The 72,089-nt window shown below is 35.0% G+C and overlaps 2 protein-coding genes, 1 long non-coding RNA gene and 1 pseudogene across 4 annotated transcripts; 3 read left to right on the top strand and 1 right to left on the bottom strand.

Moving 5' to 3' along the window:
• Nucleotides 1–12,373: 12,373 nt before the first annotated feature.
• On the top strand, nt 12,374–13,074 carry LOC143537910 (uncharacterized). Its single transcript, XR_013136163.1, has 3 exons — nt 12,374–12,554; nt 12,666–12,699; nt 12,981–13,074. It is a non-coding gene; the product is annotated as an uncharacterized LOC143537910 (long non-coding RNA).
• An 8,521-nt stretch (nt 13,075–21,595) lies between these two features.
• LOC143537907 (potassium channel AKT2/3-like) lies at nt 21,596–29,805 on the top strand. The gene is made up of 12 exons (XM_077031571.1): nt 21,596–21,978; nt 22,265–22,581; nt 25,497–25,721; nt 25,812–25,970; nt 26,609–26,666; nt 26,759–27,076; nt 27,198–27,437; nt 27,708–28,028; nt 28,530–28,724; nt 28,809–28,884; nt 28,963–29,511; nt 29,597–29,805. The coding sequence occupies exons 2-12, from the start codon at nt 22,346–22,348 to the stop codon at nt 29,713–29,715; spliced, it is 2,496 nt and encodes an 831-aa protein (XP_076887686.1). The 5' UTR covers nt 21,596–21,978; nt 22,265–22,345; the 3' UTR covers nt 29,716–29,805.
• Nucleotides 29,806–48,610: 18,805 nt separating this feature from the next.
• On the top strand, nt 48,611–49,990 carry LOC143537878 (uncharacterized). The gene is made up of 2 exons (XM_077031546.1): nt 48,611–49,211; nt 49,372–49,990. Exons 1-2 carry the CDS (start codon nt 49,059–49,061, stop codon nt 49,960–49,962), a joined length of 744 nt encoding a protein of 247 aa, XP_076887661.1. The 5' UTR covers nt 48,611–49,058; the 3' UTR covers nt 49,963–49,990.
• Nucleotides 49,991–61,751: 11,761 nt separating this feature from the next.
• LOC143537906 (serine hydroxymethyltransferase 6-like) lies at nt 61,752–65,614 on the bottom strand (annotated as a pseudogene). The gene is made up of 4 exons (XR_013136162.1): nt 65,078–65,614; nt 63,680–64,258; nt 62,231–62,738; nt 61,752–62,153 (listed from the first exon to the last, which is right to left on the bottom strand). The product of XR_013136162.1 is annotated as a serine hydroxymethyltransferase 6-like (transcript).
• Nucleotides 65,615–72,089: the final 6,475 nt, after the last annotated feature.

Here is a 72,089-nt window from a genome sequence, read left to right as displayed (position 1 = left end):
CTTTTAATTAACCGACAAACTAGCAAGACGCAATGGTCAAATGATTGGTTTATTTCATGTACTCATATTCTATGTGCACCATGTGGTTCGGTGAAGCTAAATATATTAGTGAACTTTTGTTGGGTTAACTAAACATGCATGGCCCTTTTATAGTTAATATATATTTGGGCTGCACTTTCTTTGTCAAAGTAAATGGACTTATGACAGGCCACAAGAAAAGAAAAGGATGGCATCAATTTTATTTTTTGGCATTAATAACATTATCAAAAATCAACATGTCAATGAGTAAGTCCCTCTATAATCATCCTTGGTGTAAAGTTTTGTAAGATTTTAGGGTTCTATTCATGTTAACTTTTCGGAACAATATTTTCTTGTAATTGTTTGATAATGTACATGAACTTTGATATTTCGTATTGTCATTACTCATGCTATTGAAGGTTAATTGGCAACGTTGACGTGTGTTTAAAGGCTGCAGTAATACTTATTTATGTAGGGATTAATATTGTGTTCTAAGGCTATATAACATACAACTGTTAATTGATATGTGAAGGAACTTCCATGCCAATCGCAATTGATTGATAATTGTTGGTGTTCTTGATTAGGATTATAGAAAACCTGACTTATCAAATGTTCATGGAGGTTCAACTATTAATTAGATGAAATCTGATTGATCATTCAATCACTTGTTTGAATCTGGTGTGATAATTTCACTTGTGTACACTTAATAAAAGTTTCATCAACATTAAAATAATCTTTTTCATCTTATCAAGTTTAATAATTGCAACTTCATAATTTATTTTTTATTTGTTTTGTAAATAGTTTAAATAATCAAACGAACATATATATTGACCACATTCTCTTCGTGATAAACACAAATCGGGTTTTGTATAATCAGAACAATACGGTCATCATCAAAACAAAGAAACAACCAAGTAATAAAGAAAAATTCCACCAATCTTTCCAATTCAAAACTTTATTTTTAATTAAAAGAAAACCCAATGATTTAATGTTTTCCATAACTTTAGAGACTGCATCTGCTTTATCTTAACAAATAGTGTTGTTTCTTGCCTTCTAAGTGACCCACATGCGTCATTATAATTCCGTGTAAAACCTTACTAAATAACGGAACAATTTTTTTGTTTTTTGAGAAGGTCCTGTTCTGTAAAAACGAAATATAGGAGGAATATTGCACCACAAACTTATGAAACTCCGAACCTGATTAGCGAATTGGCATGAAGTAAATAGATAATCAGCAGTTTCCTGTTGCTCACCATATTCATTATGAATAAACAAACAGCCACTAATAAAAACCCAAGATTAATTGGATGTCAGCTAACAGGATATATTATGGTACACTGGGCATCTTTTGAGTTCTGCAGCAAATAAGCTTTCACACCAGGAAGAGGTTTCATGGATTCACTCAACGAACTACATGGGATGCCTTTAAACGAGTGTTCAGTATAAAAGAAACTAAAAATCCAAATTCAAACACTTCAAATCCAGAAAAGGCGCATGTGTCACCAAATCATCTAGAAAATTTGAGAGTAGATTAACAACAGATGAGAAAACCGTAAGCGATTTCGCATTAGATAAAGTATTAAACATTATCAGCACGTCATCAAATAGTATCTTCTCTTCTTGTTGGCTGCAACAACCATTGTAATCAAGAACTGCAGTTTTAAGAATAGGAAGACCGCCCTGATGTGTAGTCAGCGGTGGAAAGTTAGCCCCTCGGTACTCAAAATATTTAAGTTTTGGAGTGGCGAGTTCATAGAGGTCGACATAACTGGTGTTAGAGATGGTTAACTCTGAAAGTCGCGGAGCGTGTATATTCAAAACATTACTATTTGTTTTAAGAGGACAGTGAACCAGAGTTAACTTGTCTAGTGCCAGAAACCGTGAGAATGGATCAAGATCCGTAATAATCACCCACCCTTTTGAGGTGTAAATTAGTGAGATTCTTGAATAAACCTGTTCTTCGTCCCAAAATCACACAACCCATATCATATTTTCTGCTCTCTAATTTCAAATTAGTTACTGAATCCATGAAGCATGCAACCAAAACGGCCAATTATCGCAGCATTTTCCACCCTGTGTGATGTCCATCCACAGTTCTTTGACGCCATGCAAAAGAGCGTAATCAAGAACTTTAATTAAAAGCTTGGCTCTACATGTTCCAGCACGTTTGAAAGACAATTTGTCCAGCTTGGCCGGTTCACGAAGAGATAAAACAACATAGACGAACCTATCGAAAGCATTGAGCCCATCAAAACCAGTATAGGAATTGAAACTGAGCACTGGAATACTAGTCCATGAACAACCCCATGATTTTGATAGCATCAATGTTGAATGGCATGTTTGGTTTCAACAGAAGAAAAAATGTGAAGCTGCAGGGATTCCGGCAAATTTGTAAACCTTGTTTCGTTTCCTTCTTCTCCACGTAACCTTTTCATGGTATAAAAAAGTGGTTTTTTTTTTTAATATTAGGGTTAAGAGACGAGAATAACTTAATAGGTTTTTGTTAATAGAGGCAGATTAGTGATGATGGTAGGTTTTAATAGATGCACGATGGTGGGCTTTAAAAAGTCCATGTGACACAAGCCAATTATATTGTTTTCTTTTTTTTTTTTTAAATATAAACGGCCCAACTAATCATACTAGAGTAACAATATTAAAGTTGGTTGTGGCTCAATGGTAGAGCACTCATTTTACAAATGAAAGGTAGGGGGATCAAACCTTACTACCACCAACTTATATGGGCTTGCCAGGGTTCGAGTCTTGATCTCACCCGGTTTTACCGGCTCCTCGCTGTCGTGCTGTTTGGCGGACGTGGGGGTCGGGTTTTATCCGGTGAGTCCCTCAATAGGTGGACCTCTAGGGGCTCCGTCCGTCCGGACTAGTGGCCGGCTCGGGCTACCTTTAGCCAATGGTGTGACATTCGTCAATTTCGGGTCACTTTTGTTATGTAAACCCGACCCGTTTGTAACCCGAACATTTCAAATATATAAAATATTGGATCTTGTCATTTAAAATATATAAAATATATAAAATATTGTTTTTTTATATTATGCATCGTTTGAACAATTTAAACATACCCATTTTTATGCAAACCATAAAAGAATCTTTATACCCAACCCTTCACTCCTTCCCTATATATACACACCCATCTTCTTCATTTTACTCTTGCTACATCTCCAAAAACTCTCTCAAAACTCCATAGATTCAAGGTTGTTATTTCTTATGTATTCTTGAAGTTTTGACTTCTCAAGTCAAACTAACTATAGTCTTTCATTCTAACTTGTTCATCTAACATTACTAACTCTTGAATATGGTGGTACAACATATATATAATACACACCCCTTGTTTCCTTTATTTGTTACTTCACCGACTCTGGTTGGTTAAGTTTCGAACGTCATAAAGCAAGGCTTCATGGAGGACTTCGTGTTCTTGATATATATTTACACACACATAACTTATTATACATATCACTTATGACTAACTTCTAACCCTTTAGTTTGTTCATCTTATTTACAAGTTCCATGGTGTGGGTTTGTATAAGACTAACCTCGGTTTAACCGAAACTAGTCCAAACCAGAAACCGAACTTTTGTTTACTAGTTTTGTTAAAATAGTTGTTTAAACATGTTTGTTGCTAGATTTGAGTTTCAAAAATCATTTTTACAAGTTCTTTGATATTAAGCATATGGAATCCATCTATGAACTCGTTGGGAGATGGAAACCGAACTAAACCGAAACTCGATCCTTCCTCGGTTTGGCCAGATATTATCGGCGTTTCATTCGGAATTTTTCCAAGATCTCTTTGCCTCTTACCTCTCTCACCCATAAGGGACAACCCTTCGATTGGGGTTCGAAGCAAGATGAAGCCTTTTGTACTCTCAAGGACATGCTTTGCAATGCTCCTATTCTAACTCTTCCCGATGGAAACGACGATTTTGTTGTATTTTGTGATGCATCCCATCAAGGACTTGGTTGTGTTCTCATGCAACGAGGTCAAGTCATCGCATACGCATCAAGGCAACTTAAGGTCAACGAGAAGAACTATACGATTCACGATCTCGAACTTGGTGCCGTCGTTTTCGCTCTCAAAATATGGAGACATTACCTTTATGGAACAAAATGTGTGGTTTTTACCGATCATAAAAGCCTTCAACACATTTTTGACCAAAAAGATCTCAACATGAGACAACGACGATGGGCCGAATTACTTAGTGATTACGACTGCGAGATTCGCTACCACCCCGGTAAATCGAATGTTGTCGCCGACGCCCTAAGTCGAAAGGTTAATGTTAAATTCGTTCTGCTTCTAAGCGTCATTGTTCAAACCGATCTTCAAATTCGTATCTTTCAAGCTCAACGCACCTCCGTTGAAGAAGGTAACATGTATGACGAAATGTCATGTGGAGAAGAACTTCAACTCGAAACCAAACCCGATGGTCTTTTGTATTTTCTCAATCGTTTGTGGGTTCCCGGTCGCGATGACCTTCGTACTTGTATTCTCGACGAAGCTCATAATTCGCACTATTCCGTTCATCCCGGTGCGGATAAGATGTACTTCGATCTTCGTGCTACCTTTTGGTGGCCGGGTTTGAAAAAGGACGTAGCGTTGTTTGTATCTAAATGTCTTACTTGCTCGAAAGTCAAAGCCGAACATCAAAGACCTTTTGGTCTACTCGAGCAACCACCGATTCCCGTTTGGAAATGGGAAGACATTGCTATGGACTTTATTACCAAATTACCCAAAACCCAAAAAGGCAACAATAGCATTTGGGTGATCATCGATCGATTAACCAAATCTGCTCATTTCATTCCGATCCGCGAGAAGTATTATGTCGAGCAGCTTGCTCAAATCTATGTTCGGGAAATCGTGTGCCGACACGGTTTGCCATTGTCTATCATCTCCGACCGCGATGCCCGTTTTACCTGTCATTTTTGGCGTTCACTTCAAGAAGCTTTGGGAACACGTATCGATCTTAGCACCGCTTATCATCCTCAAACGGACGGTCAATCCGAACGTACAATCCAAACACTCGAGGATATGCTACGAGCATGTGTTCTTGATTTTGGTGGGAATTGGGATTCTCATCTTCCGTTCATCGAGTTCTCCTACAACAATAGCTACCACTTTAGCATTGATGTGGCTCCTTTTCAAGCTCTTTACGGTCGTAAATGTCGTTCCCCGATTTGTTGGAACGAAATCGGTGAAGCTCAAATCACGGGACCCGAAATGGTCCAAGAAGCCACCGACGTCATTGATCAAATCCGTAAAAATCTCCTAACCGCTAGAAATCGTCAAAAGAGTTACGCCGACAAACGGCGAAAACCGATCGAATTTAATGTTGACGATCTTGTCCTTCTAAAAGTATCTCCTTGGAAGGGGGTAGTCCGTTTTGGAAAGAAGGGTAAACTAGCTCCTCGTTTCGTTGGTCCTTTTAAAATTTTTGAACGCGTTGGGAAAGTAGCGTATCGACTTGAACTACCGCAAGAACTTGCCGGTGTTCATCCGACATTTCATGTTTCGAATCTCAAAAAGTGCCTAGCCGAGGGTAATCTTCATATACCCCTCGATGAAGTTCATGTTGATGAGTCTATGATTATGGTTGATCGACCCGTTGAGATTATGGATCTCAACGAGAAGAAAACCAAGCGTAGTCGTATTCGGTTAGTAAAAGTTAGTTGGGAATCACGGCGTGGCGCGGAGTTTACTTGGGAACGAGAAGACACAATGAAAGAGAAGTATCCACATTTGTTTGCATCGTCGTCTTCATCTTAATTTCGGGACGAAATTTCCTAAAGTAGGGAATACTGTGACATTCGTCAATTTCGGGTCACTTTTGTTATGTAAACCCGACCCGTTTGTAACCCGAACATTTCAAATATATAAAATATTGGATCTTGTCATTTAAAATATATAAAATATTGTTTTTTTTATATTATGCATTGTTTGAACAATTTAAACATACCCATTTTTATGCAAACCATAAAAGAATCTTTATACCCAACCCTTCACTCCTTCCCTATATATACACACCCATCTTCTTCATTTTACTCTTGCTACATCTCCAAAAACTCTCTCAAAACTCCATAGATTCAAGGTTGTTATTTCTTATGTATTCTTGAAGTTTTGACTTCTCAAGTCAAACTAACTATAGTCTTTCATTCTAACTTGTTTATCTAACATTACTAACTCTTGAATATGGTGGTACAACATATATATAATACACACCCCTTGTTTCCTTTATTTGTTACTTCACCGACTCTGGTTGGTTAAGTTTCGAACGTCATAAGGCAAGGCTTCATGGAGGACTTCGTGTTCTTGATATATATTTACACACACATAACTTATTATACATATCACTTATGACTAACTTCTAACCCTTTAGTTTGTCCATCTTATTTACAAGTTCCATGGTGTGGGTTTGTATAAGACTAACCTCGGTTTAACCGAAACTAGTCCAAACCGGAAACCGAACTTTTGTTTACTAGTTTTGTTAAAATAGTTGTTTAAACATGTTTGTTGCTAGATTTGAGTTTCAAAAATCATTTTTACAAGTTCTTTGATATTAAGCATATGGAATCCATCTATGAACTCGTTGGGAGATGGAAACCGAACTAAACCGAAACTCGATCCTTCCTCGGTTTGGCCAGATATTATCGGCGTTTAATTCGGAATTTTTCCAAGATCTCTTTGCCTCTTACCTCTCTCACCCATAAGGGACAACCCTTCGATTGGGGTTCGAAGCAAGAGGAAGCCTTTTGTACTCTCAAGGACATGCTTTGCAATGCCTTCGATTGGGGTTTAATTAAAAGCTTGGCTCTACATGTTCCAGCACGTTTGAAAGACAATTTGTCCAGCTTGGCCGGTTCACGAAGAGATAAAACAACATAGACGAACCTATCGAAAGCATTGAGCCCATCAAAACCAGTATAGGAATTGAAACTGAGCACTGGAATACTAGTCCATGAACAACCCCATGATTTTGATAGCATCAATGTTGAATGGCATGTTTGGTTTCAACAGAAGAAAAAATGTGAAGCTGCAGGGATTCCGGCAAATTTGTAAACCTTGTTTCGTTTCCTTCTTCTCCACGTAACCTTTTCATGGTATAAAAAAGTGGTTTTTTTTTTTAATATTAGGGTTAAGAGACGAGAATAACTTAATAGGTTTTTGTTAATAGAGGCAGATTAGTGATGATGGTAGGTTTTAATGGATGCACGATGGTGGGCTTTAAAAAGTCCATGTGACACAAGCCAATTATATTGTTTTCTTTTTTTTTTTTAAATATAAACGGCCCAACTAATCATACTAGAGTAACAATATTAAAGTTGGTTGTGGCTCAATGGTAGAGCACTCATTTTACAAATGAAAGGTAGGGGGATCAAACCTTACTACCACCAACTTATATGGGCTTGCCAGGGTTCGAGTCTTGATCTCACCCGGTTTTACCGGCTCCTCGCTGTCGTGCTGTTTGGCGGACGTGGGGGTCGGGTTTTATCCGGTGAGTCCCTCAATAGGTGGACCTCTAGGGGCTCCGTCCGTCCGGACTAGTGGCCGGCTCGGGCTACATTTAGCCAATGGTGTGACATTCGTCAATTTCGGGTCACTTTTGTTATGTAAACCCGACCCGTTTGTAACCCGAACATTTCAAATATATAAAATATTGGATCTTGTTATTTAAAATATATAAAATATTGTTTTTTTATATTATGCATTGTTTGAACAATTTAAACATACCCATTTTTATGCAAACCATAAAAGAATCTTTATACCCAACCCTTCACTCCTTCCCTATATATACACACCCATCTTCTTCATTTTACTCTTGCTACATCTCCAAAAACTCTCTCAAAACTCCATAGATTCAAGGTTGTTATTTCTTATGTATTCTTGAAGTTTTGACTTCTCAAGTCAAACTAACTATAGTCTTTCATTCTAACTTGTTCATCTAACATTACTAACTCTTGAATATGGTGGTACAACATATATATAATACACACCCCTTGTTTCCTTTATTTGTTACTTCACCGACTCTGGTTGGTTAAGTTTCGAACGTCATAAGGCAAGGCTTCATGGAGGATTTCGTGTTCTTGATATATATTTACACACACATAACTTATTATACATATCACTTATGACTAACTTCTAACCCTTTAGTTTGTCCATCTTATTTACAAGTTCCATGGTGTGGGTTTGTATAAGACTAACCTCGGTTTAACCGAAACTAGTCCAAACCGGAAACCGAACTTTTGTTTACTAGTTTTGTTAAAATAGTTGTTTAAACATGTTTGTTGCTAGATTTGAGTTTCAAAAATCATTTTTACAAGTTCTTTGATATTAAGCATATGGAATCCATCTATGAACTCGTTGGGAGATGGAAACCGAACTAAACCGAAACTTTACTTAAAAGACTTGTAGTTAACTTTTTTTGTTGTAAAATTTAAGGTTTCTTCATTTATAAACCAATATACAAGTTCTATGATATTTGGGCATGTAGAAACCATCTATGAACTATTTGTGAGATGGAGACCGAACCAAACCGAACTATACCGACTTTTACTCGCTTAAGACACGCAAGTGTGTTTTTAGCTATCAAGACTTGTATATTTCTAAAAATAGTTTACAAACTGATTTTAATTATTTTCTTAAGTACTTGGAATAGTTGGATCCAACTTGATCTCATAACATAGTTTGGACCGACAAAACCGAACACTCGCTTAACGTGCGTTGTTAGTTCTAAACAATAGATCTACATACTTGGTTAAGTGTTAGTATGTTTTAATGAGTTATCTCATAACAATTAATATTTTGGAAAGTTGACTTTGGGTTCGACCATTTGTCATGACCCGAACCGACAACCCGAACACGTAAAAACCCGTTTTAGTATCTTTAGCCTAATGGAACTTGCATTCTAGCATTTTCCCCACCTTATTACTTAACATTGGGTAAATATTAAGGTTAGATACTTTAACCCGGTTTTGAGCAAACTTACATTTTTTAAAAGGGTTATTATTATAAATTCTTAAATAGTTACATTTTAAACCTTGAACTTTAATTGATTAGTTTTTGCAACAATTATTTTATTTAAAGATCTTCAAGACAACCTTTCTAAATCCAAGACTTTCTTTATTTAGGCTTCATACGTTAAACTCGTCGTTCCGGCAAATCTCCAAATAATCAATCTTTCAAGTTTATTACTTGAATGTGAGTAACTTCATACCCCGTTTTCTATCTTTTATTTTGGGGGTGACATTTCAACTTATCTAAACTAAATGTTTTATACTTGGGTCTTAAACCACAAACGTTGTTGTATACCTTACTTGAATAATTGCTCGATTTGGTGTTCTATGCTTATTTGACTATGTGTTTATCGCTTTTGGATGGTGGAACTATAAATCCTAGAACATTTGGCAACCCCTCATGGCAAGGTGTCGTTAACGTAATGCAATTAACGATAACTATAAAATCCTAAACTATTTGGCAACCCCTTATAGTTGGGTGTCGCTAACTTGTTAGCGATAACTATTTATCCAAGTTTATAGCTATTATTTATGGTTTTGTATACTAGTTTTGTGGCTTTTCATACTATATATCTATTGTTCAAACTTATGAATTGCTCACCAACCTTTGTGTTGATAAACTTTATTTTATGAAATGTTACAGGTTTGCATCTAGGTTGATTATGGAGTTCGGTGAAGAAAACATCACAAATACCGTTAGGATATTAGCAAAAATGAACAATATTTGATTTGCTATATTTTGTTGTATTTGAGTTATGAATATTTGGTTATGTGACATTTTCGATGTTGTGAAATGAAATGAGTTTGTTAAATATTGTCGCTTTAAATAGTGTCATGCGCTTATGAGCAATCGTTGCACCCCGGCATGTTCCGCCGCCTTTGGTCAGGGTGTGACAAATGGGGACCCGGGAGTTACTTAGTTGGCCGTTCAAAAAAAAAAGAGTAACTATATTAGGATGTGGCGGACCCGGGAGTTCTTTTTCAAGGGAGGACGATCAAGGTGTTTAATCATTCTTTTAAGCGACGGTATGGATTTTTGTCTACAAATAAGATTGATTTTAAAATTCTCAAAATAGCCTATTATGATCACGGTTTTCCATAAATAGCCTAAGACCAAACAAAAACCCAAGTTAGCCTAAAAATCCCATCGGATCCGATAGAAACCGTTTCCGATCCGACAGATTAATGACCATATCAGGACGCGCCACGAAGCATACTATTCCGTCTGATCCGACAGTTTACGGTTTTGTCTGATGGATTAATGAAACAAACCAATGTAATAATAAACAGTCAGATCTGACGGTTCAGTTCACATTTCTGTCGGATCCGATGGAAACCGTTTCCGATCCGACGGATTAATGACCATATCTGGGTGCGCCACGAAGCATACGATTCTGTCAGATCCGACAATTTACCGTTATGTCTGGTTTAATGAAACAAACCAATGTAATAATAAACAGTCGGATCTGACGGTTCAATTCACGTTTATGTCGGATCCGAGTGTTTAATTTGTCCGATGCACCCTACATCTTTCAATTCAGGGGTTTTTGATTTTGTGTTATAGAGTGAAATTGAACACTAAGGTTGTGTTCCCCTCGATAAACTAGACGATTTGCATTATTGATTTGCTTGATTTTGTGCAGAAATAAGAAAGATGGAGATGGAGGTTTAGGGTTTGAGAGGTAGAAGATGAATCATTTCGTCGGATCCGACGGTTTTTTAAAAAAATTTGTCGGATCCATTAATACGTTGACACGTGACGCGATTTTAAAGGTCCAAAAATTCCGTCGGACGGTGTTGAAATTCTTTCGGATCCGACATCTATCCCTCCTATTACGGGGATTTTTTATATTATTTGTTTCTAATATTTATTTATTTTTTGAATATTTATTTTTTTTATTGTATGAAAGTTAATAATATACTTATGGTTTGATGATAAATTGTTTTACAAATAAATGAGATATTATAACTCAGTTTAAAAAGTATATGGGTTTGATGAGACCCAAGACCCGTTTATTTTTTTTACTAAAAATTGGTTTTTAATTATAAATAATATATATATTTTTTTAAAATAAATAAGATATTAATTTTTAGTATATCCCTACTTTATAGGATTTTTAAATTAAATATTTGGTGAGATTGTTTTCAATTTAATGAGATGTTATAACCCGTTTAAGAAATATCTGGGTTTGATGAGACCTATACCCATGAATTCGGGTCAAATGCATGAGAAGCCTCCATTTAAAAAATCAAGCAAATCTAGTGACTCCAAAAAAAGTGGGGAGCGACCATATCGCGACACTTAGGATTTTTATGTTTTTGTTTATATATATTGTAGATACTAGTTTGATCATCTTGTGTTACGAGGGTTTATTTTAGTTTTGTTTATTAATCGATTTGCTATTTTATGATGATTTGTTATATTTGTTAATGTAGTTTTGTTTAATTTAATGCATATATATTAGTTTGTTATTATATTTTAGCGTTTGGGTTTTTCAATTGAGATGTATGGGGTTTTTAGATTTTTAACGAACAAACATAAACGAACGCGTGCATGTTGATTTTTTAAAACGAACAAACATGAACACACATATTTATCTAATGAAAAAGGGGGCGCTGATGTAGTTGACGATAGTGGTTAGTATCAGAAGTTAACGGCGATGGAGATGATAGACCGGTAACAGAGAACATGTAAAAGAGATAAATTAAATTAGGGTTTGATGATGAAAGTGTTTACCAATAAATGAGATCTTATAACTCATTTGTGGGATATTAGGGTTTGGTAAGACCTATAACCGTGAAAATTATTTTTTGATGATTAAGGGGTTATTTCACAAATAAATGAGATGTTGTAACCCGTTAAAGGGTTATCCGGGTTTGGTGAGACTCATGACCGGCAGAAATTATCGTTGATTATGAAAGAATTTCACAAATAAATGAGATGTTTAACTCATTTAAAGACTATCCGAGGTTGGTGAAACCTATACATGTGAATTCAGATTAAATGCAAGAGAATCCTTTATCCAGAAATCAAGCAAAGAATAAGAGGGAAGAGAACACGCAATATTTTATGATAAGCAGTTAGTTAGATAGGTAGATTAGATTGCTAGAAACCCAACGTGGCATGTTTGTATGGACGTCATTTGTTTTGTTAACCAGAACAGAAGACTCCACTAGAGAATCAAAACAAATGGCGAGTTTTGTTCTTCCTCAGACGTTTAGGGTTTCTGCTTCTTCTTCATCTTCCTCTTCAAATGGTTTAATTAAGATCTTTCTCTTGAAGAAAAAAAACACACACAGGTTAGGTGGTTAATCTAATCTGATCATCATCTATCTTGTGTGGTTTGTTTGTTTCAGGATCCGTTCTTCCGAGCAATCAACGAGGAGGAGGAGGTCCCATCATCATCGAACTCCCACTTAATCAAATTCGGAGACCCTTAATGCGTACCAGATCCAACGATCCACACAAGGTCCAGGAACTAATGGATAGTATTGCCCAAATTGGCCTTCAAGTTCCTGTAACCACCCATTATCTAACATACTTATTTAGCCATCGTTTTACTTTAATTCTTAAATTGACTATCGTTTTGTTCTTTTTAAAGTAGCCTACGTTTCATGTGAATTTGCAGATTGATGTGCTTGAGGTCGATGGCGCTTACTATGGTATGGACTCACCCGTCTTCATTCTTATTCCAATATAGGCTTTAAAAAATCTGGATTCTAATTTATTAATTGACGAAATAATAAAATTATTTTTGTTTTTGATTAAATTGCTATTTTGGTGGAGTACTTCATTGTAAAGCATTTAAAAGAATTTTATAATACATTATCGCTAAACATCAAATAGCGCCCACTATTTCATCGCTAACGCTACATAGCATATAGGTAGGTTGTCATTATTGATAACTATGCATAAAACTTGTCTAATTATATACCTTAATTAGGTTTTTCGGGATGCCATCGTTTCGAGGCTCATCAACGCTTAGGCCTTCCAACCATCCGCTGCAAGATACGACGTGGAACTAAAGAAACTTTAAGGTAATATCCTCGATTTACTATATTGTTGGTTAACTTTTTATTTGGAGCTGCAAACTACAACACGTTCAAATGGCTAAATTTGGACAGGTTAAAATCTGGTTTGAGTTGACCAGAAACACTTTCCGTCTAAAGTTGTTAGATTTTTTATTTTTTTTTATTTTTTTGTGTGTAACTATTAGCGTGTCAAGTATGATTTCAATAGTAATAAAAGTTTATTTTAGAAAAGAAAATAAAATTAGTTTGAAGATTTTATGCTACAATCGAGCCGTTTCTCTTTTAGTAGTTCACCAATGTTCTTGCATTTCTAACAGGCATCACCTTCGTTGAGGCGAGCATGGTAAAGACAACTGTTTTATGAAACTGACGATGATGCTCCATCTTATCTGGTAACACTTTCGTGTTCAATGTTTATCTGTAAAATTGTAAACAGTTTTAGCTACTTAAGAAAACATGTACATATAGTTGATGATATTATTTTCTATAGTCTAAAAGATTGTGATACATATGCATACACACACATCTATTACCACCACCTAAGACCTACTACACTTTTGTATGAAAAACAAACTGCTACCACGTATGACGTATCGTCCTCCACCACCATTTCCTCGTCTTCTCCTTGGCATGCATACCTTCGCGGGAATCCTATTTAAAGCTCACAAAAACAAAACCACCACTACATAAAACCTGGTGGAGTACGACGATTTGCATCAACATCGCCTTCATTAATCGCTCAGTTTTTGGGAGCATTCTCTTGGTCACCAACCTTAACCGCTTGTCTTAATTGTCAACCATCACCACGGCACCAACCCAAATCACTCATCTTCATTGTGGGTCAGCATCCTCCTTCAGGCCTTCATGTTTCTAGCTGCCAAAACTCTAGATAGTTGACTTATTTAACACAAGTTGTTGGACTAACGTTAAACGCTTTTAAGTCTTATTTCAATTCGTTGCTTTAACAACACATGTTAAACGAGCTTTGTTCAGTTCTTTTCGGGGAAAAGTATATACAAAACCAAAACCAAACTGAAACCAGCTTTTGAAAAAACATAAAACCAAACTGATGGTTTTAAGTTGGGAAGGTTCGATTCGGTATGCCGGGTATCCCAGTTAAAGGTAAGTTAATTCGGTTTTTCTTTAGCCATAAAAGTTTCTAAGATATGTTTTAAAAGTTAGAAAATTGACTAGCTACAAAAGATCTCCTTTGGGGTCACACCTACATTTTGAAAGGGTACAAAACAAATATGGGCGTATCACATAAACAGGAGGCATTTGTTATCATAAAGATGAAATCATGATAAAAAGAATATAAATGAGCATATTACCGATTATAGACACGTTTATGTTTTTTTCTAACCCCAAGAACCATTTAACGATTTAGTCTGTGAGTTACAAATTATAATGGTGTTTACGATCCTATCAAGCAACTTTAATGAAAATCTAGAGTGAACAAACAATTAGCTATGGTTTTCAAGAAGCGACTAACCAAACTAGCCGAGATAATTGGATCGGCTGAACAAGCCAATTTTAACGTGTTAAGACTGTTTTGAACCGATATCTTTTCTAAAGCATAGATATATGTTGACTTTCATAATTAAATAAGACCACACATAGTGGTCACGTTTTGGGAGGAAAACGAGCTTCACAACGAGTTGCACGCCGCGCCCCCTCGCTTTCGTGCTCGTTTTTCCGGGGCTCGTTGTATACACGAGGTTGTGTAGGTTGGTTGTCCAATCACATGGTTAGTTACCACTACACCACTTAGTTTTGAGCTTAGTTATGGGTCATTATACACACTACGACATTTTTTTGGAAAACTAGTCATTGTTGGTTGGAATGCCACGTGTCAGAAATCGTTGGGTTGTGATTAGTTACCGCTACGTGTGGTCTAAAGATGACTCGTGATTAAAACATGCACAAATAGTTGTATATTGTTAAAATGAAGAATACTGTAAAAAATGTTAAAATGGTAGGTTCCATTTAACTAGTGAGTTCAAGTTTCATAGGTAAGCCACTACAAAGAAGTTATGGGACTGGGACATACGAGCAAACTCAAAACCGGATCGTACACATTTTAAACTAGCCGACTTGCTTCAATAATAATTGGTCGAATTCAAATGTTTATAATTACCGATCTAGCAATTTATATAAAGTATAGTTTTTAAATTGTAGGGATGGTTAAAATTCTCTTCTTCGTGTTTTTAATGTGCTTTAATAATTTAACATTGTTTCACCATAATTAAAATTTATATTAGATTAAGGAGGTGTTTGGGTGAGCTTTTCAAACTTGCTTATTTGATTATTTGATTTTTAAGAAGCAAAAGGTGTTTGATAAAGCTCCTTCAAAAGCTTCAAAATGAAGTTTTTCAAAGGTGCTTTTGTTTTTAAAATATCAAATATGGGGGTGTTTGGCAATTTTATGATAAATTAATAAGAGGTCTGACTGATTAAGAGGTATTCTTTTAATCATTCAACATGTCTCTGAAACTTAACCGTTAAAGAAACTTCATAAGCTATTAAGAGACACAACTAAACACACTTTACTTCTGAAGGATTCAGAGATAGTCTCTAAATAAAATTTGAATTTGTGCATAGCATCTCTACTTTCAATATAGGTAGTTACAAGTTACAACATCTTCATATTCAACTTAATTTTAATATAATTTGCATTTGTGCGTAGCATCTCTACAATTTTATTACCTAAGTTTAAGTTTCACATATATATGTTTTTTGCCCTCAAATTTAAGTTTATATGTATACGTTTTTTGCCCATCAACATTTGTTTTCCATGTTTCGCATATATATATATTTTGGCTTCTAAACTTTGGTAATGGAACTTTTGCCGCATACCTTTTGCCATTACGAATTGAACCGATATCGATCGACTTTCCGTTGCGTGCTAATCGCAACACATGATAGCTTTTGATTTGCACACAAGTTTCTCATATGTGTTGGCCCCTCGACGTTTGTTTTACATATTTATTTTCCGACTCATCAACAATAGTAATAAATATTTATCTTTACATCTTTATTTTTTGGACCATTCAACTTTGGTATGAACATTTGTTATAATACTTTTATTATAACATATCGAAATGATACCTTCAGACTTCCCGTCACGTCTTCGCTACAATGCACATTAACTTTTCTAACATGTAATGCATTTAATCTGCTCCGCTGCAACGTGGGGATAAAATTAGTTGTTGGAATCTAAAAAGTTGATTAATGAATCTTCAAATATCGGTTTCACTTTTTACTTACGGTATATTGACAACATTCTTTTGGAAGGTATAAAAATAGAAATAAATGAAAGAATAAAGTTATTTGTAGATAGTCAAAGATGGTTGTTCCGGATGCTCCTAAAATTGTAAATTGGTAGATTTGGAAATATGATAAGAATATCAATTAATTCCTCCTATGTGTTTGAAACAGGACCATATATACAACAAACATTTTAAATTATTTCCTACACGTGGCATGGTTTTCCAAAATATATTCTTTGATTCAATCAATCGTTAAAATGCTACATTTTGGTTCCATTGTTCTCCTGGGGTATACATAAACCCGATTCAATTGAGCTGTGTGTGTATCTATGCGAGTACGTAGGTCCATAGTTGCATAAATATATACGCATCTCCAGGGCAGCTTGTTGCCTATTTGTTTTCTGTTTCGATGTCATTATTACAATTTAAGTAATTTATATACATATACTAAAAATATGAAACCTTGTAAAGATATTGGATCCTATTAAAAATTTGAAACCTTATAATTATTAGACCTAAATAAGGGTTTTGTCCGTAATCCGGGTATTCAACTATAGCTTATTGAATTATAGGGTCAAAATTAAAAGTGTAAATAAAAAAGAAACAGAGTAGCGACGAGCGAGGAAATGTCCAATGGTCGTTTTAATACTATATTTTTTTTTTGTTATGTTTATTGTTATAATATTAACGGTTGTTCGTAAAAACAAATTTATATAATTCGTTACTCGTTAGCGCCTGAAGGCATTTTTCTTTGGGTTGGCCAAGATGTCTAAATCCTCAGGACCAGGCACGAGTGCAACTTAGGGTTGTAAACAAAACTGAACCGAACCAGACGAGACCTTGTTAGTGTTCATCCGTTAAGCTTTTGTCGGACAAACAAACGGTACACGAACCCTCTACCGAATAAAAATTTGTGTCTACGTTCATCGATTAAGCTTTGGAGTTTGGACGGTTCACAAACACTAATGGGCAAACAAGCACACAACCACTAATGAGTAATGGACAAATAAACACCGATGAATATTAATAGACAAACTAACATAAACAACTCTAATGCTCAAACAAAGAGAAATGACTCTAATGGACCTAAACGATTACATATTATCATAAATCAAACAAATTCACCTAAAAATCCAAAACACTTAATATAGTAATCAAAACATAATCATATCAAAATAAAACCAAAAATACATTATGCTCTATCTCCAATTCAATCAGGGTTGATGTAAACAATCATTCGAATAATTTTAAACTATACATAAAACCCCCATTTTGAATCCAATGTTATATGCAACTAAGAAAGTAACACTAATTAAAAAAATATAAACTTACATGATTTAGGGATAACGGAGGAGGCCAGATGAAGGCTGGTGGAGGAGGTTGGAGCAAGGTGGAGGAAGTCGACCGACTGGTAGAGTAGTGCTAGACTGGTAGTGGCGTGTTAGCGAACGTTTATGAACACTATTGAACGAACGCGACCTCTGTCCGTGTTCGCCATTAAATTTACTGAACAAAATTTTATTGTTCATGTTCGGTTCTCGTAATAAACGGACGGACATAAAGGAACTTCTCGTCACATAGTTCGCTGGACTTCTAATTCGTTTACAACATTAGGTGCATGTTTAGTAGATGATGTTGTATTGAATACGTAAAGAATCAAGTAGCACTAAAGAACTTTTTAAAATGTATAAGTTTAAATGTAGAAATAGTTCTATATTTTTAATAAACACAAACACGTGCAATATAATGATGCAATGAGAAAATATTTATAAAATTATACAGTAGTATTTACTATGTATATAAACAAGAAACGCATAGTTATAAAACATTGGTGTAGCCGTGTAGGGGGTGTAGGAATTTGGTTGTTAAAAAAAAATAAAGTTATACATCATTTATTTATTTTTAATGCCAATATAATTACGACCCGGCATGACAATCACTAGTATCTTCTCGAATCGTGTTACATGGAGTTAGGCATCTTTCAAAAGGTGATGAAACATTGAATTCTTTTTATACATGATTAATGATTTGCTTTTAGTTTGATTATATATATGAGTATGAATCAAAGATGACAAAATAGATAGGTTGATATTGGTGGGTAATGATAAATAATAAATGAATAAATAAATAAATATATAATGCATTAAATTTGATTTAAAAAATATATGGTTTTTAGAAAATAAACAATAAACGTTCCACCACCGCTCGCCAACACCCCCACCCACCACCATTACCTCAACTCCCTATCTATTTTAATTTATTTGTTCATCTTTTTAGCTTGTTAAATAACACAAAGTAGTGATTCATTTCATTCATACATGATAACCAAAGAAGACAGGGAAATAACAGTGGTCAAATTTAATGGAATGGAGGGGAATGAAATGAAAGAATCAATGGAAACGATAAAGAAATGAAATTGATCATTGTCATTCCTTTAACTTGGTTGGTTAACCCATGAGAATTGAATGAATTATTATTTTATATTGTTTGTTAGCTAAAAAAATACATATTAATGAAATAGAAATGATAAAAAATAATGCTATCTAAAAATGACAAAGGTGGTGGCCATGGCGACGGTGGCGGTGGTAGTAGCGCTAGTGGCCAGGTGGTGGTGGCGGTCATGTGGTTGTCAGGCAGCGACGATTGTATCGTTGGTGGTGGCAGCGACGATGATGGTGGCGGTGAAGGTGGAGGTTAGGTGGTGGTAGTGGTTGTCATGTGGTGTTGTCAAAAGTGTAAGGTGAAAGAGAAATGAAATTAAAAAAAAGCTAAAAAAAATGGTTGGAGATAATGGATTTGATGGAATGATATTCCTTGTGTAATCGTTAATTCTATTTCATTGACCAACTAAACACGGTTTTCTCATTTCCTCACAATAGCTCATTCTATTCTTCATCTCATTCTTGTATACCAAACACCACCTTGCTTATCATATCCATTCATTTCCCTCGCTTATTTTATTACCTCATATCAAACATACTCTAATGGTCTGTTTGGTTGGAGGTAATGGAATAGAGGATAATGGAATGGAAGAATGAATGAGATGAACAAGGGAATTTCATGGATCATTAACATTCATTTGTTTTATTTGGTTAACCTATAGAAAATGAATGAATTATTATCGTATGTTGTTTGGTAACCATAAAAAATACATGAATGAAATACAAATAATAAAAAATACTCCTATCTAAAATTTTTTTGCAATAACAACGGTGGTGGCGGCGAAGACGATGGTGGTGGCCAGGTGGCACTGGCAATGATGATAGTGACGATGGTGTTGGTGGAGTGGCGGTGGTCAAGCGGTGGTGGTGGCGGTCAGGTGGTGGTAACGCTGGTGGTCTGGATGTAGTGGCACTTATGGTGGTAAGGCCAGCGAAGGTGGTGGTCAAGCGGCGACGATGGTGGCAATGTTAGTGGTGGCAACGACAATGGCAATGGTTGTGGTGCCTACGATGACGTTGGTGGTGGTGGCGGTGGTAGCGCTAGTGGTTAGGTGGTGGTGTCGACAACAATGGTGACATTGGTGGCGATGGTAGCGGTCAGGTGATGGCGGCAGTGGTGGTAATGATTGCTAGGCGGTGGTGTCGAGAGAGCAAGGTGAAAGAGGAATGAAATGAAAAAATGAATGAGGTGTAAAGAAATTATTTTGATGAATCGTTACCTCGTTTTCATTGACCAACCAAATTTATTTTTTCATTCCTCTATAATAACTCGTTTCATTCTCCTTGTTATTTTTGCATATCAAACGCTATTATACCAAACACTACATAAGAGTTAAATTAAATTAGTATAATATAGTTAAAATTAATAATAAATTAATAATACAGAAAAATCAACAATACTGAAGGTCGGGAAATCAATATGGTAAAATTAACTATTGAAGCAAAGTCTAGTACATTGGTGTATAATAATTGCGCTACTATACAGATAAGATTTACTTATTATTATAAAGTAGACTATTAATCTTATAAAATTCCGTTCTAAGAAGTAACCAAATAAAAAAATCACATTCTATTTAATATTTAGTTAATTGTTTTAATTTATTTTGATTTCCTAAATAAATTATACTTTTAAGTTATTTCGAAAAGATCTCAACAAACAATACCAAATTCACAAAGTAGTTACACAACATGACAACAACACTAACAACTCATTGATGAAAACGGTAGCTTCAGGATGGAAAAGATAGATTTCGTAGCCGGTTTAGAATTTATGGTCTCATCTACACGATATTTCGGTCTTTGGATTTTCAAAGAGCTTTTTATTGTCAGTTTAGGTCGCTAAAATTTCAACAATTTACACTTTAGGATCAATAAATATATACTATGAAAATAATAATCTAAACTATGTTTGATTTCAACTCAGGTTAAAAGTTTAAAGTAATTTCAAAATTCTACAAATTATACTCTTTTAAATCAGATTTATTAAATTCATTTGTTGGTTAATTAATTTTCAAGTACCAAATGCTTTTGTTCATAAAGAAAGCTTCTCTATCTTAAACGTATAATAAAATTTAATATCTTAGTTTTATACGTATTTTTGTGTACATAATGCCTTCCAATGGTCCTAACTATTTGATCCTTGAAACATGACCACATGTTTGTGGCGGTATGAACCCCACCCCGATATCGACTCATGAACAACCGCCTATGTAGGAAGCCACAATATCCCACAATAAATATTTATTATGATTGATGAGAAAATACAAAGCTAAATAATATTTTATTAGAAGAAACATTTCTCTACCTTCATCATTATACAGAAAACATATCATACATTGGGACCCCTTGCATGTCCTAAATGTCACGGTGTTGTCTTGCGAGGCCCACACAATATCGCCATAAATCCAAGGACCAACGTTATTGTCCTGTTTATTATGAATTATCACTGGTCACTGATTTGGTCACATTATAGGCTCACTAGGGAAGTGACATTAACGCTCAACTAGCATAACCTTAGAGTTGCGAATGTTTATTCGGTACACATATGAGTAGATGCGATAATCAAGCATTTGATCGATGCTCTAAGTACGTTCAATATGAACTAAGGGGGTGTTTGGGATTCCTTATTTAACCTTTTATAACTTATATATGTCATAAGTTACAAAGTTTTAACTTATGACTTATTCACTCATAACCTTTAACTTTCACAAACACCTTTTAATTAACTTATAAGTTATAAGTCACAAGGAGATAAAATAAGCAATCTCAAACATCCCCTTATAATAAAGATTGAAGGTCTTAAGTGCAATAAGTCAAAATAGAAGGTGTATAGTGAAAAATGAAACAGATCAAATTATTTTGGTTCTCAAAGTACTAGCCGGTGGGCACAGTGCTGGTGAACCAATAGCTTAAAGTGGTGCTGTGATCATGTGTGATGAGGCCTCACTATAAGATAAGCAAAGGGTCAATGTCAAGTCAAATAAGTTCATAATGGCCACATTCCAACTCCACTCGTTATGCACCTTGTCACATGAAAATACAAAAACATCAATCCCATTTTTGGTGCTTTGATAATACAATTCCCATACATCTTTGTTTGGAATAACTCAAAAGGACCACCACCACCTTCACCACCACCTTTGTCACGACGATCATCATTGCCGCCAGGATCACTACTTATTTCCAAGAGAAAAAAGATGGTAAGACTCGATTCACATAAATTTGTTACGAGATTGTTATCAATACTATTATTCCCTTTTAGCTCAATTACGTAATACTATTCAAGAAAGAGGCGGTGGATCTTACCACAAGACGGTCACCATATTAATTTCTCTTTATATACGCCTTTTATGCCTTTGACACATTGTATTTGAAATGAAAAGGTCATGTCTCTTGACTATGAGACTAAACTATATAACCGTTCTCTGACTTCTTTCTAGTTGTTATTAATCACCAAGATTCGTTCTTTCTTTTGTTTTGACTCAGGGAATCGAGTCCATAACATTGCAAAAGGTGTTCTTCCCACGTGGTTAATTAAAATCAACACTCGGTTTCTTGGATTTCAATATGGAAGCAAACCATCCAATGTTTTCGACACCGTACAATAACTTGTATGGTAATAGGAAAGAGAGGTATAAAGATTCTAGGAAGGAGAAGGAAGAAAAGGGAGGGGAAGAATACTTGAACTTAAGAAGCTTGTCAAAGGTTATAATCCCTCCATTGGGTGCTTCATCAGATGATACACAAAACAATATCAACTCAAGATCCACCCATATCATCTCTCCTATGGACTCCAAATATAGGTAACAAACTAACAACATTTCTTTGTGTCATTAATTCATAAATTGTCTATGATTACAAAATATTAGGCAAAGTAGTATTGCCTATCTAGATATTACTTGACGCGTTTCCTTAAATAATACAAAAGTTGGTAATTATTCTGTTAAACCTAATCAGTTCAAATTTCTAAGAAACTTGTTATCTTTCATTTAATTAAAAAAGTTTCAAACTTAATGTATCAATATACTCATTATTAATATAATATTTAAAAAATTGTCATAACAATGCCTAAACAAATTATAAAATCCAGAAAATTTAATGTGCAAATTTACTTCCACCGTTCTTGAATTAACATATATATGGTTTGCATATATCAATCGTTTCACATACATATCTTAGTTGTTTTGTTGTAGGACAAATTATATAACATCAAATCTTATAAAGTATTCTTTAATTTTATAGGGGTTTTGGATTTTTTTATTAAACAACTAATTAAAAATACACAAATTTGAATTATTTATATTACTCAAGATACCTTCATGTGCATCATCACATGCATATAGTACATATATTATACACCCCTTCATTATTTTCATACTTTGAAACCAACATATTGTAGGGTCTACACTTTTATCATGTTACATAATATGGTCCACATTTTTGGTTTGTAATATATTAGGGTCCACACTTCAATCTTACATGGTCTACAATTCTACCTTTTTAAACAAATGGTCGATAATTACAATATATGGATGGTCGATTATTATAATTCTACCTTCTTAAATATGAACTTTAAAACTGGTTTTAATTGTAAGAAATCTTAGATTAAAAATATCATAAAATAAATATATCACATGTTTTTGCCAAAGGCCGACGGTGCATTTGTTTTTAGTAATGGGGCCCACTCTAATAGAAATAAAAAAACAAATTAAACTGAATATGTAGCGACTAGACAAAGTGATTCTGCAAATGCAATTATGATGAAAGCTAGATCATATTCCTTAACTGATCATGCCGCATTAATTTGGGTTAGTCTATTAGAATAACTCCGCCAGCATATGTTAAAATTTTGTTATGTTTATGTTAAATTAGATGTTGCCTTTGTGTGTTGCACCGATGTGTTATAAAACTAACCATAAAAACAATAGAAACTGAACACTTCTATTAAAAATAGAGAGAGTAAACTGAACACTTTTATAAAACTAACCATTCAAACTTGGAGTAAACATAGTTTAACACAACAATTTTATTACTATACCACTTTATTATTTTATTACTTGATTTGCTATGAAATGGATATATTAAAAAATCTATAAATAAATCAATGATATATTTCTAATTTCAAAAAAAATGTTGAGGTTGTGGTCTAATGGTAGAGACAAAACTTCTAATACACTAAGACTTGGGGAGGTTGTGGGTTTAAAACCCACTTCCAACAATTAATTAAAAAATTCACCTTTCAGAAAAAAATATCTCTAAATAAAATACAAAGATCTATTTCTAATTTAAAAAAGAAAAGAAAAAAAAACTAAATAATAGCCAACAGCCTACATAGACCTATTTCTAATTTCAAATTAAAAAAAAAAGAGAAAAAGAAACCCTAAAAATGAGCTAACAACGGATTCAAACTTAGTTCTAAGAGTTGGCAACAAAATAACCATACCATCACACTACCTTACATTTATGTTACTTTCCTTAGTTTCAAGTACATAAAGTAATTTCGTAATATTAAAAAATAAAGAATACATTGAGTCACATGACAGCCCTTTACTTAACTTCCTTAATTTTACTGTCGCATTAGATTTCCTATTATAGATAGTATAACGTGTGTATATGCCAATTTGTTTATTTATGTTAAATGTTTGTCGTATAAATATATATATATTATATGTGTGTTTGTGCAAAACTTTATTTTATATTATTTTATCAGGAGTTAGGAGTTATGGAAATAATGTCTATGCAAATTACAAATATTGTTTTTTTGACCCGACCCAATTTAACCGATCCGTTTTTCTTTTTTTTGGCCTATGTAACAAGAATTCTTGAAACAGTCAGTCTATATCCGAGTTTTATGGTTAATTTATGTAATAATTTATAAATAATAGAAATAACTTAGCATGCCATTAAAATCAAAACTTTTTGTATATTTTTTTTGTTTTTCAAAAAATTATTATATGTCTAAAATCCTGTTAAACTTTTTAATAATATATTTCTTCTAAAAATGCTGATTGCATAAGTTATATGTATATGCTTTTTGTTTTTTTTTTATTTTATTTGACCCAAAACTTAATACATTTACTTATCAAAATGGGCTTGAATGGGCTGACATTTACAATCGATGGTTAACCATTAACCAAATCAACCAGATGATTCAAGTCCATGATGGCTGATGACTAACTGTTATTGAGCCGCCAGTAAACCTTTTTAACTTGACCATTTCTAATCATTTATAAACTAACACAATTTTAACTTTTAAGTGACCCAAAATGTAACTGAATTTAACTAAAATGAGCTTTAGATGACCAATACCAGAATTGACAATTAACCCAAACAACAAACCACCTTATGAAATGTACATATGTAAACAAAACCGGTCAGTTATGAAAATCTAAAAAGTAAATCACTAATTATAGATTCGATTCAATCCAAAGTCAAACCGAACCCATTCGTTCTCACCGTATCACTAATTATCCTGTTTACCTTATAACAAGATTATGCTCAACAGTATCATACATTCATACGTCCTTGTTTTTGTTATTTTTTTTCGAAATACAAAGCTACCAATTTCTTGTCCGCTTCGAACCAACATAACCAATATGTAATCAACCCTAAATGACTGTTGTTACCACTTTATGTTACTAAGTACGGGTGTTTAAATAATTACTTATTATAACTATATAAAGTTATAAACAATATTACTATTTGTAAACAATTGTAGGTACTGGCAGACACTTATGGTGGTAATGGTAGCATATTCTGCATGGACATATCCCTTTGAAGTTGCCTTCCTTAAATCCTCTGCACACACACACAAACAACTCTACATTGCCGACACCATTGTCGATCTCTTCTTCGCGGTTGACATCGTGTTGACTTTCTTTGTTGCGTACGTTGACCCCACCACTCATCTGCTTGTTCGTGACCCCAAAAGCATAGCTACCAGGTATATATATATATACATGTTTACATATTCATACATGTAATGTAACTGCTTGTTGATTTGAAATGCTAACATGTTTGGGGGGGCATTAAGGTACCTTTCAACATGGTTTGTAATGGACTTGGCGTCAACTTTGCCGTTCGAATTGATTTCGTACTTGTTTACTGGGAAACACCGGATGAGTTTGCCGTATATTGTTTTGGGTTTGTTAAGATTCTGGCGGCTTCGACGTGTGAAGCAGTTTTTCACCAGGTCAGATGAGTTTGAACTAGAAGCTGAGCCGGTTACTGTATCTTAACAAGCTGAAATGTTAAGCTCGAGCTGGCTTGTGGCTTGTTTACTTTTAAAAGTTCCAAATTTTCATATTTTACATATATTTAATTTTGGGCTCTAATTTAAACGAGTCAAACAATACTTTTCAATATTAAGAGTGTCCAACACATTTTCTTTTTTATTACAACATGCCATACAACAAGTAATATATACAGACTAATAATATGTTGAGAACAACAAGAACTATATCAACTGTTACACAATTTATTATATAAAGTAACTAAAATGCCTGTAAATTATATATTTTTTAGATATGTTAATGAAAAATATAAAATTAGTACTAGTTTATCTAAATGCATACATGCACATTTATATGCATATGTGTATATTTCTTTTATTTTTTTTAATTGCAAGACAGAGGAGATAAAATCAAAGAAAGGATGGGGAGAGATAAATATACATTTATTTTTCAACTTTACATATTTATTTGAAACTAAATGTATGATTCTTAGCATATTTTTATTGCAAGCTGATTTCGAGCGAGCTTTTTGAACAGCCATAACATATGGTGATACAATTGGTTATTCTATAAATTAACTAGCAGATTATATTTGCAGGCTTGAAAAGGATATAAGGTTCAACTACTTTTGGGTCAGATGTGCTAGGCTTCTCTGTGTAAGTCAAAAATCTCAAGAATCTTCCATGAAAATAGCTTTTAGATCTATAACATTATGTTTACGTTTGTATTTGTCATGGTGATTTTACAGGTTACTCTATTTTTGGTGCACTGTGCTGGTTGTATCTACTATTTGCTGGCAGTGTTGTATCCACATGAAGGAAGGACATGGATCGGGTCAATAAACCCTGGTTTTAGGAAAGATGATCTTTACATTCTATACGTATCCGCCATATATTGGTCTATAACCACTATGACCACTGTTGGATATGGTGATCTCCATGCAGAGAATGCTGCAGAGATGGTGTTTATTATCTTCTACATGCTCTTCAATCTTGGCCTCACCGCCTACATTATTGGTAACATGACCAACCTAGTAGTTGAAGGCACTCGTCGCACCATGGAATTTGTAAGTTCTAAATTTTAAATTTTGAATATTTATAAGACTTTCAAAGTCAAACTAGTATGTTGGTTTGACCAAAAAAGTCAAACTGTTAGAAATGATGCATTGTATGTTTGTTGCAATGTAGAGAAACAGCATCGAAGCAGCATCAAGTTTTGTGGGGCGGAACCGCTTGCCAAAAAGGCTTAAAGAACAGATACTTGCATACATGTGCCTGCGGTTCAAGGCAGAGAGCTTGAATCAGCAACAGTTAATCGAGCAGCTACCAAAAACGATATGCAAAAGCATTAGACAACATTTGTTTTTGCCAACAGTCGAAAAAGTTTATTTGTTCAAAGATGTTTCAAGAGAGATTCTCTTGCTTCTGGTATGAAAAATTATCCATTACTTTGACAGTTTGACCTCTCAAGTCAAACATGCTACATTTTAAATCCAAAAATTTAGTTAGTTCTTCAATGACCATAAGTCCAAAACTGTCATATCCTTATATTTGTATTAAGTTTCTATTTTACTTAAATAAAAGCTCTCAAATGTTTTGTGAGTGTAATGGTTTTCAATATAAAAATAATTCCCTTTGACCTCAAAAGTCAAACTGTGCCATTGACCTGTTCTTGTTTTGCTATTTGAACAACAACAGGTTGCAGATATGAAGGCTGAATACATACCACCAAGAGAAGATGTTATAATTAAAAACGAGGCACCTGATGACGTGTACATAATCGTATCTGGTGAAGTGGAAATCATAGACGGTGATCCAATGGAAAAAGAACAAGTGGTGGGTGTGTTACGCACGTGTGACATATTTGGAGAAGTGGGTGCACTTTGTTGCAGACCACAGTCCTACATATACCGAACCAAGACCCTGAGCCAGCTCCTACGGCTCAAAACCACAGCTCTCATTGAAGCTATGCAGACCAAACAGCCCGACAACGTGTCCATTCTCAAAAACTTCCTTCAGGTTCGGTCAAAACTATTGGAATAACCGAACCCAATAAAAAACCTGACAGTTTGTCAGTTTGGTTATATGTTTTTTATATAACAATATTCCAGTTCCGTCTCAGTTTTGCATCAACCAAAAACTAAAAACCAAAAATCGAACCAAACCGATTTTAAAAAAAGGTAATAATTTGAAGTAACTTTTAAGAAAATAATAAATGATGTAACCCAAAAACTTTAGTCCCAGATGTGTAATAATCAACTAAACATTAATTAACAAAATTTTAGCCCCAAAGTTTTAAGCCCAAATTCATTATCATGGGCCAATTTGTTTTTGGCCCTGAATTTTGATTTTTGAAGCTCAAATGGTAAATCGAAAAAGCCAAAATCGAACCCATTGTGAAAACTAAAACCTAAAAACCAAATTTTTGGTTTTTGGTTATGTTTGAGCCCAAAGCCGACCCATGCACACCCCTGATACATAGTATGCAAGAGTTTTAAAGCATTCACTATAACTCAACAGCATCACAAGAAGCTAAAAGATTTGAACTTGGGGGACTTATTATTGGATGGCGGTGAAGAGAGCATAGACAAAGATCCAAACATGTCAATGAACTTGCTCACGGTTGCTGGCACGGGCAATGCTGCGTTTCTCGACGAACTACTTAAGGCGAGGCTTGATCCCGATATTTGTGACTCAAAAGGAAGAACCCCTTTGGTAATCTACTAAACTGTTTATATATTATACTAACATCTTTCTAATCGCGATATGTGATGGATGTTTTTTATTTGTATTAATCAGCACATTGCAGCATCAAAAGGGCATGAAGAATGTGTTATGGTGCTTCTAAAGCATGCATGCAACATACATCTTAAAGGTACAATCAAAACTGTTACTGTATGCAAGTTTTCTGTTTAGAGCAACTAACATATAGTTATGAAAACACATGCTGCAGATGCGGATGGTAATACCGCATTATGGGACGCCATAGCATCGAACCACCATTCCATATTTCGTATTCTGTTCCATGGGGCTTCCATATCCGACCCGTTTACAGCAGGCGAGCTTTTATGCACCGCAGCAAAAAGAAACAATCTAACAGTGATGAAGGGCTTGTTGAAGCATGGTCTTCTAGTGGATTCAAAGGACCACCATGGATCAACTGCCATGCAGATTGCTGTTGCTGAAAACAATATTGAAATGGTTAAGCTGCTAGTAATGAACGGTGCAGATGTGAATGATCACATCGTCAAGAACACGATCCCTGCAGAAAACTTGATGGAGTTTGTGGCAAAAAGAGAGGTTGGACACCGGATTGTGATGCCGGATCAGGAGCCGGTGGTGGAGGTTGAGAAGGGTAGTTTGGGAAAAACACAAGTGCAGTTTGGTGGTAGAGTTAGTATCTACAAAGGGCTTCCAATGGTGAGGAAGAAGATTGGTTGTACTGAGGCTGGGAAGCTTATTAAAATGCCGAGTTCACTAATGGAGCTCAAGATCATTGCAGGTACATGTTTGTACTTTGTGCATTAATCTAATTAGTTGTACTTACGCTTAACAATGTAGTTAATGTGTTTTTTGGTTTTTTGAAGGTGAGAAGTTTGGAATTGATGTTACAAATGCAGTGGTTACAAATGAAGATGGATCAGAGATTGATTCCATTGAAGTGATTAGAGACAATGACAAGCTCTTTATTGGAGATCTCCCTTGATTTTAAAAATATGTCTTATTTTGTTTAGATTTTATATCAGTTTCATTTGACGAATAATACAGATGCAAGCACATCATCTTCATCCATGTTTCTAAAACCTGGAAGGGCAGAGCTCATAGTGGAAAATTATAATGCATATTACCTTATTGAAATGCTACTGGATGTTACTTTGAATTTACATGATTAATGAAGAAGTGCATTTAAAGTGATACTTAGTAGTGTAATCATTGTAGTTAATGATATGTGTGGTATGTGTGTCTCAGTGGTAACTAAGTGTCGAAGAAACGAGGTTGTCAGTGGTAATTAAGTTATCTCTGATAGAGTTTTCTCGTGAGGGCAATGGCGGACCCAGGAAAACATTTCACAGAGGTCAGAAGGGGGTAGATGCCAAAATTTCATAGGGGTTGATCGTAATTTTAACATATGTACACCTTTAAAATAAATTTCCACATGGGTCGACCGACACCTACACCAAAGGTGTAGGTCCGCCACTGCGTGAGGGTTTTCCACCATATAACTGTCGAAAGTTATAACTATGGTATGTGAAATGTTGTGATGGTTTGTCCCATAAAAGGAAATTTTTGGTCAAATATCAGTATATAATGTTTTTCATAATAGGTCTTCGTATTTGTTTTTGTTGTTCTCTATACATTATCCCGTTGAACTTTCAGTTAGCACAATCAAAATATTTCAATCTAAAAGTGGCATGTATACGATTCACAAAGAGATAAGCAACTAATACGAATTTCTATAAAACTTACAATAAGCTTATTGAAGAAGCATGGAATGGATCCGGGTCGGGCCGGAATATTGCTCAAAAGAACTCAGATATGAAGAAATCAGAACCATATCTCGCCTCCATCCTTCCAGAAAAACACAGATCTATTATATGCAAAACCAGGAAGATTGAGGCGTGGTTCGCTGCCGAGTCTCACGGATGGCGCCAATGAAGAAACATGGAATGGATTCGGGTCGGGTCCATGTCGATGTTCCCCGGTCTTCGAGTTATGCCAGTTTTGTAGACCTATGCAAAACGAAGATTGAGGCGTGGTTCGTTGTCGTGTTCCACGGATGGCGCAAATGAATAACAAGATCTCGCCTCCATCATTCTAGAAAAACACAAATATATTATATGCAAAACCAGGACGATTGAGGCGTGGTTCGCCGTGTTCCATAGATGACGCCAATGAAGAAACATGGAATGGATGCGGGTCGGATCCATGTCGATGTTCCCTGGTCTTCAAGTTATTCCGGTTTTGTACACCTCTGCATTTTTTTTACTTTATATTGTTTTATATAGAATAAAAAAAGTGTAACTATCAAATGGGGGCCAAATCCATAGAAGACAAAAAGAAGATACTGGCCCAACACAGATAAATATAAAAAGGAAGGATCGTTTATCGTTTAAACATGTGTGACGGTGATAAGATCTAGTGTTTTGAAAGAGCATTTGGATATTTCTTGCCTTTTGGAGGTAATGGCGTAATTTTTAAGCAATTATTTGAATTTAATGAGTGTCTATAACTTGTATTTGGATTTAATGAGTTGATATTGATTTGTTAGACTTCCTTAGGTGATTTAATGTTGTTTGCTTATGATCTAGGTGTTTTAATATTGTTTTATCTTGCTTAGGTGATTTAATGTTGTTTATTTATGACCGTATCATGCTTGGTTGACCCTGAAATAAATTTAGGGCTCATATTTTTTGTTTAGGGTTTAACAAGATGGAAAAAAATTAAAAAATCGAAATAAGCTATTGTTTACTTGAAAATTCCAAACTGCTTGCTGTAAAATATACTGATAGTGGTTTTTGGGGTTCATATTTAAAAAACGGGAAAAAGAAAAAGAAAATATGTTGACATGTTTGACAGTATAGGCTTCACTCAATGATTACATTAACTTTTTAATTGTTTGAAGTTTAGATTGCTGCTGCTTTTAAATTGAGCCGGAAGAATCAATGGAGTGAAACCTTTACGGGAAGTATGTTTGGGGATTTTTTGTGGAAGATTAATGAGAAGTCAGATTGCATTGAAATCCTCAAACTTAAGGGGGTCAACAAGCATTATCGGACTTTTTTAAGACAAGAGAGTTTATCAAAAACGTAAAACAAGCGGGCTGCTTTTCAAAAAATATGTGCATTCACCTATGAGAAAGCAGATCTTGAAGCTTGGGGTAGAGAAAAACAAATCGTGACCCGTTGCCGTGTATATTAGAAAGCAGATCTGTACCGTCACACATTGGTGGTACGGGCCGGAATATTGCTCAAAGGAACTCAGATCTGAAGAAATCAGAACCGGATCTCGCCTCCATCCTTCCAGAACTATTATATGCAAAACCATGAAGACTGATGCGTGGTTCGCTGCCGTGTTCCACGGATGACACCAATGAAGAAACATGGAATGGATTCAGGTCGGATCTATGTCGATGTTCCCCGGTCTTCGAGTTATGCCGGTTTTGTACACCTATGCATTTTTTTACTTTATACTGTTTTAAATTCAATAAAAAAAGTGTAACTATCAAATTTGGGCCCGATCCATAGAAGACAAAAAGAAGATACTGGCCCAACACAGATAAATATAAAAAGGAAGGATCGTTTATCGTTTTAACATGTGTGACGGTGATAAGATCTAGGGTTTTGAAAGAGCATTTGGATATTTCTTGCCTTTTGGAGGTAATGGCGTAATTTTTAAGCAATTATTTGAATTTAATGAGTGTCCATAACTTGTATTTGGATTTAATGAGTTGATATTGATTTGTTAGACTTCCTTAGGTGATTTAATGTTGTTTGCTTATTATCTAGGTGTTTTAATATTGTTTTATCTTGCTTAGGTGATTTAATGTTTATTTATGACCGTCTCATGCTTGGTTGACCCTGAAATAAATTTAGGGCTCATATTTTTTGTTTAGGGTTTAACAAGATGGTAAAAAAATTAAAAAATCAAAATAAGCTAGTGTTTACTTGAAAATTCCAAACTGCTTGCTGTAAAATATACTGATAGTGGTTTTTGGGGTTCATATTTAAAAAACAGGAAAAAGAAAAAGAAAATATGTTGACTTGTTTGACAGTAAAGGTTTCACTCAATGATTACATTAACTTTTTAATTGTTTGAAGTTTAGATTGCTGCTGCTTTTAAATTGAGCCGGATGAATCAATGGAGTGAAACCTTTTACGGAAAGTATGTTTGGGGATTTTTTGTGGAAGATTAATGAGAAGTCAGATTTCATTGAAATCCTCAAACTTAAGGGGGTCAACAAGCATTATCGGACTTTATTAAGACGGGAGAGTTTATCAAAAACGTAAAACAAGCGGGCTGCTTTTCAAAAAATATGTGCATTCACCTATTAGAAAGCAGATCTTGAAGCTTGGGGTAGAGAAGAACAAATCGTGACCCGTTGCCATGTATATTAGAAAGCAGATTGTACCGTCACACATTGGGGGTACGGGCCGGAATATTTCTCAAAGGAACTCAGATCTGAAGAAATCAGAACCGGATCTCGCCTCCATCCTTCCAGAACTATTATATGCAAAACCATGAAGACTGAGGCGTGGTTCGCTGCCGTGTTCCACGGATGACACCAATGAAGAAACATGGAATGGATTCAGGTCGGATCTATGTCGATGTTCCCCGGTCTTCGAGTTATGCCTGTTTTGTACACCTATGCATTTTTTTACTTTATACTGTTTTAAATTCAATAAAAAAAGTGTAACTATCAAATTTGGGCCCGATCCATAGAAGACAAAAAGAAGATACTGGCCCAACACAGATAAATATAAAAAGGAAGGATCGTTTATTGTTTTAACATGTGTGACGGTGATAAGATCTAGGGTTTTGAAAGAGCATTTGGATATTTCTTGCCTTTTGGAGGTAATGGCGTAATTTTTAAGCAATTATTTGAATTTAATGAGTGTCCATAACTTGTATTTGGATTTAATGAGTTGATATTGATTTGTTAGACTTCCTTAGGTGATTTAATGTTGTTTGCTTATTATCTAGGTGTTTTAATATTGTTTTTTCTTGCTTAGGTGATTTAATGTTTATTTATGACCGTCTCATGCTTGGTTGACCCTGAAATAAATTTAGGGCTCATATTTTTTGTTTAGGGTTGGTTGGGATTTTTACGGTGTAATAGTACTATAGAGGGGAACCAATCGGAACCACCACCACCACTGATCTCCGGTGCGATCGAACCAATCGGAACCACCACCACCACCTCAACGTCTACACACTAACCGGCTAACACATTCATTTCATCAACAACAACACCTTCACTCTCTCACGGTTTATTTGAGCTTTTAAACTGGCCCTGTAACCCCAACCCTATCAAACGATTAAAGCCTCTGTTCAATTATCTCCATCTTTCTGTAACCCCCAATTGTACCATTAAACCCTATCTTCAATTGCACTAAAATCTAATTAAAGGGCCTCCAAATCCAAGAAATTGCAATCAACATCATTTTTCATACAACTGTCTCAACCACTCTTTCGATTTCATCCGACCTCCACAATTGAAAGAGACGATCTATCAAACCCACCGCCTACCAAGGTGTTATCATTGAAGGATCTTAGCTGATTCACCCTCTGCCGCCACCGTAACACGTCGCCGGAGCTCCGCCGTCGCCGCCGCTCAACGCCGCCGCCGCCGAAACTCAAGGGTTGTAGATTGTGTCACGTTTCTAGCTTATTCTCGTTAGCTCACGGTGTCTCATCCCGGTTTCAATATTGGTGACTTGCTAAAATCCCGGTGAGATCGTTTCATATCTTTTATTTTTATTGGCAATAGGCCTTGATGCTGCTAGAGTAGTCAGTCCAATTTATCTGTTACTGTGTGCCGTGTGTCTATTATTATTATTATTAGTTTTTGTTACTACTATTATTATTATTATTATTATTGATTTGGCATTCTATTGCTTGTGTTTGTGTGATTAGTTGCAACCATAGAGCGTAGGAACCATGACTATTACCTGAGACCATGTCCTGAATCGAGGGGTGTAGGAAAGAGTAAAGATAGGGAGCGTATATTGCGTTTGGCTTCTTGGAATGTAGGAACATTAAATGGTAAGTTGTTAGAATTGGTAGATGTGCTTAAAAGACGTAGGGTTCAGATAGCATGCCTCCAGGAGACTAAGTGGAAAGGACATAGAGGGGCTGAGTGTAATGGGTATAAGTTGTGGTACTCGGGGTCTGATGGAGCTAGGAATGGAGTGGGGTTTCTAGTGGCTAAGGAAATACACACTAGTGTGGTGGAGGTGATAAGACATAATGACAGGATTATGGTGTTGAAATTAGTACTAGGAGAGGAAGTAGTGGCAGTAGTCTCCGCCTACGCGCCTCATGTAGGCCTAGGGGATCAGGAAAAGAGAGAATTTTGGGATTGCCTAGACGCAGTGGTAGGGGGCATACTTAGGGGGGAGAGGATTTGCATAGGAGGTGATTTTAATGGACACATTGGTAAGGCTAACGATGGTTTTCAAGCCGTACATGGGGGTTTCGGTTTTGGTGATAGGAATGAGACCGGAACAGATCTTCTAGAGTTTGCGGTGGCACATGACCTAGGTATTATAAATTCTTTTTTTAGGAAACGAGATTCTCATTTAATCACTTTTAGCAGTGGCGGACGCGACACGCAAATTGACTACCTTTTGATGAGGCGAGGAGACCGACGTTGGTGGAAGGACTGCAAAGTCATACCTGGGGAGGCAGTTGTGACTCAACATCGACTACTAGTGACTGATATAGCCTTCAGAAATAAGCTGACTGTTCGAGAGAAGAAAGGTACACCGAGAATTCGATGGGGAAATTTGAAGGACGAAAATCTCCTTCTGTTTAAGGATAAACTCATACTGCATACGCGGGCTCGACTAAATGGGGACTCAACTCATATATGGGAAGCTATGGAGACAAAGATCATCCAAGTAGCAAAGGAGACTCTCGGGGTCACAACAGGAAAGTCAAGTGGGCATAAGGAGTCTTGGTGGTGGAATGACGCAGTGCAAGACAAGATAAGGGACAAACAAGGATGTTTTAGGGAGCTAATGAGGTGCACGAATGAGGAGGAGCGAGTGGATTTGAGGGACAACTACAAAACGGCCAAGATAGAGGCAAAGAAGGCAGTGGCGGAAGCAAAGAAGGCGGCCTTTAAACGGATGTATGAAAGTCTAGAAACAAAAGAGGGGGAACATGCTATGTTTAAGATTGCCAAAGCCAGGGAGCGTAGAAGGCAAGATCTAGGACCGGTGAAGTTCATAAAGGATACAGATGGGCATGTACTGGTCAAGGAGCAGGACATCAAGCTAAGATGGCAAACCTACTTCCACAATCTTTTTAACAATGGGAGAGCTTACCAAGAAGAACATGACAACACAAACTTTCATCGACAACAATCGAATAACTGCTACTGCCGACGGATCACACGAGAAGAGGTGAAGGACGCACTTAGGAGGATGGGAAGGTCTAAGGCGGTTGGCCCAGACAACATACCCATCGAGGTGTGGAAGTGTCTGGGGGAGGAAGGAGTCATGTGGTTAACTACTCTGTTCAATAGTATTCTCAAATCAGGTAAGATGCCAGACCAGTGGAGGAGCAGCGTTGTAGTTCCTATCTATAAGAACAAAGGAGACGCCCAATGTTGTGGTAACTACCGAGGAATCAAACTACTAAGTCATACTATGAAGCTATGGGAAAGAGTGATTGAGGTTAGACTTAGACGAGAAACTCAGGTTACGGTCAACCAATTTGGCTTCATGCCGGGGCGTTCCACCACAGAGGCAATACACCTTATAAGAAGATTAATGGAAAAGTATAGGGAGAAGAAGCGTGATCTACATATGGTGTTTATTGACCTAGAAAAGGCCTACGACAGTGTGCCACGACAGTTGCTCTGGGAGTGCTAGGAGGGTAGAAGAGTGCCCAGGAAATACATAGAGATAATTATGGATATGTATACCAGGAGTGAATCAAGTGTCCGTGCGCCAGTGGGGGATACTGATTTCTTTCCTGTAGAGGTAGGTCTTCACCAGGGGTCAGCGTTGAGCCCGTTTCTTTTTGCAGTAGTCTTGGATGAGTTGTCAAAGTCGATTCAGGGGACTCTCCCGTGGTGCATAATGTTCTCAGACGATATTGTGTTACTTGCTGAGAAAAAACAAGATCTAAACATGAGGCTTGAGGAGTGGCGAACAACCTTAGAGACAAAAGGTTTAAAGATTAGCCGATCTAAGACGGAGTACCTACACTGTGATTTTGGTGAGATAAACGACAGTGAAGACGCACACATCACAATTGAAGGGCAGGTGGTCCCGCAGGTAACGAAGTTCAAGTATTTAGGATCATTTGTACAGAGCGATGGGGAATTAGACAGTGATGTGACCCACCGAGTTCAGGTAGGATGGTGTAGATGGAAAGCAGCCACAGGTATATTATGCGACAAGAGTTTCCCGACTAATCTGAAGGGAAAATTCTATAGGGTGGCAGTTAGACCTGCAATGCTATATGGAACAGATTGTTGGGCCATCAAGAAGGCACAAGTGCGGAAGATGGAGGTAGCAGAAATGAGAATGCTACGTTGGATGTGTGGGCACACAAGGCTAGACAGAATAAGAAACGTTGTGCTTCGCGAGAGATTAGGGGTGGCGAACATAGCAGACAAGATAAGAGAGTGGAGATTGAGATGGTTTGGACATGTAAAGAGAAGACAGACGACGAATCCTGTTAGATCCGTAGAAAACATTACTATAGAGGGGAGGAGGGGTAGAGGACGACCGAAATTGACTTGGGATGAGAGGATTAGGCATGATTTGATAGACCTAAACCTCTCTGAGGACATGGTTGAGGATAGGAATTCGTGGAGAAGTAGAATTAAAGTTAAGGATTTTTAGAGAGAATTGAATACCTTAGGGCTTAGACTTAACTTATTTAGGTCACATACCATAATGGTATTTCCCTTACATACTTTATTATTATTATTATTAGCTTTTATATTGCGGTTAAACTGTGACCTTTTTATTAATATTATTATAATTAGTAGTAGTTTTTTATATAACTGTTAAACTTTGATTTCCTTTTTTTGCTTCATACACATGTTCTTAGAGCCGAGGGTCTCTCTGGAAGCCACCTCTTTATTCCTTTGGATAGAGGTACGGTGTGCCTACATCCCACCCTCCCCAGACCCTACCTATAGCTCTGATGTCGGTGGGATTTTACTGGGTATGATTGATTGATTGATTGATTGATTTTTTGTTTAGGGTTTAACAAGATGGAAAAAAATTAAAAAATCGAAATAAGCTATTGTTTACTTGAAAATTCCAAACTGCTTGCTGTAAAATATACTGATAGTGGTTTTTGGGGTTCATATTTAAAAAACGGGAAAAAGAAAAAGAAAATATGTTGACATGTTTGAAAGTAAATGCTTCACTCAATGATTACATTAACTTTTTAATTGTTTGAAGTTTAGATTGCTGCCGCTTTTAAATTGAGCAGGATGAATCAATGGAGTGAAACCTTTACGGGAAGTATGTTTGGGGATTTTTTTGTGGAAGAATAATGAGAAGTCAGATTGCATTGAAATCCTCAAACTTAAAGGGGTTAACAAGCATTATCGGACATTTTTAAGACAAGAGAGTTTATCAAAAACGTAAAACAAGCGGGCTGCTTTTCAAAAAATATGTGCATTCACCTATGAGAAAGCAGATAAGCTTGGGGTAGAGAAATACAAATCGTGACCCGTTGCCGTGTATATTAGAAAGCAGATCTGTACCGTCACACATTGGTGGTACGGGCCGGAATATTGCTCAAAGGAACTCAGATCTGAAGAAATCAGAACCGGATCTCGCCTCCATCCTTCCAGAAAAACACATATCTATTATATGCAAAACCATGAAGATTGAGGAGTGGTTCGATGCCGTGTCCCACGGATGGCGCCAATGAAGAAAATGGAATGGATTCAGGTCGGATCTATGTCGATGTTCCCCGGTCTTCGAGTTATGCCGGTTTTGTACACCTATGCATTTTTTTAACTTTATGTTGTTTTAAATTCAATAAAAAAAGTGTAACTATCAAATTTGGGCCCGATCCATAGAAGACAAAAAGAAGATACTGGCCCAACACAGATAAATATAAAAAGGAAGGATCCTTTATCATTTTAACATGTGCGACGGTGATAAAATCTAGGGTTTTGAAAGAGCATTTCGATATTTCTTGCCTTTTGGAGGTAATGGCATAATTTTTAAGCAATTATTTGAATTTAATGAGGGTCCATAACTTGTATTTGGATTTAATGAGTTGATATTTGATTTGTTAGACTTTCTTAGGTGATTTAATGTTGTTTGCTTATGATCTAGGTATTTTAATATTGTTTTATCTTGCTTATGTGATTTAATGTTGTTTATTTATGACCGTCTCATGCTTGGTTGACCCTGAAATACATTTAGGGCTCATATTTTTGTTTAGGGTTTAACAAGATGGAAAAAAAATTAAAAAATCAAAATAAGCTAGTGTTTACTTGAAAATTCCAAACTGCTTGCTGTAAAATATACTGATAGTGGTTTTTGGGGTTCATATTTAAAAAACAGGAAAAAGAAAAAGAAAATATGTTGACTTGTTTGACAGTAAAGGTTTCACTCAATGATTACATTAACTTTTTAATTGTTTGAAGTTTAGATTGCTGCTGCTTTTAAATTGAGCCGGATGAATCAATGGAGTGAAACCTTTTACGGAAAGTATGTTTGGGGATTTTTTGTGGAAGATTAATGAGAAGTCAGATTTCATTGAAATCCTCAAACTTAAGGGGGTCAACAAGCATTATCGGACTTTATTAAGACGGGAGAGTTTATCAAAAATGTAAAACAAGCGGGCTGCTTTTCAAAAAGTATGTGCATTCACCTATGAGAAAGCAGATAAGCTTGGGGTAGAGAAATACAAATCGTGACCCGTTGCCGTGTATATTAGAAAGCAGATCTGTACCGTCACACATTGGTGGTACGGGCCGGAATATTGCTCAAAGGAACTCAGATCTGAAGAAATCAGAACCGGATCTCGCCTCCATCCTTCCAGAAAAACACATATCTATTATATGCAAAACCATGAAGATTGAGGCGTGGTTCGATGCCGTGTCCCACGGATGGCGCCAATGAAGAAACATGGAATGGATTCAGGTCGGATCTATGTCGATGTTCCCCGGTCTTCGAGTTATGCTGGTTTTGTACACCTATGCATTTTTTTTACTTTATATTGTTTTAAATTCAATAAAAAAAAGTGTAACTATCAAATTTAGGCCCGATCCATAGAAGACAAAAAGAAGATACTGGCCCAACACAGATAAATATAAAAAGGAAGGATCCTTTATCATTTTAACATGTGCGACGGTGATAAAATCTAGGGTTTTGAAAGAGCATTTCGATATTTCTTGCCTTTTGGAGGTAATGGCATAATTTTTAAGCAATTATTTGAATTTAATGAGGGTCCATAACTTGTATTTGGATTTAATGAGTTGATATTTGATTTGTTAGACTTTCTTAGGTGATTTAATGTTGTTTGCTTATGATCTAGGTATTTTAATATTGTTTTATCTTGCTTATGTGATTTAATGTTGTTTATTTATGACCGTCTCATGCTTGGTTGACCCTGAAATACATTTAGGGCTCATATTTTTGTTTAGGGTTTAACAAGATGGAAAAAAAATTAAAAAATCAAAATAAGCTAGTGTTTACTTGAAAATTCCAAACTGCTTGCTGTAAAATATACTGATAGTGGTTTTTGGGGTTCATATTTAAAAAACAGGAAAAAGAAAAAGAAAATATGTTGACTTGTTTGACAGTAACGGTTTCACTCAATGATTACATTAACTTTTTAATTGTTTGAAGTTTAGATTGCTGCTGCTTTTAAATTGAGCCGGATGAATCAATGGAGTGAAACCTTTTACGGAAAGTATGTTTAGGGATTTTTTTGTGGAAGATTAATGAGAAGTCAGATTTCATTGAAATCCTCAAACTTAAAGGGGTCAACAAGCATTATCGGACTTTATTAAGACGGGAGAGTTTATCAAAAACGTAAAACAAGCGGGCTGCTTTTCAAAAAATATGTGCATTCACCTATTAGAAAGCAGATCTTGAAGCTTGGGGTAGAGCAGAACAAATCGTGACCCGTTGCCATGTATATTAGAAAGCAGATCTGTACCGTCACACATTGGGGTTACGGGCCGGAATATTTCTCAAAGGAACTCAGATTTGAAGAAATCAGAACCGGATCTCGCCTCCATCCTTCCAGAACTATTATATGCAAAACCATGAAGACTGAGGCGTGGTTCTCTGCCGTGTTCCACGGATGACACCAATGAAGAAACATGGAATGGATTCAGGTCGGATCTATGTCGATGTTCCCCGCTCTTCGAGTTATGCCGGTTTTGTACACCTATGCATTTTTTTACTTTATATTGTTTTAAATTCAATAAAAAAAGTTTAACTATCAAATTTGGGCCCGATCCATAGAAGACAAAAAGAAGATACTGGCCCAACACAGATAAATATAAAAAGAAAGGATCGTTTATCGTTTTAACATGTGTGACGGTGATAAGATCTAGGGTTTTGAAAGAGCATTTGGATATTTCTTGCCTTTTGGAGGTAATGGCGTAATTTTTAAGCAATTATTTGAATTTAATGAGTGTCCATAACTTGTATTTGGATTTAATGAGTTGATATTTGATTTCTTAGACTTACTTAGGTGATTTAATGTTGTTTGCTTATGACTTTGGTGTTTTAATATTGTTTTATCTTGCCTACGTGATTTAATGTTGATTATTTATGACCGTCTCATTCTTTGTTGACCATGAAATAAATTTAGGGCTCATATTTTTTGTTTAGGGTTTAACAATACAGAAAATAAAATTAAAAAATCGAAATAAGCTACTGTTTACTTGAAAATTCCAAACTATTTGCTGTAAAATATACTGGTAGCGGTTTTTGAGGTTCATATTTTAAAAAAGGGAAAAAGAAAAAGAAGACATGTTGACTTGTTTGATCGTAAAGGTTTCACTCAATTATTACATTAACTTTTTAATTGCTTGAAGTTTTAGATTGCTGCTTTTAAATGGAACAGGATGAATCAATGGAGAGAAAATTTTTACGGGAAGTATGTTTGGGGTTTTTTTGTGGGAGATTAGTGAGAATTCAGATTTCCTTGAAATCCTCAAACTTAAGGGGGTCAACCAGCATTATCGGGACTTTTTTAAGACTAATAAGTTTATAAAAAACGTACATCAAGCGGGCTGATTTTCAAAATGTATGTGCATTCACCTATGAGAAAGCATATCTTGAAGCTTGGAGTAGAGAAGAAAAAATCGTGACCCGTTGACGTGTATATGAGAAAGCAGATCGGTACCGTCACACATTGGGGGTACGCTTCGGAATATTACGCAAACGAACTCATATATGAAGAAATCAAAACCAGATCTCGCCTCCATCCTACCAGAAAAACACAGATCTATTATATGAAAAACGAAGGTTGAGGCGTGGTTCGTTGTCGTGTTCCACGAATGGCGCCAATGAAGAACCAGATCTCGCATCCATCCTCCCTGAAAAACACAGATCTATTATAAGCAAAACCAGAAAGATTGAGGCGTGGTTCGTTGCCGTGTTCCACGGATGGCGCCAATGAAGAAACATAGATTGGATCCGGGTCGGATCCATGTCGATGTTTCCCGATCTTCGAGTTATGCCGGTTTTGTACACCTCTGATTTTTTTTATAATAGTGCCCTGCTTGCGGTGCGCGCATATAATGTATATATGTGTGAACCCTCGGGTGGGCAAAAGTAAAATTGCACTAATTTTGACGTTATTTTACTAATTTTGTGAAAATAACGTTAAAAGTGATGGAAGGTTAATCAGGCATCATGTGGTGGCGTTGATAGCCGAAAGACAAGGGTACATGCACCAATCAGCCGGCGTCCCGATGATTGAGTGCTATGTGCCTTATGTAATATGTCCAAGGCTTGATGCAAAACTACTATCGAGCCGGGGGTCTCACCGGAAGCAGCCTCTCTATCCCCATGGGGTAGAGGTAAGGCTGTCTACATCTTACCCTCCTCAGACCCTACCATAGCTTTGCTATTGGTGGGATATACTGAGTACGATGATGATGATGATGATGATATTGTTCTATAATAAAAAAAGTGTAACTATCAAATGGGGCCCGATCCATAGAAGACAAAAAGAAGATACTGGCCCATCACAGATAAATATAAAAAGGGTGGATCCTTTATACTGTTAACATGTGCGACGGTGATAAGATCTAGGGTTTTGAAAGAGCGTTTGGAGATTTCTTGCCTTTTGGAGGTAATGGCGTATTTTTTAAGCAATTATTTGAATTTAATGAGTGTCCATAACTTGTATTTGTATTTAATGAGTTGATATTTGATTTGTTAGACTTCCTTAGGTGATTTAATGTTGTTTGCTTATGATCTAGGTGTTTTAATATTGTTTTATCTTGCTTAGGTGATTTAATGTTGTTTATTTATGACCGTCTCATGCTTAGTTGACCTGAAATAAATTTTGGGCTCATATTTTTTGTTTAGGGTTTAACAAGATGGAAAAAAATTAAAAAATCGAAATAAGCTACTGTTTATTTGAAAATTCCAAACTGTTTGTTGTAAAATATACTGATAGTGGTTTTTGAGGTTCATATTTAAAAAACGGGAAAAAGAAAAAGAAGACATGTTGACTTGTTTGACCGTAAAGGTTTCACTCAATGATTACATTAACTTTTTAATTGTTTGAAGTTTTAGATTGATGCTACTTTTAAATGAAACAGGTTGAATCAATGGAGTGAAACCTTTACCAGAAGTATGTTTGGGGATTTTTTTTTGTGGGAAATTAGTGAGAATTCAGATTTCCTTGAAATCCTCAAACTTAAGGGGTCAACAAGCATTATCGGGACTTTTTTAAGACGAAGAAGTTTATAAAAAACGTACATTAAGTGAGCTGATTTTCAAAAAATATGTGCATTCAACTATGAGAAAGCAGATCTTGAAGCTTGGAGTAGAGAAGAACAAATCGTGACCCGTTGCCGTGTATACGAGAAAGCAGATTTGCACTGTCACACATTGGTGGTACGGGTCGGAATATCGCGCAAACGAACTCAGATGTGAAGAAATCAGAACGAGATCTCGCCTCCATCATTCCAGAAAGACACAAATCAATTATAGTGTTTTTTGAGGTTCATATTTATAAAACGGGAAAAAGAAAAAGAAGACATGTTGACTTGTTTTAACGTAAAGGTTTCACTCAATGATTACATTAACTTTTTAATTATTTGAAGTTTTAGATTCCTGCTGCTTTTAAATGGAACCGGATGAATCAATGGAGTGAAACCTTTACGGGAAGTATGTTTGGGGATTTTTTTGTGGAAGATTAGTGAGAATTCTGATTTCCTTGAAATCCTCAAACTTAAAGGAGTCAACAATCATTAACGGGACTTTATTAAGACGAAGAAGTTTATCAAAAACGTACATCAAGCGGGCAGATTTTCAAAAAATATGTGCATTCACCCAGGGGCGGACCCACATAGGTTCGATCGGGGTCCCGGGACACCGATGTTTTTTAAAAATTACTTAGAGACGGTATATTAAATTTTGAAGGACCCATAAAAATTAATACTTGGAACCCATACTATTAAGATTGAACTGGTACAGTGGAAAGTCCCTTGTTTTACTTGTGAGAGGTTGTAGGTTCAAGCCCCACCATACTCCTTTTTTGTTGTTTTTTAATATCCTAGTCTTAGTTATTCAGTTAGGGTATTTGTGCTTTTTGTTAGTTTCTCTCATATAGTCATTATCACCATGCAACATATATAATGTTAACATGGATTTTGCATATTCTTTTATTATTTACCTTGTGTATGTATATTATAATTAATCATTTATTTGTGTTAGAGTTATTTTTTCATGTTTTGGTCAATTATGTAAGACCATATATATAGATTACGTTCATGTTTTTCGGGTATGAATTAAAAGTGTATGTTTCATCTAGTTTGTAATTTAGATTCTTTCTACTTACTCGTTTCCAATGACACCATAGTTCCGTGTTTTATTATGTTCCTCGCCTCGACCCGACCCGAATAACGACCGACCTGAAAAATTTTGTAAACCGAAAAAATTGGGACCCCATTGACAAAAAATCCTGGGTCCGCCACTGCATTCACCTACGAGAAAGTAGAATTTGAAGCTTGGAGTAGAGAAGAACAAATTGTGACACGTTGCCGTGTATATGAGAAAGCAGATCTGTACCGTCACACACCGGGGGTACGGGTCGGAATTTTGCGTAAACGAACTCAGATCTAAATAAATCAGAACCAGATCTCGCCTCCTTCCTTCCAGAAAAACACAGATCTATTATATACAAAACGAAGATTGAGGCGTGGTTCGTTGCCGTGTTCCACGGATGGCCAATGAAGAACCAGATCTCGCCTTCATCCTTCCAGAAAAACAAAGATCTATTATATGCAAAATCAGGAAGATTGAGGCGTGGATCGTTGCCGTGTTCCACGGATGGCGCCAATGAAGAAACATAGATTGGATCCGGGTCGGATCCATGTCAATGTTCCATGGTCTTCGAGTTATGCCGGGTTTATACAACTCTGCATTTTTTTTACTTTATATTGTTCTATATTCAATAAAAAAATGTGTAACTATCAAATAGGGGCCCGGTCCATAACAGACAAAAAGAAGATACAATCACAACACAGATAAAAATAAAAATGAATGATCCTTTATCATTTTAACATCTTAGACGTTGATAAGATCTAGGGTTTTGAAAGAGCATTTGAATATTTCTTGGCTTTTGAAGGTAATGGCGTAATTTTTATGCAATTATTTGAATTTAATGAGTGTCGATAACTTGTATTTGGATTTAATGAGTTGATATTTGATTTGTTAGACTTCCGTAGGTGGTTTAATGTTGTTTTGCTTATGACCTAGGTGTTTTAATGTTGTTTTATCTTGACTAGGTGATTTAATGTTGTTTATTTATGATCGTCTCATGCTTGGTTGACCCTGAAATAAATTTAGGGCTCCTATTTTTGTTTAGGGTTTAACAATATGAAAAATAAAATTAAAAAATAGAAATAAGCTACTGTTTACTAGAAAATTCCAAACTATTTGCTGTAAAATATACTGGTAGTGGTTTTGGGGGTTCATATTTAAATAACGGGAAAAAGAAAAAGAAAAAGAAGACATGTTGACTGCTTTGACCGTAAAGGTTTCACTCAATGATTACATTACCTTTCTAATTGTTTGAAGTTTTAGATTGTTGTGGCTTTTAAACGGAAGCGGGTGAATCAATGGAGCGAAACCTTTACGGGAAGTATGTTTGGGGATTTTTTGTGGAAGATTAGTGAGAAGTCAAATTTCCTTGAAATCCTCAAACTTAAGGGGGTTAACAAGCATTATCGGGACTTTTTTAAGACGGAGGAGTTTACCAAAAACGTATAACAAGCGGGCTGCTTTTCAAAAAATATGTGCATTCACCTATGAGAAAGCAGATCTTGAAGCTTGGGGTAGAGAAGAACAAATCGTGACCCGTTGCCGTGCGTATGAGAAAGCAGATCTGTACCGTCACACATTGGGGGTACGGGCCGGAATATTGCTCAAAGGAACTTAGATCTGAAGAAATCAGAACCGGATCTCGCCTCCATCCTTCCCGAAAAACACAGATATATTATATGCAAAACCATGAAGATTGAGGCGTGGTTCGCTGCCGTGTCCCACGGATGGCGCAAATGAAGAAACATGGAATGGATTTAGGTCGGATCTATGTCGATGTTCCCCGGTCTTCGAGTTATGCCGGTTTTGTACACATATACATTTTTTTTACTTTATATTGTTTTATATTCAATAAAAAAAAAGTGTAACTATCAAATTGGGGCCCGATCCATATAAGACAAAAAGAAGATACTGGCCCAACACAGATAAATATAAAAAGGAAGGATCATTTATCATTTTAATATGTGCGACGATGATAAGATCTAAGGTTTTGAAAGAGCATTTAGATATTTCTTAACTTTTAGAGGTAATGACGTAATTTCTAAGCAATTATTTGAATTTAATGAGTGTCAATAACTTGTATTTGAATTTAATGAGTTGATATTTGATTTGTTAGACTTACTCAGGTGATTTAATGCTGTTTGCTAATGACCTAGGTGTTTTAATATTGTTTTATCTTGCTTAGGTGATTTAATGTTGTTTATTTATGACCGTCTCATGCTATTTAGGGCTCATATTTTTTGTTTAGGGTTTAACAAGATGGAAAAAAAATTAAAAAATCGAAATAAGCTATTGTTTACTTGAAAATTCTAAACTACTTGCTGTAAATATAATGATAGTGGTTATTGGGGTTCATATTTAAAAAAACGGGAAAAAGAAAAAGAAAATATGTTGACTTGTTTGACAGTAAAGGTTTCACTCAATGATTACATTAACTTTTTATTTCTTTGAAGTTTTAGAATGCTGCTGCTTTTAAATGGAACCGGATGAATCAATGGAGTGAAACCTTTACGGGAAGTATGTTTGGGGATTTTTTATGGAAGATTGGTGAGAAGTCATATTTCCTTGAAATCCTCAAACTTAAGGGGGTCAACAAGCATTATCGGGCCTTTTTTAAGACGGAGTAGTTTATCAAAAACGTACAATAAGCGGGCTGATTATCAAAAAATATGTGCATTCACCTATATTTGGTACCGTAAATTAAGGAGAGCACGAGCTGCTTGTTACCGAATCGGAGCCCCTTGGATAGAGATTTTCTTTTACCCTCAATGGGTTGGATATGGCGAAGCTTGAATTATTGTATGTTGTTGGCTCGATTTTGGTTTTCCAAAGTCGCAAACACGGAATCATTCTCCATAATATGTGGGGTGCCTCTGTGACTTTGGTCGGATGGGCGTTTGTGTCCAAGTTGGAACATGGTTACGTTCCGAGGGCTATGAAACTGGTTACGTTCCGAGGGCTATGAAACTGGTTCCGACCATTAGATTTCCTTGATGATGGTTGGATCCAACATGATGATATACAATAAAACAACAAACTTTGGCTATTTATCTATCTTCATTTGCAACTAGGTGCCTTAAACCCCTATGTTGAGGTGGGGAAGTTGTCCGTTTTGTTAAGTAACAAACGATGTATGTAACTTATCTAGTTTAACATTTCAAGAATAATATAATTTTAGTTAAATAATAAAATGTTTGTAAAAGGACGAAACGCCTTGAATAAAAAAGAAAAACAATAAATTATTTATTTAAGAATCAAAGTTAATTAAATTAATTTATTTAATAATCGAAGTCATTATTAAACTTAGTGAGAGATTTAACTGAAGTATTATATTTTGAGAACTAAAATTATTAAAATAACCAAAGTTGTAAAAAAGAAAAATAAGCGGTAACAAACAATCAACCAAGCTATTTGTTTGTTAAAACTTTGGTCCATATATAAATATATAGTAAACAAATGAAAATGAAATGGTTAAGACATGTGTGAAGGACCGTTCAAAATGACCCATGTGACAAAAAACGCCATTAAACAGTAAAACAGTTTTTTTTAAATGTTTGGTACACGATTGTATCTATTGTCTTAGTGTGCCCGTGTCGACCATCAACCAAGACACAAGCATATAGAGCTTGTGTGTTTGCCGTCTGGCCATTGCAACCCATGCGACGGCTCTGACTTGATTACATGTAAACCAATTAATTAAATTATAACCATGATATATTGATATCAAACATTTGGTCAACGAGCTCAAGTCAAACATTCCAATATGAACTCTCTAGTAACGAAGAATAATCAATAACTTAATAAAAAAAACTCAACCTCATATTCTCTATATATATATTTATAATAACATGCATATGAATTAACTACATTTATGTTGATTAAAACATTAAAAGTAGCATATTCACAATCATAGCCTCCACTGTATTGGAAACACCCATAATTACACCCAACTACCAATCCTTTTCATAATACTGAAATCTGAGCTCTCAACTCTTTATTCTTCCCCTTGTTCACTTCTCACTTTGACAACTTCATTTCATTCCACTTTTAATATTATTCCAACATTCTATTTCTCCACCAACCACCACCATGCATCACTCCTCCTCCACCACCACCATCACCGCCACCGCCAACTCCGTCAACGCCTTCTACAACTACCTCACCCAAGGCCTTGACGATCTATATCGCGCCTTCCACTCCCATAACTTTATGTCCATTCACTTCCTACAACATGTCCTCTCATCACTCCAGTCTTTTCACTCCCAACTAACACTTGTTGTACAAAAACTACACTTGCCAGTTGGTGAAAAGTGGCTTGATGAGTACATGGACGAAAGCACCCGTCTTTGGGGACGTGTGTCACGTCCTGAAGACAGGTGTTTCCAACATGGAAAATTACTACACCACGGGCGCCAATATATCATCTTCCCTAGAAAATATCCGGTTTCTACACCACCAATCATCCCGCCAAGTAAGTAGGCTGACAAATAATAAAAACACGTACCCAGTAAAATCTTACTCATATAAATTTTGTTAAAGTTATTCAAATAATACAATAGAAAGCATGACATGATGGTGTTTATGCACTAAATAATAAAATTTGTAACATTTTTTTTATTGTTTAATTTCAGATTCTTAGAGCGATCAATATTTGCCATAGGGAGAAAGTGGGATTAGAGGAAGTAAACCGAAGCTTAATCGAAACACGAATCCAACCGTTACTAATGAAGTTCAACAAGAACGTGTCGATCGAATCAAAGCTTAAAGGATTCAATGGCTTTAGAGGAGTTCTTTATGCATTAAAGAACACAAACTCATTGCTTTTAATGATATTATTAAGTGGTCTAGTTTATTGCACTTCTGAAACAAGTTTTTCTTCTCAAGGCAATACAAACTCGTACAACGAAGGGGACGTGGCTTTCGGGTCGGGTTTCATGGTCTCGGCTGCTCGATTACACGAAAGAATAAAGGAGAGTGAAGACGGGCAGTTGGGTATTTTGCTTTACGAATTTAGGCACACGGGAAACACCATGGATGAAGTTAAAACAAAAGTTGAGAGGTTGGAAATGGAATTTGATGTAAGTGAGAGGGTTGAAATGTTGAAAAACTGTTTTGGGGTGTTGAAATGTGGAGTTGAGAATGTGATTGTTAAGCTTGATGACTTCTTTGATGAGATTGTTGAAAGTAGAAAGAAGCTCTTGGACTTGTGCACTAAAATGTAGGAAATTCATGTTATTCATTGTCTTGTTTCTTGTGTGTTTAGTTGTTTTTTATTCACTTGTCTATTGAATCGTTATATAGTTAGACACATACATGCATACGTAGAACGAAAAGAGATCGGGAGAAGAGAGACGCGATATTAAGAAACGAAGATGTTAGGGTTTGTAGTGAGTGCTGATTATTAGCAGTTATTGTATTGTATTGTATTATATGATATAAACATATGAGGATGGGTGAGGATGGGAATGAATGTTTGTGTTATAAACTATGATTTGATATGATGTAACTATTTTTATAAGTAATTGAAATGATGTTGGTCACGACCATGTAATGATGAATTTTGAAAAATATGAAACAAAGGAAAAAAAAATAAGTAGAAGTGGAAAGGGAATAAGATTCTCTCATTGGAACTATTACTAAAAGGAGATAAGAAAACAAGAAGAATCTTAGGAATGACAGTAGTAGCTTCGGCATAAAGCTGATATTTTCCATTTTATTTTGAAAGATAAAAATATTCTTCATGGTCCGAAACAAGAATTTAAATTAAATAACATAAAGTAAATAAAATATGGAAGATTCTGAAAGATATATATAACATAAAACTAGAGATATGTTATCTGCTTTCTCACTTAAATTGAACTGTAGGGTGTGGTATATCGGACCAAATGATCATAGTATAGTAAATCTATAAATGTGTGTAACCCTTGGTTGATTTTTTTTTTCTTTTCTATAGCGGCTATATCCTAATATACAATTCATTAAAGGGTAGACATTTCCTCAAACGAAATGAATGTCATTCTTAATATGTTTGATTTATTAACGTTGAATCAACTTTTTACAAAAGTAAACACCACTAAGTTGTCATAGTACGTATACTATGATTGTGAGGGCTTTGAAACAAACATATCTCATGAACGCCACCAAGAGCCTCATGATATCCGACTTCAATACTCAGGTAAAGAGGCTATATATTGTCCTTTAAGAGTTAGGTAATAATTTGGTGAAAGGTATGTCATTTAACTTGGGAAAGAACGACGATTGGTCAGCTTCGCATTATCCCGTTTCATCAAGTTCTCAATATGTTGCCATCTTTCATAAGTTCATGTGCCTCCTCCTAACCCTAGTTCACTCCTTGCAAAATTTGGAATTCCCCTATCCTTATGTGTGTTTTAAGTGCTACCAACTCGATCGACTGGGGAGATTCGAGTATTCGGCCTTAGTTAGGGAGTACTCAGACTTAGTTGGGAATACTCAGGGATGGCTCGCCGAAAACTCGACCCATGCAGGGAGTATTTGGGGATTATTCGTTGAGTAATCGATGTCTAGACGTGATTTTTATAACCAGTGTGAGTCAACAACAACTTCAAAAAGAATATGGGGTCTTACTTGTCCTTCAAGGCTAGACTAAATCTAGCTCTGACTGATGGGAAAGCGAGGATGGGCCGAAAGAAGTGTCAAGAAAGTCATATTATGGTGACATTTGTAAAGAGAATGTTACAAACGGAAATGAGAACCCGTCAAAGGTGAAATGACAATAGATGATATTATTGTATTGAGATTAAGACATTGATAACCTTTATGATTGGACATGCAACTAGGAAAAGCACATGGGTTGGCTAGAGGTACGACTTTTTGAGGTGTAACATGGTGAAGATAATATCCAAATACGTGAAGTACAGGCTTTTTTTTATTGAAGAGTTTGATAATTAATTTGTATTTCATTTTTAATGGAAGTAATTAACGCAAAAGAGATTTAAGTTAAGTGTGCAACCATGTGTAATGAGTCAAGTTGGGCTTGAAAACAAAATTGTGATATATCACACTATATTGAGGTGAAACATATGTTGTGATATCTCATTTTGTTGAGAATACGAGTGAAAATCTTGCCGGAATGGAGAGTTGAAATTAGTGAATGATCTAAATACAAAATATATATTTATTCATGTCAAAGTCATCAATCATAAGTCAGAAGTGGTGGATCTACGGGTTATCCAGGGGTTGCTCGGGTTACCCCTCAACTTTCATGATGAAGTGTAAAATTGGTACAATATTTTTAAAAAACTCCCCTTTATATGTAATAGGATACCTCTGAGAAAAACATTATGATACCCCTAAGCAAAATTTGTATAAAGAGAGAAAGTGAAGAAGGTTTCATAGGATTTTCTTTTCCAGCAATGTAGTTGTAGACTTGCTTGAGGAAGATGATAAGATAGAAAGGGGTATTGTTTTGCAATTAACAAGATAAAAAGGTGAAAAGCAGTCATGTTTTTTCTTTGTCCTTTAATGCCCTTTCTTTGACTTTATATTAAATTAAAAGTGTAAAATATTTAATATTGTTTTTAGTTTTTACGGCACACATTTTTAATATTGTTAAATTGAAAAATATTTTGGAAATTCATCTTTTCTCTAACAGCACAACTGAAACTCATCTATGGATTTCTAAATATTATTTATTTATCATTTGTAGGTATAGTTTATGTAGTTGAACTAGAAACAAGTATGCTATTTTACTATTTTATGTATATATTCTTAATTCACAAGTAACAAATAAAAAAAATATATATTAACGTAATCTTGTTAAAAATTTTTGTTTTACACAATTTGACGTATTTATTTTTGCTATTCTCTTATAACTTCAAAATATAGTGTTTTCTATACTCTGAAATATGTTGTTACAACGTACTTATTTTTGTCTATGTTTTAATATATATTTTATTAAAAGCAATTATTTCTACTTTTTGACATAACTTTTATTCAAAACCAAGTCGGGTCAAATATGGTGTTAAAAACAACTAGAGTCAAACAACAAACCCAATTAAAATTTAAAAAATTAAGTCCCACTTTTCGACTCGTAATGACTCATAAATTCTCAAAGACGGTCTTGTACGATAAAAAAAAGTGAGTTATCCCTAAAAGTTTTTTCTAGATCCGCCACTGGTCAGAACCCATGTATACTTAATACAATGTAGCTCGGAGTTCAGACATCAATCATGTGAACTCGTTTATCTAAACAAGTCAAATGGATGGGTGTGTCAAAAAAGGCTAGCTTGTCGTCCTTGTCTAATACGGGTTTGTCAGGACTCGAGACTTAGGTTGTAAACGGCATGTAAATGAGTTAACATTTTATACATAAGTTGTAAACAAAGTTAACCAGTTGAATTTATATACTTCTTGTTTTTTAGCTCCAATTACTTTAAAGACGTTCGCCGGTTAATCCATTTACTATAGCACAATACGAAAATGATCTGGTTATCAAACGATTACCAAAACAAACCCTTAACGTACTAAACCGTTTAGTTTAACTCAATACAAATTGATTATTCTTGTGTCCATGTTACCATGCCTCATTGAGATTAAAGTGATGACTTAGCGAATGTCTTGCCATGATCGTTTTGTAAAACTTTACTTTTGCTTCACGACTATTTAATAGAGTATAAACATATATCATGAAAACGTAAAGATTAGCTAACGCATTAGGTTTTTACATAACATAAAGCTAAAGATATTATGAAAGTTGAACCAATAAATGACAATTATATCTAACACCATCAACCCACTTAATTGCTTAAGTTCCTAGATGAAAAAACATGATAAACTACAGAACTAAATGATAGGAAGGTAATATTACAATATTGCATGTTATCACAAACTTCCTAAATATCATTTACATTTCAAAATTAAAATTTCATATATTCTATTTCTTGTTAGTTAAAATATTACATTTACCCATTTTTAATTATTTAACTGAAAACAATGTAGAATATAAAACTTTACCCTTATGATTTTAAAAGTTTTGGACTTTTAGATTTGTTTTCTTTTTTAAGATAACATATCGTATTCGAAAACAATTGCCAGCATGTTAAACTTAAGCAACATAATCGATTGATTAAAATCCTATGCGATCGAACAATGGATACATGAGAGCAACAATATTTTAAATAGTTTTCAATTTTGATCAGGAAAAATCGGTGACATAATCAACATTATGCAATTAGTATGAGACATGTAACCATATTTTATGAATAGCCATATTATACAAATCTAATCGTTGTTAGAAACTTGGGGGGGGGGGGGGGGTAAGGGCGAACACCGGATGCCAATTGTTACTTGAAGATAGGGTTAAAAATGGTTTACTTAAAAAACGTAAATATGTTTCCAAGTTATAAGTAATTAAAGAAGGATATATTTGATATATTTTTTATGTGTGTATATATAATATTTAAATGTTTTGTTGGGATAGATTAAAAAATTTTCTTCTTTTTGAGTTATGTTTTCAAAGTTTTTATTGTTTATTCCAATCTAATTTATATATTTGATCAAATCCATAAGGCATAAGCTGTATTCTGTTAAACATTTTATTTTCTTGTTTAAAGATTCTTTTAAGCTACACTTTACACAAATATATTCCCTATCATAAAGAACTAGTAGTTGACCCGTCCGGTGGACTGGAATATCAACTTTCGAATGTAATGACTACATTAATTTGATTCTTAATAAATATTAGTTGTGACATACATATGATATGAGTCGTGGCATTATGCTAAGAAGTGTTTGTTGTTAATATAATAGATGAATGATTAATTAAAAAATTGTTAATGTTTGGAAAACAAAATAACTATTTAGATGGCTAGGGATAAATAGTTCAAAGGTCAAAACCCTAGAAAAGTGAATCCGTCTCCAAAATGAATTATGAATTTTTTTTTCTGAAAAGAAACCTCGTGTTTTTATTTTAGCTTTATGCACATAATACCCTTGATAGACAATAACCACTCTGTAACTTTGTCACACCGGGTTTGTAACCAAATAAGTAGAAATGTTTTGACATGTAATGACTGCTTGCAAATAAACCAAAAATTAGCTACTATAATATTTAATTATAGCTTCCAGTTGTAATGCCTTCGACACAATTTGTACGAATACTTACGGTTACAACCGATAACACTAAAACAAACAACGCAAGCGAAGTGAAACATAATATCCAACAAAAAGACATGAAATATAAAGAAAGCATTAAAGGTTACTAAACCAAATAAAAAAAATAGCTTTCTACGTATTCAAACATTCATACGTTATCATATGTTGACTTTTACTGGTCAAAATTTGACCAAAAGTCAAAGGCAACTTTTAAACATTTTACCATTAAATCAAATCAACAAAAGGAAGACATGAGCACCCACTTTGTTATCATCAGAATGACGACTTTTTATGGTTAATGTTGACTAAAATGTTAGAAATTCTAACTGTGAGGATAAAATGTAGGCTCAACTTTCATAACCGAACTAAACCTACAACTTGTTAGAAATCCCAAAATCACCAAATTTAGTACCAAATTTGAAAATCAAACCACATATTTAAATGGGCCACCATGATCAAAGAACTAATAATCATTTTGAAAGAGGTTTTCTAGAAACCGTCATGCAAGTACCAAATAATTTTGAGGCTGCCACAGATGGATGAACAATGTATGGAACTTAAGAGGAATTATAATACATATCATCCGAAGACAGACCCGTGTAGTCTGCCCAACTAATTGCAAAACTAAATTAGTGAATAAACAAAATATAACACCAGTTCATCATTTGGTTTATAAAAGTAAAATTGCTATCCGCGGCAATCAAGTTGACATCAGGTTGGTTTGTTAAGGTCAGAAAGCAAAAAAGAGAAAAAAAGAAAAACAAAAGAAGAAAACAATTAAATAACACCAACAGGTAGTCTAAACCCATCATCATCATACTAACAGAAGTTAATTTACAATTTACACAGAAGTGCCTTAAATCTTCGAAATGTATGTATACTTATTCCCCAGTTTGAATTACACAAATACAATTTAAAGCAGGAATAAACCCGACACAAAAACAAAACCCTTAACCAATCACTAAGTAACAAAAAAAAATCAATACCTTTAAGAAGTTGAATAGTTAAATGCAGAGTCATCCCCTCTGCCTCCACTTAGAAGTGGTAGTTTAGGCATTTTCTTCCCGTTTCTTCTTAGAAAATGCCACTTTCATCCAAAACACGCACCACCTCATACCTCGCTAGTAGTGGCATGAAAAATCCTTACCGATGTGGTCAACACAAATCTACAAATTGGGAAATATTGCATTTATAAAATGCAATGACATAAAAAAATATTATTCCAAGAGTTACGTTTGGAAGTTAATGGAGTCAACATCTCCATGTCATGCCAAACAGTTATCTTTATCTTTTTTTATAAAGCCTTGAGGCTTAATAGCACATTTTCTACCATGTGAACCATCCCATGGTCTCTATATTATGCATCTTTCCTGCAAATTAAACAAAGCAAAACAATAGAACAGTAGCTATATAGTTTATACAATAAAAAATGGGTATTCTAATATTCTAAGAATAAGAATAGAACTGAAGATTATAAAACTAAAACTCTACAATCTCAGTTTGAATGGTTGGCTGACTTTGAACAATATTGACCACCTGCAACAATAAGCCTCGATGGGCGAGAGAATCCTATCAGTTCTCGTATCATCATTATCATAGCAATAAGAGTAGAATGATACATATAAACTGGAGTTATGAATCATGGAGATTGATGAGGAAGAACAGATTTGGTTACCGCACAACTCCTATTCTCTAAAATTATCCGTCAAAATCAAAAAATACTAGATGGAGAAGCATGCCAGATGTCAGCATAAGAGGAAGTGAGAACAAAATGGTAGGCTAATGTATGATTGACATGTGTTAAAAAAATACAAGATAAGGAACTTCATTCTTGAGCATATTTGGCAGCTATCATTACTTTCACACCGCGATCTCCAAATCCGCCGGTAGCAGCTAGTATCATTTCCTTCACACATGCTGAATTCTGGACATGATAATAATAAGTTTCACAAGTATAGCAACTTATTTTGAGACATCATTATATGCATACCACAACAAAAACTCAAATAATATGGAAAAGAATAATTAGCTAGATGTTAACACTTGAATTAATTTGGATAACAGTAATAGAAGTTCTATACCAATTGGGCACTTTCATCTTCAAGATCAGAGGCTTAATTTGGATAACAGTAATAGAAGTTCTATACCAATTGGGCACTTTCATCTTCAAGATCAGAGGCTGCAATCCATTTAATTGAGGGTTTTAATGACAATGTTGTGCAGGCATGAAGAAGGGATTGCATTTCAAAAGCATGAATTTCCATATATGTTAAATGCAGTAATAAATTATTGTACGGAAAATGATTGATAATGGCAAATAGGTAAACTTGTAGCAATGAATCAATCCCAATTAACAATAAACAAAACATCAAAGAAAAATGCCATCACCACCGTTGTCCCTCCTCCTGCCACATACTGATTAACATCAATTAAAGTAAAAACACAAAAGATAACTTTGGAACACATAAAGGATTTATTCTAAAATATTTACAAAGCTTCCTATCTTTTAGTTATGTATCCCGGCAGATTACGGATAATCTTAGGGTTAAGTAGATGTTCCCCACGAGGGTTAGGTCCGGCGAAGATGTTTATTCTTCTGATGACCTACAAAACAGACACCGTGAGCTCGTCACTGAGAAGGGGGAATGAAGAAACACTAAGTGACCCCGATAGATTACGGATAATCTTAGGGTTAAGTAGATGTTCCCCACGAGGGTTAGGTCCGGCGAATATGGTTATTCTTCTGATGACCTGCAAAACAGACACCGTGAGCTCGTCACTGAGAAGGGGGAATGAAGAAACACTAAGTGACCCCGGCAGATTACGGATAATCTTAGGGTTAAGTGGATGTTCCCCACGAGGGTTAGGTCCGGCGAAGATGGTTATTCTTCTGATGACCTGCAAAACAGACACCGTGAGCTCGTCACTGAGAAGGGGGGGTTCCTCCTTGTGACCACCCTCCGGCGTGAGAATCAGACAAGATTGCTCTGAATATAAGTGTATATTAAGATAAATAGCTAGAGAAGGTAAGATAATATCAAATGATATATGATAATATATGATGATGATACCGTTCCAAGGTGTTGGAGTATTTATAGTCGAAGGTAGGTTTCCAAGCAGGTACGGCCAGCTGTATAATATTCCTTTTCCACCAACTACAGGCTACGCACGTGCCACGATGGGAGTTGGTGAGTAGGCAGCGGCTGATAGTGACATGGACAGCTGTATAATATTCCTTTTTCACCAACCATGAACTGTGTACGTGCCACGATGGGAGTTGGTGGGTAGGCAGCGGCTGATAGTGACATTTTGTACTAGAGCGTGCTCCTTCTCGTACTGTTGTCGGTGAGCTGTCACCCTGTGATTGGTTCATGGGCTGCTTTGATCAGATCTTGTCTATTTTGTCCATACCTTGGCAGGTATAGTACAAAAGATCTTCCAGAAGCGTACGAACTGGCTCATTTGGGCAGGAGTATTCCCGCGCTGCTCATTCCTTCTTCAGGTGACATTACTGAATTATTAAGAGTTAGTGCCTTGTGCGTGTAGCCTTACTATTAGTGCGGGTAGCCTTCCCTCGTGGCTTGTATCCGCAGCTGCGGGAACAGTCGGGGTACTACCACTGGGAAGCTTTCCCTGCGGGAACAGCTGGCGTACTATGCGTAAGGTCTTCATCTCTGAGCCTGGCGGGTCCTGCGGATCCAGCTGGTCTTTGCGCAGACGTCCCTCTTCAAGGTGAGTCTTGTGAGTCCAACTGGGCTCTGCTGAGACCTACCTCTTCATTTACTATATCAGAAAAAACAAAGTGTGTTGCATTACACGGAAAAAAATCAAAATATTTACTTTCAGCGTTCATAGGTGTGAAACGTCCTCATAAGAACTCTTTTTTATAAATGCATAGATGATAAACTTGAAAATTTTACCTTATTAATTGTTCATGGTTGTTGTTTATTTAGCAGAAGGCTAAGCAGTATTATTAGCAAAATCAAAGACGAATCAAGTTCTTTTGTGTTTGCTAGACTCTTAACCTGAAAAGATATATGAACAAACATACACAAATCAATGAGTGTAAAAACTATGCGGACAAAATTAAATAATTACTAAATAGCCATTTCGAAGACTCTAAATTGGGGATTAAGAATCTATTAATATTTACCGAGGGCAGACTAGATGAATAAATTACTTGCACCAAGTTGAATTCTTGAAACCATAGTAACCCTAAACACATAATAAATTAAAATCAGGAGTGAGAAAGAAAACCACCCAAAATCCAAACCAATCAACTAAGAAACACATACCAGTGGCAAGTTCGTCCATCGTCACTAAACCACCCGATCGATGCGTTCGCTGGTAATCCAGCATCATCGCTGGTCCACACTGTAAGTCTTTCATCCGCCGATTGAACCATAATAAAAACTCCATTCCATCCGATTCCAGTATGCTCCACACAATTAAAAGCTCAATTTTGACAATATCGATTAGGGTTTACAGAAGTATAAATAAGATGGAGGTAATGGCTTCACGACGTGGGAGGAAAAGTAAAAGAGAAGATGGAACCGCTAAACTGCTCAACGTATGGCCAGGATTTCATTAGATAGTTTCTAGGGCTCAGATTTTTAAAATAACACTTTCTTTGGGACATTTTATTTGAAAAAATCTAATATTAATCCCTACATATATATTTAATATATTTGTTACAGAATTTAATCATGTTATCAATGTAATATTAAAACTTTAGGAATTTAAATATTAACAAAAAAACTTATGAAATTACTCAATAACAAAATGTGTTCATGGAAGACATGGCAATTGTAATATCAATGCAACAAAAAAGAAACTTTATGGAAAGGGAAACATTATAAATACTATGAAAGTACTTGCAACAGAAGGGAAGTGATTATTTCATATGTGAAACAATCATGAACAAACAAACACCCACACTTTAAGCTTCTTTCCATAAATCTTTTTGCTTGTTATTTCTGTTTTTATAATATATAAAGAAAAAAGTAATCGCTTTGACGACATATTTTTATTAAATTTTAGTAACGCGTCACTAACGTTAAATAAAAATCAACTGGTAGAAACTGTTTGACCAGGTGTAATGGAGAATGTAATAAGGTGAATAAAAGAATTGCTTGGGATCAGTTTGTTTGTTTGCCTTCATCTTCATCAATCAATTAAATAATAATAATAATAATAAAACTTGATTTGTGTTTATTCACAAATTGTGGGACTGGAAATTGAAGAAACTTTTATTAGATTTTAATTTTAAAAAAATAGACAAGGAGGGAATAAAGACATTCAATTGAGTGGAGATAATCAATGTTTTTGAGAGCCTATGTAATTAACCTAAATACCCTTTCAATCAGACTATAAGGTATGGATGCCTTTTCGCTTTCCAATTTATAGTGCCACGTAAGCGTCATATCATACCTCATTTTACTTCATTCTCTTTTATAATAGCATGGAAATGGTCACGAATTCTTTCCTTTTCTAAGTAAAATAATAATATTTATATAACTAAAATTAATTTAAAGGGATTGTTGCAAAGATTGTTGTAGATACCGGTAAATCGTGCAGTTTTGTCAAAAGCGATTTGTTTTCACGAGTTATCGTTAACATATACAAACAATATACGTTTACGTTTTCGGTGACCCGCTTCACTGTTTCGTTTCAAAGAAGCTCTTCTCATTTTTGGTGTCGAATTTTCGCCCTCGTCATTTACTATAAAGCGAATGCAACAGACACGGTCGTGTAAATAAAAAGCGTTACAACCAAAGTTGACTCGTGTTCGGACAAAAATCCATAACAAAGTTGAATTAAAGGTATGAGTTGAAATAGAGTGGTAATTTTTTTATATGAAAAAATTTGAGAAACAAAGGAGTTGAAATAAGCTATTTAATTTTATTTAAAAAAAAAGAAAAAGAAGAAGGCAACCGTTTGACAATGATGCATGGAATAAAAAAATATATTTCTTTTGGAATTATTCAATCTCATCGGCATTTCTCTCGGCGATATGTCCTTCAAATTTTCACCGTCGGCGGTGCCAAATTGAGTGGGGTGGTTGTCACCGCCAGCACCTCTTGCCACATCAGCATTTTTATCGGTAAATTGGTTTCCACTCCCATCAGTCTAAGCAAACAAAAAATAAGGGTTTTTTTAACGATTAAATGTTACACTCTACAAGAATTGAACATTTTTCAATTTTATACTATAACCACCTATCACCCCACCAAAGTAAGAATGACGAAAAAAATAAAGTATTTAATTGGTTGAGCGAAGTTCTTAAAACACTAAGAAAAAGATTAATGTTCCCGTATACTTGCCTATTTTCTTTTCTGCTCCTAATTCATCGGGCGTTTAGCTTTAACAAACATGAACTCTTTCTCTCCCTCAAACCCCAATTTCATCACAAACAATAACCGGTTCCATTTTTGGAAAAGAAGGAGCTCTAAATGTGGAAACTCGGGCGGGGAATAAAAATGAATCTAAAAGTAAGTTCAATTTATAAGTCCGATTCGGCTAATAACATGAATGTTCAAACACTTCTATTCGAAGAAAAAATTAATCGCATTTAATATCACAAGTCTAAATGATGGAGTACAACTTGGTTGCAACAATTCACGGGATTGAGTAGAAGAGACATGGTAGAAACGATAAATGAATCTTTTGATGTTCTCAATACACTAGTCGTGTTATGCCCATACGAATAAAAAGACGCGTTTTGTACCATGAGATTACCTGTATAGAACTCTTGGAACATTAGAAATGCATTTTCCTTGCTTTTAAATCTGTGTGCTACGTTTCCAGAAGTAGTATCTTAATTTTCAGCTATGTATATACAAAATATGTAGGGTAATGAGATAAAACATAAAATTAAAGTGTACATCGACAACCAAGCCAGTGGCTTATAAACTCGAAGACCAGATACCAAAACTGCACATCGAACAAACTATTCACATGTATCGCATACTCATGTTTACCAGAACAGCAAAAAACACACACACCCGTGTTTACTAATTTGGTACCCTTACACTAAAGTAAGACTTCACTACCTACACGTCTTGCCCGGGCATTGCAAACTGGGTAACGAAGCTTTCAACTTGAGCGCGTAGATCAACAATATCTTTATTATTCTCCAAACCATCTTTCATAATCCCCTTTGCCATTTTACCATGCTCCCTCTGTATTGACCTCGCAATTAAAGCAGCTCTAAACAAAAACCCTCCCATCGTTTCAAAATCCGACTCCAAACAGCCTCGTGAGGTCATTGCAGGCGTACCTGATAGCACATATAACCAATTAACCAAAGGTAATGAACCAACTATAAAAAACAACGAAAATAAGTTTTTTACTTACCGATCCTCACACCACCGGAGACCATATTCCCATGATCATCAAATATGGGAATCTTGTTGACTGTAATGTGACACATGTCACATACATTCTCAAAATGTTTACCTGTCAATCCAAAGTTTCTAAGATCCCAAAGTAACATATGATTGTCGGTCCCTCCAGTGACCAACTTGCAGTTTCTTCTGAGTAAAGCAGAGGCCAAAGCCTGCGCGTTTTTCTTAACTTGTTGCATATATGCCTTGTACTCAGGTGTAGCCAATTGTTTTAAAGCAATTGTGAGGGCTGCAACGTGATTATTATGTGGGCCGCCTTGAAGTGCAGAACATACTGCGAAATCTATCTTTTCTTCGAAGTCGTATTTATCATTACCATCAGATTGATTCAAAAATGTGCCACGTTTTGTTGGTTTATAACCCTTTCTGTAGAATATAATCCCGCCTCGAGGCCCACGTAGGCTTTTATGAGTTGTGGAAGTTACAATGTCACAGAACTCAAAAGGGCTTGCACATTCCTGCAAGCGACAATCAAAAGGTAATTAAAGGGGTGTTTTGCATCATGTTTTGAAAATGATTACACACTATGAAGAACAAAAATTGGATAATGATGTGTAACTAAACATACTCTGCTAAGTGTTTGACCAACTCTGGTTATTACTTATTTAAGGACCTAACAGCTAACATTTAAACAATCAGAATCAGTTTGCATCCTCCTAATGCTGCTAAACTATATATTTGACCCCTATATAGTCAATAGAAAACCAGAATGATGTTACTGAACAACACAATCAGCATTACCAAAAACGCTAGTTAGGGTTAGGCCTCTAGATGAACCGAAGAAACACGAACGCATAATATTCGTACTCGTTTGTTTAACTTTAACCAGACAAACAATTGAACACAAGCGATTAAAAGAACGAAGTTTTCTTGTTCATGTTCATAGGTTAAGAAACTGGAGCGTCTGCTGTACTGTCTCTGCTTCTCTTTCTCAAAACATGTTCATTCATCAAAAAAATGAATGTGTCCGTGTTCATGTATGTCCATAAATTAACAGAATAAACGAACAGTTCATGAACACTAACAAACGAACATTATTGAACAATGATGAACAGACACTAAAACCAATTCAAGGTTAACATGAACAATGTGTTGGGCCTAAAAAGTTAATAAACTAGACTGAATAGTAATGGGCTTAAAAATTTTAAAAGATAATATTATCAAACGTAAACGAAAGTACTCTAACAAACATAAATGAATGTAAACAAATTTCAATAAACAAACGACATAAATGAACGAACGAGAAATGGGTTCATGTTCGTTCGTTTAACTAAATGAACATGCTCGTTCGTTCATTAAACAAACGAACTTCCCGCCCAACGGTTCACTAAACGGTCGATTACTTTACAGGCCTGGTAGAGTTAAAAGCGACGACAAATAGCAAGACAAATCAATTCACCTTGGCAGCAATGAGGCCACTAATTTGAGCCATGTCACATCAAAATCGCACCACATTTATCAGCAATCTGTCTGAATCTGGCATAATCCCAATCTCTAGGATACGAACTCCCGCCACAGACAAGTATCTTTGGGTGAAAATCAACCGCCCGTTCCTCAAGTTTATCAAAATCCACAATACCCATCTTTGGATCAACCTTATATGACAAACTTTCAAAGAAGATTGAAGCCCCCGACACTTTTTTCCCATTTGGTGTATAATATCCATGACTAGTGTGACCTCCAGAAGGGGTATCCAACCCCATAATTCTATCACCGGGTGATAACAAACCAGTGTAAACTGAAAAATTTGCAGATGTGCATGAGTATGGTTGAACATTAACTCCCCAGTGATCACTGTCAAGCTCAAATGCAGCCAACGCGCGTTGACAACAAAGTGTTTCAATCTCGTCTATGTATTGGTTACCAATGTAAATCCTTGCACCAGGCATTCCTTCAGAATACTTGTTTGTTAAGTGACTACCTAATGCTTCCATTACTGCTTTGCAAACGAAATTCTCAGACGCGATTAATTCAATACCTGAAAGAATTGAAACAAAAAACAAAATGATATTAGTAAATAATAATCAAACTACCGATGTAATAATAATGAGGCGTTGATCCTAGAGTTGGCAGACACTTATTTGGACAAGTCGAACAAAAAAAAAACATGGCAAATAGGAACCAAACTTCAAACCGGCATAACTTGGGCTATGATTGGATTTACGAAGCCCATAACCAATGAATACAGAGATCTCGATGAGCCTGTTCATGTGGGCCCAGATGTCAGACCCGAATTCCTTAATTGAGCTTCAATTTTACCATTTAATAACCCCCCCCCCCCCAACCCAACACGCACACAACTTATTCAATATTCCATGGTTCCATCTTATAGCCAAAACGCGTAAATGATTTCTTATGTGTCTATTTTTCGTTTTAATTCAAGTTTCAACTGTCAGCTTGTAATTACAATACACCAAATTTAGAAAATCTAAGGGCGCTTCTTGTATTAGTTATAAACTATTCGAATATATATAGGAAAGTTAACGTACAAATTAAATTAATGTGCTAATTATGCAAATCAGGTAGTGAAATTATATATACAAGTAGTGTAATTACACTATTGATGTTGTAATTACACTGCACTATGATTACACTATGTTGTATGTATAATTATCCACACAATTAGCACGCTAATTTAGTTTGTATATGATATAACCCAAAATATTTATATATCAATTTCTTTTAAGAATTATTATGTGCTATAAATCTATAACTATTGCTTCAATTTTATGTCAAATAATGACTAGGAAACTTAATTTAATAACTATAAATTAAAGAGCAGTAACAATAATACTACCTCTATACTGTCTGTGCTTCTCTTTCTCCATTATTTGAAAAACATCCGGATCAGCAGCCTGAAGCGTCTGGTTCCCCCAAGCCCGAACCGCTTTTCGTCTCAATTCGAGGCTTTTCCCTTGCAACTGATCAACAATATGCCGTCGTTTCGATGACGTGGACGACGAACACGACGATTCAGTGTTGTTATCCTCACCACCAGCACGCCTTTTGAGACGCAGCTGATGCCCTAACACACGAAACTCCTCCTCTTCATCTTCATCTTCCTTCAAACTCACACTCTCAGCGTTACTAGTTTCAATATCCACACTGTTGCTTTCCGTTTGCTGTTCCATTAACTGAAGTGGAACGATTTGGAATGAAACTGAGTCGTCGGAGACTTGTTGTTGGTTACGGTGAAATGAATGGGATATAAACCCTAAGGAGATATTCGATCGGGAAGTAGGTGACATGATTGATTATTAATTAACTAATGGAAGCAATGAGGAAGGTACTGTGGTTCATCAAGTGCTGTGTGATTGGGGGTTTAGTAAAGAGAAAGAAAGAGAAGATTAAAATGGATGAATCTGGTTAGCAATATCGCCAATATGGGGTGGAAGATTGACCAAGACAGGGTGGTTTAGTTTTAGTTTTAGTTTTAGTTTTAGTTTTGAACAGCTGGCATTAAAGTAATCGAAAAGAAATATTCGTTTACATTTTAGATTATCGTATTATTTATTATATTCGTGTATATGTCGCTTTATTGGGTTATGCGGATGGTAATGGCGTATTTATCTAATTACAGTAAAGGGTTCGAATCCTGCAATAATAGTCTCGATGATGTTAGAAATAATTAGCAGCTAATTGAAATAAGTGAAATACTTTTACAAGGTCCAAGATTAATGTAATTTAAAAGATATTAAAAGTTTAAGAAACAATTGAAATATAAAAGGGGAAAGTGAGAAACTCTTTTCGATCAAGCAATTCTATGGTTCAGATATACATGATACAGTGGCTAATGATGATTTTTTTATATTGAATTATCAGATTGACTAATGTCATAGAACAAAAAAAAATACCAAAATGGGGGTGTCAACCTTTTATAATTTAAAAGGCTTGCACAAAGAAGAAAAAGAGAAAGATAGACAACAAAATACTTCCAAGGGGGGAGCTACATTCGTAAATTGATCAAACTAATTCATTGACACAAATAGTTCATTAACAAGGTTAATTACTAACGTATATACATATCGTATTTAATCTTATTATTTACCTATTAGTTAGAGGTCGGTGTTTAAAAAGTTTGGGGTTAATCAAATTTTGATAGTATCGTAACACACAAAGTGATAGATCACTTATCCCAGATTCAACCGTAGTTGACTCATCCTAATTATATAGTAATACAAAAAGGTGAAATGACAATTATAATATGGTGTTTGATCCAACTAATTAATTGGGCATTATGTGACCAAGGTATATTACCACGTCATACGAATGGTGTACAATAATCGGGTATAATGTGACATGGATACCCCCACCCCTATCATTTGTTTCGGGTTCACCCTTATGTATATTACTGTTTATTATACAATATTAACTATATGCTAAAGAAACTTAGTGGGGCAAACCTCGAAAACAAAAGGAATATAGCATGTATTGAGCTAATACACTATACACGTCTTTCAATTGCGAGGTCGATCTTCAGTGACAAATACTTGAATTATATGTATGAACATACTCTGGGGGTATTTAGGATAGTTTATTTTAAGCAAATTATGACTTATCAACTTTTATAAAAGTTAAAAGGTGTTTGGTATTATGTGTTATTGTGAGGGGATAAGTTAATGAGTTACAAAGTTGTAACTTATTAACTTATGAAAAAAGTTATAAGGAGGTAAAATAAGTTATCCCAAACACCCCTAATTAGTGAAAATGATCCTTAAGTTATTTGAAAAACATATATATTCGTTGTTAGTTGTTTCGATTTGTAACACTAAAATTTGATAAAGGCCCCCGGAGTCTCGCTTCATTTTAGCCCCAAAAAGGATTAGGGCAGCCTGGCTAGCTACCGTTGGTGTAAAACACGCGTGTGCCGCTAGCAGGCATGTTACGGGTTTATCTTTTTTACTACACATGACACCTTTTATAAAATACATGCATACTTTTGCATGGCGCAGGAAATTAATACCTCAATTCATATCGTATTTTCTGTGGCTGCACTTTTTGGAATTCTTTGTTGCATATGAAGCCCACGTTTTATTAGAATTATAGATATGGCTCTCTCTTTATTTGGTTTATGTGAACATGTCTTTCTTATTCTAGAAAAAAAAAGTACAATGGACATGATCCCAATTGTCTTCTTAAATATATTACTGATATATTTCGTTGAGTTGGGTAAAAATAAATAAAAATATCTTTTAAATGCGTTTTAAATATAATACAATGGTTTTGTTATTTTTTTCTATTGGTCAGGCATGAATACACAATACAAATATACTTACACAACATAAGAAAGAGCTTTTAAATAGTATTCATTCGGTTGTTGACCACAACCAATTGAATGTTAAAGTTGTTTTATTTTCGATTCTATAAATAGAATACACTTTGATAAAAAGCCATATAGAAGTTACTAGCAAGTAATTTTTTTAAGTGGTACTGTGGTAGAGATACAAATACGCCCCACACATTGTTTTTGGCATTGGTTAGCTATTTCTTTCGGTTTGAACAATATGTATGGAATTCTGAATGGAGGAACAACCATCCAGTAATATTAACGATATGTAAAACCACAGAACATAAAATACTAAATGTGGATTTGGATGTGTTTGATATTGTTGTTGTTGGGTTTGTAGACACTTGGGCTTTGGTTTGGGCCCGATATTTTAAAGATCTTGAAAACATATTTTATTGGATTTAACGAAGATTGAAGACATAGGAGGGTTTGAGGGCGCGGTCATATATCTCTTATTGTGGCTCGTATATGTTTTCTTGCTCAACATGGGTAAACCATTAAACACAATCTATATTTATTTACATTCACATTGTATATGTAATTTCTCATCATGAGTGGTGTGAGCGTAAATCATAATGCAATAATAAATTCTTTGGTGTAGCCCATGGACGTAGATTACCTCAATTGAACCACGTAAAATCCGTGTCTCGTGTTTGCTTAATATTATCCGGATGATTGTGTGTGTTTGCGAGCGCGTAACCAAGACCCTAAAAGTGACGCTAAAGTAAAGCTGATAGATGATATACCTCTCGTGAGATGTGAAGCTTTATTTAGGAAGTATCTTATAGCTTACAAAGAAGCATGTCATATGTATTATTGGTAGACACAATCAAAACCTATCCGACTCAAAATTCTTTTGAATTGCCTTTTGATATTATTACATTAAAGTATAAAATTAAAATTTTATAACTAAAAATACAAATGTGAATAATACACCTACTTTTAACCTATAATAAAAACTTGGAAGGTTGTTTCTATTTTACGTTTTAAATTTAGCTTTAAATATTTTATTATGTTATGACCTAGAATAAATATTTTTAAAAAATAAATAAAATAAACAAATCAACCCACAAACCCCCATACCAATCATAAGCTAAGCATGATTGTAGATTCAATCCAAATGAACCAAACTTATTTAAAGTAGACTTACACCTTCCAAGACTATATTATTTTATTGTCATGTTTAATTTCGTGCTATAAACTCACACCCACGCTTTTTATTCCTCTCGTATTGTTGAGGATAAGAATCTTTATATTTATATGAAATTGATAAACAAATCAATATAAAACTTATACCACAATAATTAAAAAGGGTGACTTGAAAACGATTGATAAGGAATCCCATGACCCAAACTTGTAGCCATAAATTTAGGAGTCTTACACATGTCTCAACTCTTCTAAGAAAGGAGGTTGATTTGTGCAAGGAATATAATAAAGCTTGGACACAAATAATTGTAGTGGTTCCATCATGTATTAAGCACTTATCCAAACTTCTAAGGTTGTTCTTGATTCTCTTTTCCATTTGTACACTAGTATTAAATATATTTAAATGAATAGACAAAATTCGTTTATGTGCTTAAAGATACGAATTCAAACCTTGTTAATGTAAAAAGTAGTTCGATTTTGGTACAAAGTGGAAACATTGGAAAATATGCGTGAAGTTGGAGAATTATATAGGACACTACATATTAATATTTATGTATGTTTTGCAAGTGGTTTATAAGCATCGCTATAAACGTTTTAATGGTTTTTTCACACTATTCTAATAATTTTTACGCACTATTACAATTACAACGCATAAAGTTCTTTAAATTCTGTAATAAGATAAGGTTTAGCAGTTGTATACTTAATAGTAAAAATAATCAATGTCTTAAAGATAAATTTAGCGAAAGACAATTTAAGGCACAAGAAAATCAAAGGTGTTAAAATTTTAAAACCTAGTAGCACGGTAGGGCTTGCAGTTTGTCCCCTTGATGTTCTTTTTATCTAATCAAAGTCTACACATGTACACTCATCGTCTCATTGATGAATCATGCCATTTAATATTTGACAAAATATATAAAACAGAAAGTAAATAAAAGAAAACGTTTCATAACAATATATGTTGTTTTCTTCATTGGTCGATCCAAGGTTATTTTTCATGAGGATTGATTAGATGGCTTAACCAAAATTCTGTAGTGACGGTTAGTATTTTAGCAAATAAATTACGCCAAAACTTTTTTTATGAACGGCAGTTGCCACTCGTTCTTTCAATATATGTCCATTTAATTTCTTTATGTTAAGTTTTTTTTTTTTTTTTTTTTTGTCAAACCTTTGAGAAACGTACACCAAAAGTTGAAGTTCAATAATTATCTAAATGTCACAATTTTATATAATTTTGGGGCTTAAAATGTATCATAATGAAAGTAAACAATCATTTTTAACGTGTGAATTTTATTGCATCTCCTTTCGTGGACCACTCTATCTTGGTCAGCAATGACGTGCTTTTATTATACCCTTGTGTCATCCAATTTATACATTTATCTACGGTGGGTATTTCTAGGGCTGTCACTTTTACCCGAAATCCAACCCAAAAAAACACATACCTGAACCCAAACTAACCCGACCTGAAAAACCCGAACCCGAACCGAAATAATTCGGGTTGGTTCTCGGGTTTGATTTATAAGTTTCGGTCAACCCAAATAACCCGAATGAACTTTTAGTTCTGAAATAAAATATATTTTTAGGTATACTATGCTTAGTATTAGCCACAAACGTTGTATCTGGTCCTAATCGATTGTTGTCATTACAAATATTATAGATCGATTGTTTGTTGTTAATTTTTGTTTGCCGTTTGTTACTAATAGCAACCGTAATCGAACAACTAAATCACACCTCATTGAAGTCGATTATGGTTCGAATTAGTTTTACTCCTTATGGATTGTTTTATCAAGTTATGTTGGTTTATTATTTGATTATTTGCTTACGAGCAAAAAATAATATGTTATTTTAATTTTAGCATTGTAGTTATTAATTTTTTTTTGTTTTGTTATCTACGATAATTGAAACCCGATTAACCCAACCCGAAAAAACCCGAACCCGAAGTACCCGAATCCGAAAAACCCGTGAGAGATTCGGGTTGGGTTTCGGGTCTAGTTTTAAAGCTTTAAAACCCGAAAAACCCGAAAACCGAAAAAACACCCCTAGGTATTTCTCGATTGACTGAACAAAAATTTGTGAAGCATACTGAATACAAAGCATGACACGTGTATTATAAAAGTTAGGATACTACCTTATCTACATGTCAAGTGGTATTTAAGTATACTGGTGGTGATTTGGACACAACATTATAATTCAATTAGTATATTAATACGTCAGTTATACAGAACTTAGAGAGATGTTACTTCTTCCGTCCCATTGTAAGTATTCTAGTTTGATTTTTCAAGTCTTTCTTGTTTAACTTTGACCGACAATATTTTGTTTGTGTTATATGATACTTGATGTAAAATATATGAAAGGATTGGGTTTTAAATGTATTTTACATTGATATAATTTTCATCAAGTAGTATATGACACGAACAAAAATATTTACGGTCAAGATTGCAAAAGAAAGACTTGAAAAGTCAAACTAGGCTACTTATAATGGGAGGGAGAGAGTATAATGTTAGACGTGCTGGTGTATCCGTTTTGATATGCTGCTATAGTTACAATATAGCATTGACATTTGAAAAATGACATCCTTAAGTATTTTGTTTTACTATACTAAAACTAAAGATTAACAAAATTATTGATTTTATGATACAATATTTCTGAAGATCATAAAGAAATTTAACACTATCAGAATTATAAGTTTCTTTTCTGCTTCCAACTGTTAAATTAAATTTATAAAAAGTTTAGTTAAATAATGTTTTAAAATGAAGCAACCTATTTTTGAGAATGGGAAAAATCCAAAATATTTAAAGTCAAGCCCACCTATGCAATTCTTTGCCTTAATGTCCTCCGCACGTAACACGTGGGCAATCTTGTATTTATTATTATTATTATTATTATTATTATTATTATAAAATATTATTCGAGTCACGTTTATAAAAAACCACCGTATTTTCAAGTTTATCCCGTCCAGATAAATAAGATACATTTTTTTTATCATTATGCTGTTTTCTGTTATTTTATTATTATTTTATAATTAAAGTTCATTTTACATGTTATTATGGTCGGCCTTTAACAAAAATGGCCTACAAGTATTATAATAAAAAAATATTATTCCATTCAAAAAATATTAATAAATCTTATTATTATTATTTTAACAATCATTATATCATTTAAACAATTGCATTCCAGCTAAAATGTTTTAAAAAAGGGAAAAAACATACACTTCTTTTGTGTTTCTATGATCTCTCTTATCTTATATACTCTTCTTCATATCACTAGTCATTCATTGGTGCTAAAATAATTAATTAATTAATCACGAAACTAATCATCAATTTTGCAACCCACAAAGACAGAAAATGGAATCTTCTTGAAGCTCTAAATCTGAATGTTA

The sequence above is a fragment of the Bidens hawaiensis genome, unplaced genomic scaffold (genome assembly GCF_021521415.1).
Source record: "Bidens hawaiensis isolate Kalapana, Puna unplaced genomic scaffold, B.hawaiensis_p1.1 tig00011436_1, whole genome shotgun sequence".
Classification (NCBI taxonomy): domain Eukaryota; kingdom Viridiplantae; phylum Streptophyta; class Magnoliopsida; order Asterales; family Asteraceae; genus Bidens; species Bidens hawaiensis.
Note: the sequence above shows the minus strand (reverse complement) of the source record. Positions and strands in the feature narration are given on the sequence as shown.

Coding starts and splice junctions, on each gene's coding strand:
- LOC143537907 (XM_077031571.1), top strand. CDS start 22,346: ATGGAAGCAAACCATCCAATGTTTTCGACACCGTACAATAACTTGTAT. Junction 26,667..26,758: donor GATGTGCTAGGCTTCTCTGT/GTAAGTCAAAAA, acceptor GTGATTTTACAG/GTTACTCTATTTTTGGTGCA. Junction 27,077..27,197: donor CTCGTCGCACCATGGAATTT/GTAAGTTCTAAA, acceptor GTTGCAATGTAG/AGAAACAGCATCGAAGCAGC.
- LOC143537878 (XM_077031546.1), top strand. CDS start 49,059: ATGAGTACATGGACGAAAGCACCCGTCTTTGGGGACGTGTGTCACGTC. Junction 49,212..49,371: donor ACCACCAATCATCCCGCCAA/GTAAGTAGGCTG, acceptor GTTTAATTTCAG/ATTCTTAGAGCGATCAATAT.